Genomic DNA, 61548 nt, shown 5'->3' with positions numbered 1-61548 from the left:
GGGGGGGGGAGCTGTACTATACAGTGTATTGGGAGAGCTGCGCCTGCAATATACTGTATGTTGGGTGGAGCTGCACTATACTGTGTGATGGGGAGCTGCACTATTGTGTGTGTGGGAGAACTGCACTATACTGTGTTGGGGAGCTGCTCATGCTTTATACTCTAGTTAGGGGGAGCTGCTCTATACTGTGTGTGGGGGGAACTGCATTAATCTGGGGGAGCTGTACTATACTGTGTGTGGTGGAGCTGCTCCTGCACTATACTGTGTTTGGGGGGAGCTACACTATACTGTGTGGGGCGGGAATGCACTAAACTGTGGGGGAGCTGCATTGTACTGTGTGTTGGGTGGAGCTGCACTAAACTGTGTAGTATACTGGGTGTTGGGGAGCTGCAATATACTCCGTGTGGGGGAGCTGCACTATACTGTGTGCTGGGGGAGCTGTACTATACTGTGTGTTGGGAGCTGCACTATACTGTGTTTTGGGGAGCTGAAGTGTTCTGTGTGTAGGGGGAGCTGCTCCTGCACTATACTGTGGTTGGGGGGGAGCTGCACTATACTGTGTGTGTGTTGGGGAGCTGTACTATACTGTGTGTGTGTTGGGGAGCTGCACTATACTCCGTGTGTGGGAGAGCTGCACTATACTGTGTATTTGGGGGAGCTGCTCCTGCACTATACTGTGGTTGGGGAGAGCTGCACTATACTGTGTTGGAGAGCTGAAGTGTGTCCTGTGTTGGGTGGAAGCTGCTCATGCTGTATACTTTGGGGGGAGCTGCACTATACTGTGTGGGGGGAATCTACATTATACTGTGTGGGGGGATCTGCACTGTGCTGTGAGGGGGTAAGTGCACAATACTGTGTGGGGGGAGTTGCACTATATTGTGTGTGTGAGGGAGCTGCACTATACTGTGTGTTGGAGAGCTGAAGTGTCCTGTGTTGGGTGGGAGCTGCTCATGCTTTATACTCTGGGGTGAACTGCACTATACTGTGTGTTGGGAGCTGCACTATACGGTGTGTGGGGGGAGCTGCACTGTGCTGTGTGGGGGGTAACTGTACAATACTGTGGGGGGACCTGCACTATTCTGTTGGGGAGAGCTGCACTATACTGTGTGCGGGGAGCTGCACTATATTGTGTGTGTGTGTGAGGGAGCTGCACTATACTGTGTGTTGGGGAGCTGTAGTGTCCTGTGTTGGGTGGAAGCTGCTCATGCTTTATACTCTGGGGTGAGCTGCACTATACTGTGTGTTGGGGGGAGCTGCACTATACTGTGTGTTGGGGAGCTGCACTATACTGTGTGTGGGGGGAGCTGCACTGTACTGTGTGGTGGGTGGAGCTGCACTAAACTGTAGTATACTGGGTGTGGGGGAGCTGCACTATACTCCATGTGGGGGAGCTGCACTATACTGTGTGTTGGGGAAGCTGCACACTATATTGTGTGTGAGGGGCAGCTTCACTATATTGTGTTGGAGTTGCACTATACTGTGTGTGTGTGGGGGAGCTGCACTGTATTATGTGTGGGGTGAGTTGCACTATATTGTGTGTTGGGAGCTGCGCCTGTACTATACTGTGGTTGGGTGAGCTGCACTATACTGTGTTGGGGGGATCTGCACTATATTGTGTGGTTGGGAGATGCACTGTGCTGTTTATTGGTGGGGGCCCTGGGCTACCGCTCAGATTGACCGCTGCCATCAGGGCATTACTGCCCTGACTGGAGTATTGGCCTGGTGGGCAGAGGGGGCCCTCATTGGGCCCGTCTCATCTGCTCACCGGGCCCCTACTGGCGCTGCGGAAGTTTAACGCAACGTCAATAGTTAACAGCTGCCAGCCAATAGGAGGCTGGCTGCTGATGTCAGCCACAGCATGCATGTCGCTGGCGTCTGATGTCATTGTCAGTCGCTGGCGAGTGCGTGCTTCAGCTGCGAGGAGGGAGCTTCGCCAAAGGAGCGTGGTCACGTGAGAAGAACTCATTTTTGTTTTATTGAGAGCGGCAATCCGGGGGACCCGGGCCAGAATGCTGGACACTGGGGGCAGAGATGCTGGACACATTGGGGGCTGAATGCTGGACACACTGGGGGCTGAATGCTGGACACACTGGGGGCTGAATGCTGGACACACTGGGGGCTGAATGGTGGACACACTCTGGGTAGAATGCTGGACACTCTGGGGGCTGAATGCTGGACACACTGGGGGCTGAATGCTGGACACACTGGGGGCTGAATGCTGGACACACTGGGGGCTGAATGCTGGACACTGGGGGCTGAATGGTGGACACACTCTGGGTAGAATGCTGGACACTCTGGGGGCTGAATGCTGGACACTCTGGGGGCAGAAATGCTGGACACTCTGGGGGCAGAAATGCTGGACACTCTGGGGGCAGAAATGCTGGAGACATAGGGGGCAGAATGGAGATACGGGGCATGATTGGAGACACTGGGGGCAGGATTGGAGACAGATCGTGCAGGATCATGGGGCAGGATTGGATCATGGGGCAGGATGGATACAGATGGGGCAAGATGGGGAGATCATATGGGGCAGAATGGATACTTTTGAGGGCAGGATGGGAGAACATATGGCTGAAGCCAGGAATGAGACATACAGGGGCCAGGATGGGAAATATTATTACCATAGGGACTAATTTAGGTATATTATTACTGCAGTGATGTATTTATTTTATTTTTTGAGTATACTGTTTTAAATGAGGGGGCAGGCCCGTTACTGTGTAGACTGACACTATGTTGCCTCTTTTTCTTCATGTGGTGTAATGTAGAAGTTGGGAAAAACTAAGTAATGTTGTTCTGCAAGCGGAGCTTGAGATAACTGTTATTTCCTGCAGAGATGAGCCCTGACTGGAAGAAGTGATGGTGGTCTGTGCTGGATGAAAGATGAAGGACTTCTTGGTGAGTCAATTTGTTACCTATACACTGACACTATACACTGTATACTATATACAGATCTCCTGTGTATAATGGCACTTATGGTGATAATATTGTGTTGTTTTTTTATTACTGATCAGTATTGCAGTATTAGGTCATTATGTGGTGGTAATATGTGGTCTGGACATGGTGTTGTGGTATTTGTTCCTTGTATGTGCTATTTGGTCACTTTTTGGTGGTAATATGTGGTCTGGTCATGGTGTAGTGGTATTTGTTCTTTGTATGTGATATTATTCGGTCACTGGTGGTAATATGTGGTCTGGTTATGGTATTGTATTTGTTCCTTGTATGTGATATTATTGGTCATTTTAAAAATTGAAAAATAAATAAAAATATATTTAAATTGTATTTCATATTTTAACAAATATTTAATAAGTTACAATAGAGTAGGGCCCGGCCAAAAGTGTCTACCGTGTTACGGTAGTGGCTTGAAAAATCTTTTGGCCAAAACAAAAGCTGCTGGTTATATGTGTAATCTGGTGATGGAAACTGTTAATGTGTGATAGGTGAGAAGTGGAGTTTAACTCGGCAACCATTTTTCTGGAATAATCTGGTTCAGGTATATGATGACCCCATCACATGACCGGGGGGCCCGCAGAGTCTGAACAGCCTGGGGCCCTGGCTACCCTTAATCCACCCCTAACTGTACTATACTGTGATTTGGGGGAGCTGCACTGTACTGTGTGTGGGGAAGGGATTTGCAATTTATTAAAGCCTTTGAATCAATATAGTTTGTTAATTTTTAAGTTAATATTTTTATACGGCCCCCGAACTTTATTATAAAATTCCAAATGGCCCTTGGCAGCAAAAAACGTTCTCCCCACCCCTGCTGTAAAGTCTTAAAAACTGAGGGCATCGGGAAGTGTAACTATACATCTGTCAGACTATGGAAGGAACGGACCTCACCCCCACTGTTGATTAGATGAATAACTGGGAGGCTTGACAAAGGTGCATGCCAGATCTTGCTGGTGAAGCAGCCACTAATGTATCCAAGAAAAAGATGATCGGCACTTCCTTCCGGTAATGTAAAAAATCTTTCATACTTTATTGATAATCCATTAAAACGGGATCGATGGGGAGGGTGAAACACTGATGCGTTTCTGGACCAATAAATACCCTTATTCACCGTATAATGATTACGGGTGTTTATCGCACCAGAAATGTGTATATGAAAGATTAAAGACTTTTACATTACTGGATGGAAGTGCCGAACTTCTTTAGTTGCTTCCGGCATTCACAAATATATAATTAGAGCTCCTGCTTCAAATCTCTAGGAAACAGAAAGCTATGCTGTGAGTACATGGTAAAATGCCAGGTTTTCTTTCAGACAGTTTAGATAAATAAGGGTTAAAGAAGTTGTCCACTACTTGTCCAGCTCCCATGGTGTTGTTGTGACATGTGGTGTCCGGCGCCCAATCAGAGTCGGCGTGACTGTCCCCGCCTCCTGTCAAATTGAGCAGGAAGAGGAAGTCCGAGATCAGCTGCCGCCCAGACTTGCTCTTCATGTTTGATTTGTCCGAAGGTGGGGAGAGTGATGCCAATGCTGATTGGGCGCTGGCGTCACAAATCACAACAGCAGCACCAGAGACCGCGAGTACCGGCACCGCGGGAACGGCACCAGCACAGGAGAGTATAGGCTTTATTATTTTATGAGGGCCAAACATTTGGATCAAAATGGGGTTGTACTAATAGTGGACATGCCCTTTCATGGAGCCGATTCATCAAGCCGTTTGCACTAGAAATGTGGTGTAAAATAAATTGCAGCAAAATCGCAAAACTATTTGTTATGCAAAAGATTTGCAACATGTCATATTTACTCTGCCAAGTTTTGAAAAGTAAAAGGGGGGAAAGCTTAGAAGGAAAGACGGCAAATTCATAATAATTTATGCCATAAATGTGGATCAAATTCTGACAAAACTGTATTCCACTCTATAGTACTGTGTGTTGTGAATTCTGTGGCTGAATTCACTCCTGTGGTCACAAGTGGTACTGCAGCTTCTGAGCTTCCTCCCTCAGGTGTTCTGGTGAGCTCGTTGACTGCTTCATTACTTAACTCCGCCTGATGCTGCTATCCTTGCTCCTTGTCAATGTTTCAGTGTTGGATCTGAGCTTCTCCTGATTGTTCCTGTGACCTGCTGCTCTGTATAGCCAAGTGCTTTTTGCTTTTTTGTTGCTTTTTTTCTGTCCAGCTTGTCTTTTGTTTTGCTGGAAGCTCTGAGACGCAAAGGGTGTACCGCCGTGCTGTTAGTTCGGCACGGTGGTTTTTTTTTTGCCCCCTTTGCGTGGTTTTGCTTTAGGGTTTTTTGTAGACTGCAAAGTTCGCTTTACTGTCCTCGCTCTGTCCTAGAATATCGGGCCCCACTTTGCTGAATTTATTTCATCCCTACGTTTTGTCTTTTCATCTTACTCACAGTCATTATATGTGGGGGGCTGCCTTTTCCTTTGGGGAATTTCTCTGGGGCAAGTCAGGCCTATTTTTCTATCCTCAGGCTAGCTAGTTTCTTAGGCTGTGCCGAGTTGCCTAGGTAGTTGTTAGGCGCAATCCACAGCCGCTTTTAGTTGTGTTTAGGATAGGATCAGGTGTGCAGTCTACAGAGTTTCCACGTCTCAGAGCTCGTCCTTGTATTTTTGGGTATTTGTCAGATCACTGTGTGCGCTCTGATCGCTAAGCACACTGTGTTTCTGGATTGCCTTCATAACACCTGTCATTAGCAAACATAACAGTACAAGGAGCCAAACTAATGATTCTCAATAGAGGGAAAGAAAAAGTTCTGACATCATTTTTTTTTTTTTTTTTTCTGCTCTGTGTTCACTTTTTTTTTTTCCCCTAGACATTTGGGTGATTCTGGACACAGGTGTGGACATGGATATTCAGGGTCTGTGCTCTTCAATGGATAATCTCGATATAAATGTACAAAAAATTCAAGATACTATTGATCAGAAATCTATGTTAGAACCAAGAATTCCTATTCCTGATTTGTTTTTTGGAGATAGAACTAAGTTTCTAAGTTTCAAAAATAATTGTAAGCTATTTCTGGCCTTGAAACCTCATTCTTCTGGTAATCCTATTCAACAGGTTTTGATTATTATTTCTTTTTTGCGCGGCGACCCTCAAGACTGGGCATTTTCTCTTGCGCCAGGAGACCCTGCATTGAGTAGTGTCGATGCGTTTTTCCTGGCGCTCGGATTGCTGTACGATGAGCCTAATTCAGTGGATCAGGCTGAGAAAAATTTGCTGGCTTTGTGCCAGGGTCAGGATGATATAGAAGTATATTGTCAGAAATTTAGGAAATGGTCAGTACTCACTCAGTGGAATGAATCTGCGCTGGCAGCTTTGTTCAGAAAGGGTCTCTCTGAGGCTCTTAAGGATGTCATGGTGGGATTTCCTATGCCTGCTGGTTTGAATGAGTCTTTGTCTTTGGCCATTCAGATCGGTCGACGCTTGCGCGAGCGTAAATCTGTGCACCATTTGGCGGTACTGCCTGAGGTTAAACCTGAGCCTATGCAGTGCGATAGGACTATGACTAGAGTTGAACGGCAGGAATACAGACGTCTGAATGGTCTGTGTTTCTACTGTGGTGATTCCACTCATGCTATTTCTGATTGTCCTAAGCGCACTAAGCGGTCCGCTAGGTCTGCCGTCATTGGTACTGTACAGTCCAAATTCCTTCTGTCCATTACCTTGATATGCTCTTTGTCGTCGTTTTCTGTCATGGCGTTTGTGGATTCGGGCGCTGCCCTGAATCTGATGGATTTGGATTATGCTAAACGTTGGGGGTTTTTCTTGGAGCCTTTGCGGTGTCCTATTCCATTGAGAGGAATTGATGCTACACCTTTGGCCAAGAATAAACCTCAATACTGGGCCCAGCTGACCATGTGCATGGCTCCTGCACATCAGGAAGTTATTCGCTTTCTGGTGTTGCATAATCTGCATGATGTGGTCGTGTTGGGGTTGCCATGGCTACAAACCCATAATCCAGTATTGGATTGGAATTCCATGTCGGTATCCAGCTGGGGTTGTCAGGGGGTACATGGTGATGTTCCATTTTTGTCGATTTCGTCATCCACCCCTTCTGAGGTCCCAGAGTTCTTGTCTGATTATCAGGATGTATTTGAAGAGCCCAAGTCCGATGCTCTACCTCCGCATAGGGATTGTGATTGTGCTATCAATTTGATTCCTGGTAGTAAATTCCCTAAAGGTCGATTATTTAATTTATCCGTGCCCGAACACGCCGCTATGCGCAGTTATGTGAAGGAATCCCTGGAGAAGGGACATATTCGCCCATCGTCATCACCACTGGGAGCAGGGTTCTTCTTTGTAGCCAAGAAGGATGGTTCGCTGAGACCGTGTATTGATTACCGCCTTCTTAATAAGATCACTGTTAAATTTCAGTATCCCTTGCCATTGTTATCTGACTTGTTTGCTCGGATTAAGGGGGCTAGTTGGTTCACTAAGATAGATCTTCGTGGTGCGTATAATCTGGTGAGAATCAGGCAAGGAGATGAATGGAAAACTGCATTCAATACGCCCGAGGGTCATTTTGAGTATCTAGTGATGCCGTTCGGACTTGCCAATGCTCCATCTGTGTTTCAGTCTTTTATGCATGACATCTTCCGTGAGTATCTGGATAAATTCCTGATTGTTTACTTGGATGACATTTTGATCTTCTCAGATGATTGGGAGTCTCATGTGAAGCAGGTCAGAATGGTTTTTCAGGTCCTGCGTGCTAACTCTTTGTTTGTGAAGGGATCAAAGTGTCTCTTCGGTGTGCAGAAAGTTTCATTTTTGGGGTTCATCTTTACCCCTTCTACTATCGAGATGGATCCAGTTAAGGTCCAAGCCATCCAGGATTGGATTCAGCCGACATCTCTGAAAAGTCTGCAAAAGTTCCTGGGCTTTGCTAATTTTTATCGTCGCTTCATCTGTAATTTTTCTAGCATTGCCAAACCATTGACCGATTTGACCAAGAAGGGTGCTGATTTGGTTAATTGGTCTTCTGCTGCTGTGGAAGCTTTTCAGGAGTTGAAGCGTCGTTTTTGTTCTGCCCCTGTGTTGTGTCAGCCAGATGTTTCTCTTCCGTTCCAGGTCGAGGTTGATGCTTCTGAGATTGGAGCAGGGGCGGTTTTGTCACAGAGAGGTTCTGATTGCTCAGTGATGAAACCATGTGCTTTCTTTTCCAGGAAGTTTTCGCCCGCTGAGCGTAATTATGATGTGGGCAATCGAGAGTTGCTGGCCATGAAGTGGGCATTCGAGGAGTGGCGTCATTGGCTTGAAGGAGCTAAGCATCGCGTGGTGGTATTGACTGATCATAAGAACTTGACTTATCTCGAGTCTGCCAAGCGCTTGAATCCTAGACAGGCCCGTTGGTCGTTATTTTTTGCCCGCTTCGACTTTGTGATTTCGTACCTTCCGGGCTCTAAAAATGTGATGGCGGATGCTCTGTCTAGGAGTTTTGTGCCCGACTCTCCGGGTTTATCTGAGCCAGCGGGTATCCTCAAGGAAGGAGTCATTGTGTCTGCCCTCTCCCCTGATTTGCGGCGGGTGCTGCAAAAATTTCAGGCGAATAAACCTGATCGTTGTCCAGCAGAGAAACTGTTCGTCCCTGATAGGTGGACTAATAAACTTATCTCTGAACTTCATTGTTCGGTGTTGGCTGGTCATCCTGGAATCTTTGGTACCAGAGAGTTAGTGGCTAGATCCTTCTGGTGGCCATCTCTGTCACGGGATGTACGTACTTTTGTGAAGTCCTGTGGGATTTGTGCTAGGGCTAAGCCCTGCTGTTCTCGTGCCAGTGGGGTTGCTTTTGCCCTTGCCGGTCCCAAAGAGGCCTTGGACACATATTTCGATGGATTTCATTTCTGACCTTCCCGTTTCTCAAAAGATGTCAGTCATTTGGGTGGTCTGTGATCGCTTTTCTAAAATGGTCCATCTGGTGCCCTTGGCTAAATTGCCTTCCTCCTCTGATTTGGTACCTTTGTTCTTTCAGCATGTGGTTCGGTTGCATGGCATTCCTGAGAATATTGTTTGACAGAGGTTCCCAGTTTGTTTCAAGGTTTTGGCGAGCCTTTTGTGGTAGGATGGGCATTGACCTATCCTTTTCCTCGGCTTTCCATCCTCAGACTAATGGCCAGACCGAACGAACCAATCAGACCTTGGAAACATATCTGAGATGTTTTGTTTCTGCAGACCAGGATGATTGGGTGTCCTTTTTGCCGTTGGCTGAGTTCGCCCTTAATAATCGGGCCAGCTCGGCTACCTTGGTTTCTCCATTTTTTTGCAATTCTGGGTTCCATCCTCGTTTCTCTTCAGGACAGGTTGAGTCTTCGGACTGTCCTGGTGTGGATTCTGTGGTGGATAGGTTGCAGCAGATCTGGACTCAGGTAGTGGACAATTTGATCTTGTCCCAGGAGAAAGCTCAACTTTTCGCTAATCGCAGACGCCGTGTGGGTCCCCGACTTCGTGTTGGGGATCTGGTTTGGTTATCTTCTCGTCATATTCCTATGAAGGTTTCCTCTCCTAAATGTAAACCTCGTTTTATTGGTCCGTATAGGATTTCTGAGGTTCTCAATCCTGTGTCTTTTCGTTTGACCCTCCCAGACTCCTTTTCCATACATAATGTATTCCATAGGTCGTTGTTGCGGAGATACGTGGCACCTATGGTTCCATCTGTTGAGCCTCCTGCCCCGGTTTTGGTGGAGGGGGAATTGGAGTATATTGTGGAGAAGATTTTGGATTCTCGTGTTTCTAGACAGAAACTCCAGTATCTGGTTAAATGGAAGGGTTATGCTCAGGAAGATAATTCCTGGGTTTTTGCCTCTGATGTTCATGCTTCCGATCTTGTTCGTGCCTTTCATGCGGCTCATCCTGGTCGGCCTGGGGGCTCTGGTGAGGGTTCGGTGACCCCTCCTCAAGGGGGTAGTACTGTTGTGAATTCTGTGGCTGAATTCACTCCTGTGGTCACAAGTGGTACTGCAGCTTCTGAGCTTCCTCCCTCAGGTGTTCTGGTGAGCTCGTTGACTGCTTCATTACTTAACTCCGCCTGATGCTGCTATCCTTGCTCCTTGTCAATGTTTCAGTGTTGGATCTGAGCTTCTCCTGATTGTTCCTGTGACCTGCTGCTCTGTATAGCTAAGTGCTTTTTTGTTGCTTTTTTCTGTCCAGCTTGTCTTTTGTTTTGCTGGAAGCTCTGAGACGCAAAGGGTGTACCGCCGTGCCGTTAGTTCGGCACGGTGGTTTTTTTTTTGCCCCCTTTGCGTGGTTTTGCTTTAGGGTTTTTTGTAGACTGCAAAGTTCACTTTACTGTCCTCGCTCTGTCCTAGAATATCGGGCCCCACTTTGCTGAATCTATTTCATCCCTACGTTTTGTCTTTTCATCTTACTCACAGTCATTATATGTGGGGGGCTGCCTTTTCCTTTGGGGAATTTCTCTGGGGCAAGTCAGGCCTATTTTTCTATCTTCAGGCTAGCTAGTTTCTTAGGCTGTGCCGAGTTGCCTAGGTAGTTGTTAGGCGCAATCCACAGCCACTTTTAGTTGTGTTTAGGATAGGATCAGGTGTGCAGTCTACAGAGTTTCCACGTCTCAGAGCTCGTCCTTGTATTTTTGGGTATTTGTCAGATCACTGTGTGCGCTCTGATCGCTAAGCACACTGTGTTTCTGGATTGCCTTCATAACACCTGTCATTAGCAAACATAACAGTTGTGCGAAAGTTTTAGGCAGATGTGGATAAATCAAAATCAAATCCTTAGTCTTCAAAACGGCATCAGTTCTTCTAGTTACACTTGTCACACAGTTGATAAAGGAACTCGGCAAAGAGGTTGTTCCAAACGTTCTAGGACTAACCGCTGATCTGTGGATGTCGGCTGTGAGATTCCTTCTGTCTCTTCCTGTAATCCATGACCAGCTGGATGATGTTGAGATCGGGGCGCTGTGGAGGCCATATCATCACTTCCAGGACTCCTTAATAACATTGGCTCCAAATCTATTCAGCAGCAGGACAACGACCCTAAAACTATAGTCAATCAGGCTCCTCCCTGGTGATACTGCATGATGGATAAATATCTGCCCGTATTTCCAAGCATTGAGGACACCATTTAATCTTAACCAAATCCCCAACTCCATTTGCTGAAATGCAGCCCCAAACTGGAAAGAAGCCTCCACCATGCTTCACTGTTACAGTAACTACTGTGCTCAGCCTTGCTATGGGGTATAACTTGTGACATGAAACTGTCTTCCACAACCTCACCTTTGTAAGAGAATTTGGCTGTTCCTCACCCAGTTTTAAGCCTCCTATCCAACTGTTTCAGTTAAAGGGGATTTCAGATACCTATAAAGCCCTTTATAAATATCTATCTTTGTGTCCTAACCTCTTCTGTAATTTGCTTTATTCCCTACCATTCTCCCTATACAGCCATCCCCTATATCTGTTTTTCTATAAAAATTTTACTTCGTGTTGTTTTACTTGAAGAGTCTCACACGGTGAGACAGGAGGATTGCCCTGCCCTCACTTCTGTGCAGTTTCTATCACTCCCCGAAACAGCACATCATCACAGGGTGGCACCGCGGTCACTTACCACAGCTTCTGACCCTGCTATTCCCTGATGATGTCCTGGTTCAGGGTGGTGATAGAGAAGTTACTGTAGCTTCAGTGGCCTCCGCCACACTTCTGTCCCCACCATCCATGTCTTCAGTGGCTTCCGCCACACTTCACCTGTGCCCACATCTGCTGTGGCCTCTGCATCTTCAGTGTCTGCCACAGACCCTGCTTCTATCACAGTCTTCTCTTTCCCTGAAAGGAGGCGTCATCAGGGTGCGGTGATAGAAGCAGGGTGAGTGACAGCAGTGACTACCTCTTTCTATCATCGCCCCCTGATGGCGATTCATTTGAGGCGGGCATTACAAGTATTAGACTACCCCTTTAAGGACTGGGTTTCACCCTACATATGAAATGCTGACGATTATCGCCTGTTTAGTATAATTAGTTACTCATACACCTGACTATAAATCCCTGACACTGAACAAGTGAAGAACTGATGCTGCTTTGAAGGAAAAGCGCGATCTCCAGATGCTGATGTGATTTACATTTCTTGTTCGCTAACTTTAAATTTTGTTGATAAAAATATCCATGTCGTGAGTGTTACATGGCTATGATTTTATGTCTTTTATGCCGCCAATTAGCAGAGCTCCAGTCTGGGGGCCACAGACCACCGATGTGGCTGCTGGATCGGGGTCCTGATTGGCCCATCTTATGTGCATATATTAATATACATGTTTTATCACACACAATCCCTTCTGTCTGTACTCGGCTCTACCAGGCAGCGCGGTTTATACACATCCAATGTAATTATTCAGTGGATCACGGTGCAGCGTCAGCAAAGAGAACGATTGGCACGGAACAGACACGTGACTGCCCATCCCACTCTTCGCGTCTGACGGATATTTGAATGACAGATTGCTCATCCAATCAGCGGTAGCCGGAGGCGGGTCTCCTTTATCTATTGCCGGATAGTGCGCAGGCGCGGGGTAGGGTCCTGATGGAAGAGAGTGAGCCTGAGCAGGGGGCAGAGCGGGGAGTCGGGGGCGCCCCCAGAGTGGGTAAGGGCAGCGCTGCTGCGAGGGCCGGGTACTGATATGGCGCACTGGTAGAGGGGGAGGATAGCCGCGGACTGTGGAGCTGCAGGACTCGTGCACCCATAGGAATGTATTGGGATAGTGACACAGCTGGGAGAGAAGTCTCTGCTGTGGCGTCCTGCAGTCTGCGGCAGGTATGGTTACAGGTCTGGCGATGATGTGGTATGGACATGTGACCAGAACAGCCAATCACTGCTGCAGCTGAGGTCATGTGACTATGAGCCTGGTGTTAGTTACTAGATGACGCTGAAATATATTGAGAATTGAGAGTCCTCAGTGGCTGATACCTTCTAATGGCGAACTGAGAAGATGGCAACAAATTGCAAGCTACCGAGACTACTCAGCCACTGAGGACTCAATTCTAAATATTCTTCTATCTCCTGGCTAACACGGTGCCAAGATATACACTGTATCTAGATGACGTTGTTCATCTGACTAAAACAGTTGATGCCAATGTCCCTAAGGCTACGTTCACATTAGCGTTTCCCGACGCAGTGTCGGGAAACGCTGCAGCGACGCATGCATCATGCGCCCCTATATTTAACATGGGGGGCGCATGGACATGCGTGTTTGCGACGCATGCGTTTTTTTTGGCCGCGTGGTGCGCAGAAAACGCAGCAGGTTGCATTTTTTTTGCGTCCCAATTTCGGCAAAAAAGGACGCATGCGTCGCAAAACGCAGCGTTTTAGCGTGCGTTTTGTTGCGTTTTTGTTTGCGTTGTGCAGTGCGTCGCCGACGCAGCCCCGCACAACGCAAATGTGAACGTAGCCTTACCGCGCCTGTGCCATACTGTGCTCCTTAGGGGACTTCTGAGGGGTCCCAGGAGCATCACCCACACGGATCTGCAGACTATCATTGATGCTTTCCTGCTGGAGGTCAGTGACTAATCTGGTAGAAATATTTCAGAATGTCTCCCAAAATGTGTACAGATCCATCAAGATACTAACTCAAATCATTGTGAGGAGATAAGTGAAAAACACCAATAAACTAAATGAAAGTGGCTGCATAAGTGTGAACACCCTCTTATAACTGGCTACTTCTGATCACAACTACGTCCCCAATCACTTTTACACTCATGCCACGCCGTACTAATGGCATAAGTAGTCCAAGGGCTCACAGTGCAAAATTTGGACCCCCCCCCCCCATGTCCCTCATTCTGGTGTTCTTTAGTTATACTCCCATTCCCTCCGTTCCCTCACTGTGCTGTGTCCTCTTCTGAAGCCAGAAACTGACTTGTTTGGCTTTTTTTGCTAGGTTCACTAAATGCTAAAACTGACCTGCCATTATGATTCTCCAGGTTATTACGAGTTCATACACTAAACATGTCTAGGTTACGTTTTATCTAAGTGGTGAAAAAAATTCCAAAACTTTGATTTAAAAAAATTGTGCAATTTTCCAATACCCGTAGCGTCTCCTTTTTTCGTGATCTGGGGTTGGGTGAGGGCTTATTTTTTGCGTGCCGAGCTGACGTTTTTAGTGATACCATGCTGGTGCTGATACATTCTTTTGATCGCCCGTTATTGCATTTTAATGCAATGTCACGGCGACCAAAAAAAACGTAATTCTGGCATTTCAAATTTTTTTTCTCGCTGCGCCGTTTAGCGATCAGGTTAATCCTTTTTTTTATTGATAGTTCGGGCGATTCTGAAAGCGGCGATACCAACTATGTGTAGGTTTGATTTTTTTTTTATTGTTTTATTTTGAATGGGGCTAAAGGGGGGTGATTTAAATATATATATATATATATATACACACAAAATTTTTTTTTACTTTTGCCGTGCTTCAATAGCTTCCATGGGAAGCTAGAAGCTGGCACAACTCGATCGGCTCTGCTACATAGGAGCGATCGTCATAGGAGCTCCTATGTAACTGAATTACAGGCTTGCTGTGAGAGCCGACCACAGGGTGGCGCTCACAGCAAGCCGGCATCAGCAACCATAGAGGTCTCAAGGAGACCTCAGGTTGCTATGCCGACGCATCGCTGACCCCCGATCATGTGACGGGGGTCGACGTTGCGCTCGATGGCCGGAAGCGGCGGTTAAATGCCGCTGTCAGCATTTGACAGCGGCATTTAACTACTTAATAGCAGTGGGTGAATCGCGATTTTACCCGCCTCTATTGCGGGCACATGTCAGCTGTTCAACACAGCTGACATGTCCCGGCTCCGATGCGGGCTCACCGCCGGAGCCCGCATCTAAGTGGTGGTTCTGACCTCCGCCGTAATAGTACGGCGGAGGTCGTGAAGGGGTTAATATGTCATTTGGCGTCTCCTGTTAAGGTATTCTTGCTATATTTCAATTGTTTTTATTGATTGTTAATAAAATTCAATACAAAAACGACTCCATGCATACCACCACATCAACAAAATAATGGCTTCACCAGAAGATCAAAGTTTTGGAATGACCCAGACCTGAATCTAATTGAAAATCTGATTGACCCGAAGAGGGCGCTGCACACAGGAGATGGCCTCACAATATGACTGATTTGGAGCTATTGCAAGGAAGAGTGGGTAAAGATTGCCAATTCTAAAGGCCCCTTCACATTAAGCGACGCTGCAGCGATACCGACAACGATCCGGATCGCTGCAGCGTCGCTGTTTGGTCGCTGGAGAGCTGTCACACAGACCGCTCTCCAGCGACCAACGATGTCGGTAACCAGGGTAAACATCGGGTAACTAAGCGCAGGGCCGCGCTTAGTAACCCGATGTTTACCCTGGTTACCATCCTAAAAGTAAAAAAAACCAAACACTACATACTTACCTACAGCCGTCTGTCCCCGGCGCTGTGCTCTGCTCTCCTCCTGTACTGTCTGTGTGAGCACAGCGGCCGGAAAGCAGAGCGGTGACGTCACCGCTCTGCTTTCCGGCTGACCGACGCTCACAGCCAGTACAGGAGGAGAGCAGAGCACAGCGCTGGAGGACAGACGGCTGTAGGTAAGTATGTAGTGTTTGTTTTATTTTTACTTTTAGGATGGTAACCAGGGTAAACATCGGGTTACTAAGCGCGGCCCTGCGCTTAGTTACCCGATGTTTACCCTGGTTACCAGTGAAGACATCGCTGGATCGGTGTCACACACGCCGATCCAGCGATGTCAGCAGGAGTCCAGCGACGAAATAAAGTTCTGGACTTTATTCAGCGACCAACGATCTCCCAGCAGGGGCCTGATCGTTGGTCGCTGTCACACATAACAATTTCATTAACGATATCGTTGCTACGTCACAAAAAGCAACGATATCGTTAACAATATCGTTATGGGTGAAGGTACCTTAAGGGTATGTGCACAAGTAGTTTGGAGCTCTGCGGATTTTACCTGCGGATTTATCACGGATTTTGTGCGGATTCCACCTGCGGTTTTACACCTGCGGATTCTTATTATGGAGCAGGTGTAAACCGCAGCGGAATCCGCACAAAGAATTGACATGCTGCGGAATGTAACCCACAGCATTTCCGCGTGTTTTTCTGCAGCATGTGCACTGCGGATTGCGTTTTCCATAGGTTTACATTGTACTGTAAACGTATGGAAAGCTGCTGCAGATCCGCAGCAAAATCCGCACCGTGTGCACAAAGCCTAAAAGTGCCATGCCGATAGCATTTAGTCTTTTTGGGTCGGAGTCTGCCTTAAATTCAAAGGGAAAATCAACAAAGTGCTAGTGCATATTTATGCATCCATTTTTTTACACTCAGATTTCAGTTTCTTTCAATTGAATTGTACATATAATGGGCAACATTGAAGGAAGAAAATGTTCTGAAATGATTCTTGGAATTTTTTTTTTACATGACAAAAAAAAATTGCATTTTAACAGGGGTGTAGAATTTGGGGCAGGAGATGTAACTTGTTCAATGGCAACATGAGGAGTGTGTTTATATTTCTTTATCGCCTCTCATTGGGGGACACAGGAACCATGGGTGTATGCTGCTGCCACTAGGAGGCTGACACTATGCAAATAACAAAATTAGCTCCTCCTCTGCAGTGTACACCCCACCGACTGGCATTAAACTCTTCAGTTTAGCTTAGTGTCAGTAGGAGGTGGACACGGGTCTTTCATTAGACCCTTATCTACCTCAATGTGCGTCGTTTCTTTTCAGGTTTTTTCCGGAGGGATACAGGGTGAGCAGTCACACCTGTATTCCCACAATGCGGACTATGAGTACGGCGTGTACTGCCACCCCGTATCCTCATAGATCCCTCTCCAGGACCAAGATCCTAGCACAGAAGCGTGCTCAGAAGTCCGGTCCTGGCTCCGTCCCCCACCCACTCGCCTACCAGAGCCTGTCGGTTGGAGGAGACGAGGACGTCCATCACAGCTCCGTGGACGTCTCATTCCCCTCAGGTTAGTAACGGCGTGGGATGTTTAGGTGAGTATTTCCCCTCCATTCCCCCGGGATCTTTTCTCCAGATGTCCCCCTGTCCTCCCTCATGGCGTTTATTTTAGAGGGATCCCAGGGACAGCCATAAGCTCTTCTTCCTTAGCGGCCGCAGTTCTCTCCCTGCAGCCGCACAGCCCCTTACAGAGTCACAGCCTAGCAGGCTGCCGCGCCGCTTCCCCCTGCGGTCTCTCTGCTCGGGGGCCCCAATGCGTCCTGTGTCTGCACGGCGTCCTTGGCAGGATGCCGTGCCACTTACTTTCTGCGGCGCTCCGACGCAGCGATTCTCCGGCGGCGCTCCGGCTCCGCGATTCTCCGGCGATTCTCCGGCGCCGCGATTTTCCGGCGGCGCTCCAGCGCCGCGATTCTCCGCGAATTTCCGGCGGCGCCGGCCTCTAATTTAGGTCGGGGCCTACTTCTGGCGCCGCGACCCCGCCAGTTCCGTTTTCCCGGACAGCCTTGGCAGGCTGCCGCTCTTCTCAGTCCCTGCGGCGCACTGCTCCGGCGCCGCGGTTCCCTTCTCCGGCGGCGCCGGTCTCTAATTTAGGTCCCGGCTTAGGCCGTCTTCCTACTTCCGGTTTCTCGGCTCCTCACTTCCGGTTCTGCGGGCGGGCTTTTTTTTTTTTCCCGCCCGACATACTGCGCCCTGCCCACCGGCGCCTCTGCGTCTGGCTCCACCCCCTTCCTCGTGGGTCCCTCGGCCGGTGTGCACCGCTTCCCACAGCAGCAGCCGCCCTCGCAGTGCCTCACGCAGCGCGCCACGCTCCTTCACTCGCATCTTCTGTGGCTCAGCATCGCAGAATCAGCACCTCAGGGAAGTTCTCCATCGAGGACAAGTGGGACATCTTCCAGGACCGGGTCCGTGAGTAGCTGCACTGCAGACTGACACCCCCCTCTGCCCACTGTCCCCTAACCCACTGGCATCTTCAGGGTCCCTAAAAATGTCTACCTCTAAAGGGGGCCGCTCTCGTCCCCCTACCTCTTCATCTTCTGCCTTAGTCACGTACTTTGCATGTTCGTCCTGTAACAGCAAACTTCCCTCAGGTCAGTCCTCCCCGCTGTGTCAGTCCTGCAGCAACCCGATTGTTCCCACCGCCCAGGATCCCCCGGCTGTTCCGCCCGAGAGTGATCCCCCCATCCCAGGCTGGGCCGCCTCTCTGTCACAATCGGTGGCCGATTTAACACGGGTATCTCAAACCCTAGTGTCCGCGCTGGATCGGTTACCCCTGCAGACCCCTGCAGTGGCCAACGGGTCGCAGGAACCGCCGCCCGAGCCCTCCTTGATTAGCCACAAAAGGTCCAGACAGGAACGTCGGTCTGAGTCCTCTTCGCGCTCCATCTCGCCGCTCGGCCCTCCCCCGCGGTTGGTGTCCCACCGATCCTCCTCCCCTGAGTCAGGCGAGGCATTATCTGATGCGCCTTCGGAGGATACTTCGGAGCTGGATCCTAACCAAATCGCCACCATGAGTGAGACAGTCCAGAACCTCATTGGGGCCATTAACCAAACATGTGGCATCAAGGATCCCTCTACGGAACCCGCAGATCAGGCGGTTTCGTTCAGACGGGCCAAACCACCTTCAAAATTTTTTGCTCCTCATCCTGAATTCGAGGAAATCGTGTCCAGAGAGAGAGAGAGAGAGAGAACCCCACTAGGCGTTTTCAGAGGGGAAAACGCCTGGGTGTGTTATATCCTTTTTCTCCAGAACTTACCGCCAATTGGACGGCATCTCCCTCGGTGGACCCCCCTGTTTCCAGGCTGTCCACCAACACGGTGCTTCCTCTGTCCGGCGGAGCATCTCTGAAGGATTCTAACGATAGTTATAGAATCCTTCGCGAAATCTGCTTTTGAAGCGGCTTCAGCGGCTCTATGTCCAGCTTTTGCGTCCACTTGGGCTTCAAAATCCATCTCAAAATGGGCCAAGGATCTTCGGCGGGGTATCCTGGATGGGGCGCCTCCCGCGCAATTAGCGGAACTTGCCAACCAGATTTCCCATGCTGGTGAATACCTGGTTTCCGCCTCCCTGGATGCCGCGTCTTGTGCGGCTCAAGCTTCCAGCAATGCCGTTGCCATCCGCCAGACCGTTTGGCTCAAGGCCTGGCAGGCGGACTTGTCCTCCAAAAAGTCCCTCACTAGTCTGCCCTTCCAGGGCTCTCGTCTCTTTGGTTCCCAGCTAGACCAGATCATTAAGGACGCCACTGGGGGCACAAGTTCCCTTCTTCCCCAGGCTAAGCCTCGTCGCCCTTCTCCTAGACGACAGTTTCGTTCTTTTCGGCCTTTTCGTCGCTTCGCTGCGTCAAACTCCTTTTCCCAGCAGCAACAGAGGCCACAGGCACGTCAAGAGAAGAAGGCGGTGTCCTTTAGGCCCACTCCGTCCTGGCGTCCTCGTTTCTCCCAGGGTAGATCCTCCAGGCCCAGGACTGGAAGATCCACCTCGGCATGACTCCAGCCCAACTCCCAGATTGGGCGGCCGTCTTCTCCTTTTCAGGGACGTCTGGATTTCCGCAGTAGAGGACGCATGGGTCAGGGAAGTTGTATCCTCGGGATACAAAATAGAGTTCGCTTACCGACCTCGGGATCGTTTCTTCCAATCCCGTCCTCCAAGAGACCCCGCTCTAGTTCCGGGCTTCTTCTCAGCCATCGCTTCTCTGCTCAAATCCGGGGTAATCGTTCCTGTCCCAGAAAAGGAACGCTTCACGGGTTTCTACTCGAATCTTTTTGTGGTACCGAAAAAAGACGGCAAAGTTCGCCCCATTCTGGACCTCAAATTGCTGAACAGGAGAGTTCGCTTGAGACACTTCAGGATGGAATCCCTTCGTTCAGTAATTGCTTCCATGGAGGCTCAGGAGTTTCTATGCTCAATAGATATCCAGGACGCCTACCTCCATGTCCCGATATTTCCCGGACATCACCGTTTCCTGCGCTTTGCAGTGCAACGAGATCATTTTCAGTTCGTCGCCCTGCCGTTCGGTCTCGCAACCGCGCCAAGAGTGTTCACGAAAATCATGGCGGCGCTGATGGCCATCTTGAGAGTCAGAGGCCTGGTCCTATTTCCATATCTCGACGACATCCTCATCAAGGCTCCGTCCTTCGCTCAGGCCCACGAAAGCCTGTCCATTGTTCTCGAAACCTTAGCCCGTTTCGGGTGGCTGGTAAACCGGAAGAAGTCCTGCCTTATTCCTTCTCAGCGCATCATCTTTCTGGGCATGCTTTTCGATACTCGTCAGAGCAGAGTCTTCCTTCCCACAGACAAGAGATCCACTCTCTGTCGGGACATACGCTTGCTCCAGGGTCCTCGACCTCCCTCCCTCCGTTCGGCCATGAAGGTTCTGGGGAGGATGGTAGCTACATTGGAAGCGATTCCCTTCGCCCAATTCCATTCGCGACCCCTTCAGCAAGCCATTCTGTCTCAGTGGGACAGGTCGGTCTTCTCCCTGGATCGACCGATCAAACTCTCCTTTCGGGTCAGGCGGTCTCTCAACTGGTGGCTGACGTCACCTCTCATCTCCCAGGGCAGGTCCTTCCTTCCAGTTCACTGGCAGGTGGTGACAACGGACGCCAGCCTGCTCGGCTGGGGTGCGGTTTTTCGCCACCTGACGGTCCAGGGCCGCTGGTCGCTGCAGGAGTCATCTCTGCCGATCAACGTCCTCGAAATTCGGGCCATCTTCCTGTCCCTCCGCCACTGGGAAAGGATTCTCAGGGGCCTTCCAGTCCGGATCCAGACGGACAACGCCACGGCTGTGGCATATGTCAACCATCAGGGGGGGGACTCGGAGCTCCTTGGCCCTTGCCGAGGTATCCAAGATCCTCCTTTGGGCAGAGGCAACGGTTCCGGTGATATCCGCAGTGCATATCCCCGGCGTGGAAAACTGGGCCGCCGACTTCCTCAGCCGCGAGGGCCTCACGGCAGGGGAATGGTCCTTACATCCGGAGGTCTTCCATCAGATTTGTCTTCGATGGGGAACTCCGGATGTGGATCTCACGGCGTCCCGAGTCAACAGGAAGGTTCCGCAGTTCGTCTCCAGGTCCCGCGATCCTCTCGCAGTGGGCGTCGATGCTCTGGCCATTCCTTGGTCACAGTTCGAGCTGCCCTACCTGTTCCCACCCCTTCCATTACTTCCCAAACTGTTGAAGAAGATCAAAGCGGAAGGGGTGCCGGTCATCCTGATCGCCCCGGATTGGCCCAGGAGAGCTTGGTTCGCGGAGCTCGTCAACCTTCTCGCGGACGCTCCCTGGCGCCTTCCAGACAGGCCCGATCTGCTGTCCCAGGGTCCGATCTGCCACCCGAATTCTCGGTCGCTCAGTTTAACGGCGTGGCTGTTGAGACCGCGGTTCTGAGAGCGTCTGGCCTTTCGGACCGGGTGATTCACACCATGATTCAGGCTCGGAAGCCTTCGTCTTCCAGGATCTACTACCGCACCTGGAAGGCCTACTACCGCACCTGGAAGGCCTACTTCCGGTGGTGCGAGTCCAACCGCCTTCCGCCTATGGTTTTTTCCCTGCCTTCTCTTTTGGCCTTCCTTCAGGCAGGACTGGATTCGGGCCTGGCTCTTAGTTCTCTGAAGGGTCAGGTCTCTGCGCTTTCCATCCTCTTTCAGAAGACCTTGGCCTCTCGGCCACAGGTTAAGACCTTCTTTCAGGGGGTAGCCCACGCCGTCCCGCCGTACAGGGCCCCTGTGGAGGCATGGGACCTAAACCTGGTACTGGACGTTCTGAAGGTTTCTCCCTTTGAACCTCTTAGGGAGATTCCTCTATCAGTTTTATCATGGAAGGTAGCCTTTCTTGTGGCCATCACGTCCATTCGCCGCGTTTCCGAGCTGGCGGCCCTGTCTTGCCGTCCTCCGTTTTTGGTCATTCACCAGGACAAGGTGGTCTTCCGGCCCCCACCTTCTTTTCTTCCTAAGGTGGTTTCCATCTTCCACCTCAACGAGGACATCGTTCTACCTTCCTTTTGTCCTGCTCCGACTCATCCTCTGGAGCGATCATTGAACAAGCTGGATCTTGTCAGGGCTGTGAGGATCTATCTGGACAGAACGTCCACTTTCCGGAAGACGGATTCCTTTTTCGTCATTCCTGATGGCACGCGCAGAGGCCAGCCAGCTTCTAAAGCGACTATTGCTCGATGGATCAGAATGGCAATCTTGGAGGCTTACCAGGTCAAGAACAGAGTGCCCCCTCCTGGGATTAAGGCTCACTCTACCCGGGCAGTCGCCACCTCCTGGGCGGCGCACCACAGGGCTTCCGCCCTACAGCTGTGCAAAGCGGCAACTTGGTCTTCCATCCACACGTTCGCCAAATTTTACAAGGTCCATACCTACGCATCGGCGGACGCCAGCCTAGGCAGAAGGATCCTGCAGGCGGCAGTGGTGAGTCCTCTGACCTGATGGAAGTCTGTTTTTCCCGCCCTTGGGACTGCTTTGGGACGTCCCATGGTTCCTGTGTCCCCCAATGAGATGCGATAAAGAAAACAGGATTTTTGGTTGCTTACCGTAAAATCTGTTTCTTGAAGCCTCCATTGGGGGACACAGCACCCTCCCAATGTTTTTGTTATATGTTCTCTGACTGTTCTCACGTTTACAGTTCTCAAGTTTGTGGTTATGGTTTTTCAACCTTGTTCTTTCTCCTACTGCTTTCTCACTAACTGAAGAGTTTAATGCCAGTCGGTGGGGTGTACACTGCAGAGGAGGAGCTAACTTTGTTATTTGCATAGTGTCAGCCTCCTAGTGGCAGCAGCATACACCCATGGTTCCTGTATCCCCCAATGGAGGCTTCAAGAAACAGATTTTACGGTAAGCAACCAAAAATCCTGTTTTAGTGTGAGTGGGGAGCACTTAAGACCCCCATGCCCCTGCAGATTTTTATTGTAGATATTCCCCAGGCAAATGAAATATTTTATACTTTTGTCCTCTCCCTCCAGTAGGTGACACTGGACAAAATGATCTCTGGAAATGTAAATATATGATCAGTGACGTTGTGCCGTGCAAACTCATGGTGATTGGCAGCGTACGTAGAGGAATGCTAGGTTATCATATCATTACACACTGCAACTGCACCTTAAGAAAGTGACAACAAGACCGCTGCATACAATGATTGCTTGTAGAATTGTAAACTTAAGGCTGCCGTCACACTAGCAGTATTTGGTCAGTATTTTACATCAGTATTTGTAGCCAAAACCAGGAGTGGGTGATAAATACAGAAGTGGTGCATATGTTTCTATTATACTTTTCCTCTAATTGTTCCACTCCTGGTTTTGGCTTACAAATACTGACGTAAAATACCGACCAAATACTGCTAGTGTGACCGCAGCCTAAGAGTGTGGAAAGTTTCCTTAGGAAATTAGACTATGGCATATGTACAATGACAAATGCAGAATGTCAGAATTGCACCGCACGGCATTAAACCAGAGCAGCCAATGTGTTAATTACTAAAATATCATATGGCCAGTAGCACAGATGATTTATGTAAGTCAGGCTAATGTACGGTACAGACCCAACAGAATACACAGATGGGGCACAGCACTGTACAATGGGAACCTGGCAGATCCAGGAGACGGCTTAAGAAGTCATTTATCTTATTTGTGTTGCTACTAGGTCTGGTATCAAGACTTGAAATCCGGTGAGATAGCGGCTTTCTCCTCTCATTGCAGGACGTAACCTGAAGGCATGGCTGCAAGATCAGTTCTGCGACCATGATTTGGAGCAATGCCAGGACACACTGTTACATAACGCTGCCTGTGTGGGCGACGTCGACACCCTGAGGACCCTCTTACAGGAGGAAAGTTTCCTGAGGTAAGGCTGTATGGAAAGCAAAGGAGCCTTTTTTAGGGGTCGTGCACACGACCGTAAAAATCATATAAGTGCTATCCCTTGTTTTGACAGACAGCACGCATCCCCATGTTATGACTTTTTCCTCTGCCCGAGTCAGTCCAAGGGAAAGTAAGATACATACAATTATCGGATCGCACTCGGCCATTGAACAACGCTGGACCGCAGTTAAGACAGATTTTCCTGGACTGACTGAATGGAAAAGACATTTTCCCCCCCCCTCATCCTAGAAAATTGGATCATGGTTTGATTAGCATAATCGGACCGATATTCTCAGATAAGAGAAAAACTATTGTGTGACCTTAGCTTTAGGTGGGTCCTCACAAGTTTCAGCACTTCTTACGGATCATCATTGTTTACTTATTTTTTTACTAGCTGAAGAGCCCGGCGTTGCCTGGGCATAGTAAATATCTGTGGTTAGTTATGGCACCTCACGTCTCTTATTTTCCCATCATGCCTCTCATTTTCTCCCTTATACCTCTCATTTTCTCCCTCACACCTCTCATTTTCTCCCTCACTCCTCTCATTCCCCCCTAAAACTTGTCATTTCGACCTCACATCTGTCATTTTTCGATCACTCCACTATTTTCCCTCACTCCTCTCATTTTTGCACTCACACCTTTTCATTTTCACCTCACACCCCTCATTTTCACCTCAGTATATACATGTTTGTCATCTCCCTTATATATAGTATACACCTGTATGTCTTCTCTTGTATATACCTGTATGTCATCTCCCCTGTAAATAGTATATACCTGCTGTATGTCATCTCCTCCTGTATATAGTATGTACCTGTAAGTCATCTCCTGTATATAGTATATACCTGTGTATCATCTCCTCCTGTATATAGTATATACCTGTGTGTCATCTCCTCCTGTATATATTATATACCTGTGTCATCTCCACTGTATATAGTATATACCTGTGTCATCGCCCCTGTATATTGTATGTACCTGTATGTCATCTCCCCTGTATATAGTATATACCAGGTTGTCATCTCCTCCTGTATATAGTATATACCTGTATGTCATCTCCTCCTGTATATAGTATATACCTGTGTGTGTCATCTCCTCCTGTATATAGTATATACCTGTGTGTGTGTCATCTCCTCCTGTATATAGTATATACGTGTGTCATCTCCCCTGTATATAGTATATATGTGTGTCATCTCCTCCTGTATATAGTATACTAGATTGTGGCCCGATTCTAACGCATTGTGTATTCTAGAATATGCATGTCCTCGTAGTATATGGACAATGACAGACAGACAGACGGAAAAACCCTTAGACAATTATATATATAGATATGCATGTCCCCGTAGTATATGGACAATGATGATTCCAGAATTCGCGGCAGACTGTGCCCGTCGCTGATTGGTCGAGGCAACCTTTATGACATCATCGTCGCCATGGCAACCATTATGACATCTATGTCGATACTGTGCCCGTCGCTGAATCAGAAACGTGGGATGTCTACGTCCTTTATGACATCATCGTCGCTGTGCCCGTCACTGATTGGTCGAGGCCTGGCGGTATCGACCAATCAGAGATGCGGGATTTCCAGGACAGACAGACGGAAAAACCCTTAGACAATTATATATATAGACTAGATTGTGGCCCGATTCTAACGCATCGGGTATTCTAGAATATGCATGTCCCCGTAGTATATGGACGATGATGATTCCAGAATTTGCGGCAGACTCTGCCCGTCACTGATTGGTCGAGGCAACCTTTATGACATCATTGTCGCCATGGCAACCATTATGACATCTACGTCGATACTGTGCCCGTCGCTGAATCAGAAACGTGGGATGTCTACGTCCTTTATGACATCATCGTCGCTGTGCCCGTCGCTGATTGGTCGAGGCCTGCCGGCCTCGACCAATCAGAGACGCGGGATTTCCAGGACAGACAGACAGACAGCCAGACGGAAAAACCCTTAGACAATTATATATATAGATACCTGTGTCATCGCCTCCTGTATATATCTGTATGTCATCTCCTCCTGTATATAGTATATACCTGTGTCATCGCCTCCTGTATATAGTATATACGTGTGTCATCTCCTGTATATACAGGTCCTTCTCAAAAAATTAGCATATAGTGTTAAATTTCATTATTTACCATAATGTAATGATTACAATTAAACTTTCATATATTATAGATTCATTATCCACCAACTGAAATTTGTCAGGTCTTTTATTGTTTTAATACTGATGATTTTGGCATACAACTCCTGATAACCCAAAAAACCTGTCTCAATAAATTAGCATATCAAGAAAAGGTTCTCTAAACGACCTATTACCCTAATCTTCTGAATCAACTAATTAACTCTAAACACATGCAAAAGATACCTGAGGCTTTTATAAACTCCCTGCCTGGTTCATTACTCAAAACCCCCATCATGGGTAAGACTAGCGACCTGACAGATGTCAAGAAGGCCATCATTGACACCCTCAAGGAAGAGGGTAAGACCCAGAAAGAAATTTCTCAACAAATAGGCTGTTCCCAGAGTGCTGTATCAAGGCACCTCAATGGTAAGTCTGTTGGAAGGAAACAATGTGGCAGAAAACGCTGTACAACGAGAAGAGGAGACCGGACCCTGAGGAAGATTGTGGAGAAGGACCGATTCCAGACCTTGGGGAACCTGAGGAAGCAGTGGACTGAGTCTGGTGTGGAAACATCCAGAGCCACCGTGCACAGGCGTGTGCAGGAAATGGGCTACAGGTGCCGCATTCCCCAGGTAAAGCCACTTTTGAGCTACAGAGAAGCAGCACTGGACTGTTGCTAAGTGGTCCCAAGTACTTTTTTCTGATGAAAGCAAATTTTGCATGTCATTCGGAAATCAAGGTGCCAGAGTCTGGAGGAAGACTGGGGAGAAGGAAATGCCAAAATGCCTGAAGTCCAGTGTCAAGTACCGACAGTCAGTGATGGTGTGGGGTGCCATGTCAGCTGCTGGTGTTGGTCCACTGTGTTTCATCAAGGGCAGGGTCAATGCAGCTAGCTATCAGGAGATTTTGGAGCACTTCATGCTTCCATCGGCTGAAATGCTTTATGGAGATGAAGATTTCATTTTTCAGCACGACCTGGCACCTGCTCACAGTGCCAAAACCACTGGTAAATGGTTTACTGACCAAGGTATTACTGTGCTCAATTGGCCTGCCAACTCTCCTGACCTGAACCCCATAGAGAATCTGTGGGATATTGTGAAGAGAAAGTTGAGAGACGCAAGACCCAACACTCTGGATGAGCTTAAGGCCGCTATTGAAGCATCCTGGGCCTCCATAACATCTCAGCAGTGTCACAGGCTGATTGCCTCCATGCCACGCCGCATTGAAGCAGTCATTTCTGCCAAAGGATTCCCGACCAAGTATTGAGTGCATAACTGAACATTATTATTTGTTGGTTTTTTTGTTTGTTATTAAAAAACACTTTTATTTGATTGGATGGGTGAAATATGCTAATTTATTGAGACAGGTTTTTTGGGTTATCAGGAGTTGTATGCCAAAATCATCAGTATTAAAACAATAAAAGACCTGACAAATTTCAGTTGGTGGATAATGAATCTATAATATATGAAAGTTTAATTGTAATCATTACATTATGGTAAATAATGAAATTTAACACTATATGCTAATTTTTTGAGAAGGACCTGTAGTATATACGTGTGTCATCTCCTGTATATAGTATATACGTGTGTCATCTGCTCCTGTATATAGTATATACCTGTGTGTCATCTCCTCCTGTATATAGTATATACCTGTGTGTCATCTCCTCCTGTATATAGTATATACCTGTGTGTCATCTCCTCCTGTATATAGAATATACCTGTGTGTCATCTTCTCCTGTATATAGTATATACCTGTGTGTCATCTCCTCCTGTATATAGTATATACCTGTGTGTCATCTCCTCCTGTATATAGTATATACCTGTGTGTCATCTCCTCCTGTATATAGTATATATCTGTGTGTCATCTCCTCCTGTATATAGTATATATCTGTGTGTCATCTCCTCCTGTATTAGACCGCATTCACACATTATTTGGTCAGTATTTTTACCTCAGTATTTGTAAGCTAAATTGGCAGCCTGATAAATCCCCAGCCAACAGGAAGCCCTCCCCCCTGGCAGTATATATTAGCTCACACATACACATAATAGACAGGTCATGTGACTGACAGCTGCCGTATTTCCTATATGGTACAGTTGTTGCTCTTGTAGTTTGTCTGCTTATTAATCAGATTTTTATTTTTGAAGAATAATACCAGACTTGTGTGTGTTTTAGGGCGAGTTTCATGTGTCAAGTTGTGTGTGTTGAGTTGCATGTGGCGACATGCATGTAGCGACTTTTCTGAGATGAGTTTTGTCCTACAATTTTCTAAAGCACCACAACTATTTGTTCCTTCAGGACCAGCCTTTTTGGGCCTTAAGGGTATGTGCACACGTTGTTCTGAGCTCTGCCTATTTGTCTGCAGCGGATTTGAGAAATCCGCAGGTAAAAGGCACTGCGTTTTACCTGCGGATTTGCCGCAGATTTAATGCGGATTCCACCTGCGGTTTTATATTATGGAGCAGGTGTAAACCGCTGCGGAATCCACACAAAGAATTGACATGCTGCGGAATGTAAACCGCAGCGTTTCTGCGCTTTTTTTTCCGCAGCATGGGCACTGTGGATTGCGTTTTCCATAGGTAACATGGTACTGTAAACGCATTGAAAGCTGCTGCGGACCCGCTGCAAAATCCGCAACGTGTGCACATAGCCTAAAGGAACCCTTCATGTCCCCATACCAGGAGAAAATGAAGTGGTTTTCTCCCAAGAGTCACCGGCATCCAGCCATAGGCATGCACGGAGCAGCTACAGTCATTGCTACAGTCATTGCCTTGAGCATTGTGAGCGGTGGCAGTAAGCCCAGCAGTTTGACTGACAGCTTGCTCTGCACAGATGTGCTGCAGTGAGATCTGTCAAAGTTCTGGGCCGTGCACTCATCTAGGACTGAAAGCCAGTGGCTACTGGTAGGAATAAAGTAAATTTCTTCCTAATGACCAAACACACATTTTGTTATTACATTGCAGAAGACTTATTAATTTTTACTGTTTGAGGATTTTTCTGTTCCTTTAGCTGGCAGTCTATCACGCCAGAAAGGGGTTTATTATTTTCATTTCAACTTTTTTTTTTTTTTCTTTACAATTCTTTAATCTAGTTGCCTGGATCAATCAATCACCTCTTTCAGCGGGCAGGACACTGGGAAGCAATACAAGTTGTTATTTTATGGGTCCTTGTGACTAACTATAATAGTAGTCAAGTGCCCAGAAATGGACCTTATTGCGTCTGTCATCACTGGGCACATGCTGGAGAAGACTGCCACAGCGATAAATCAGTGAGCGGGAACACTATGCTGCGTAGAAGCAGGACTTTACATTTATATGACAGCTGCTAGGGGTATGTGCTGATGACACGTAAGTTAGTACTGTAGCCGTCTAGGGGTTAATCCTGATCTCGTAAGAATACCACACTTGCACTTAGGCTTAGTTCACATGTGTCATGGTCAGACCACGGACCACCACTCAGACTGACTGCATGTCTCTTGCCACAAGCGCATCAGCCTCAGTCATATATAAGGCTACAGAGGCTGGAGACCCGCGACCAATCCATGTGTCACAGGCTGTTCGGACCATGACAGACTGATGTGTGAATGAACCTTATACAGTCATGGCCAAAAGTATTGACACCCCTGCAATTCTGTCAGATAATACTCGGTTTCTTCCTGAAAATGATTGCAATCACAAATTCTTTGGTATTATTATCTTCATTTAATTTGTCTTAAATGAAAAAACACAAAAAGAATTGTCCTAAAGCCAAATTGGATATAATTCCACACCATACATAAAAAAGGGGGTGGACAAAAGTATTGGCACCATTCGAAAAATCATGTGATGCTTCTCTAATTTGTGTAATTAACAGCACCTGTAACTTACCTGTGGCACCTAACAGGTGTTGTCAATAACTAAATCACACTTGCAGTCAGTTGACATGGATTAAAGTTGACTCAACCTCTGTCCTGTGTCTTGTGTGTACCACATTGTGCATGGAGAAAAGAAAGAAGACCAAAGAACTGTCTGAGGACTTGGGAAGCCAAATTGTGAGGAAGCATGAGCAATCTCAAGGCTACAAGTCCATCTCCAAAGACCTGAATGTTCCTGTGTCTACCGTGCGCAGTGTCATCAAGAAGTTTAAAGCCCATGGCACTATGGCTAACCTCCCTAGATGTGGACGGAAAAGAAAAATTGACAAGAGATTTCAACACAAGATTGGGTGGATGTTGGATAAAGAACCTCGACTAACATCCGAACAAGTTCAAGCTGCCCTGCAGTCCGAGGGTACAACAGTGTCAACCCGTACTATCCGTCGGCATCTGAATGAAAAGGGACTGTATGGTAGGAGACCCAGGAAGACCTCACGTCTTACCCCGAGACATAAAAAAGCCAGGCTGGAGTTTGCCAAAACTTACCTGAGAAAGCCTAAAAAGTTTTGGAAGAATGTTCTCTGGTCAGATGAGACAAAAGTAGAGCTTTTTGGGCAAAGAGGCATTCAAAGAAAAGAACACGGTCCCTACAGTCAAACATGGCGGAGGTTCCCTGATGTTTTGGGGTTGCTTTGCTGCCTCTGGCACTGGACTGCTTGACCGTGTGCATGGCATTATGAAGTCTAAAGACTACCAACAAATTTTGCAGCATAATATAGGGCCCAGTGTGAGAAAGCTGGGTCTCCCTCAGAGGTCATGGGTCTTCCAGCAGGACAATGACCCAAAACACACTTCAAAAAGCACTAGAAAATGGTTTGAGAGAAAGCACTGGAGACTTCTAAGGTGGCCAGCAATGAGTTCAGACCTAAATCCCATAAAACACCTGTGGAGAGATCTAAAAATGGCAGTTTGGAGAAGGCACCCTTCAAATATCAGGGACCTGGAGCAGTTTGCCAGAGAAGAATGGTCTAAAATTCCAACAGAGCATTGTAAGAAACTCATTGATGGTTACCGGAAGAGGTTGGTCGCAGTTATTTTGGCTAAAGGTTGTGCAACCAAGTATTAGGCTGAGGGTGCCAATACTTTTGTCTGGCCCATTTTTGGAGTTTTGTGTGAAATGATCAATGTTTTGCTTTTTGCTTCATTCTCTTTTGTGTTTTTTCATTTAAGACAAATTAAATGAAGATAATAATACCAAAGAATTTGTGTTTGCAATCATTTTCAGGAAGAAACTGAGTATTATCTGACAGAATTGCAGGGGTGTCAATACTTTTGGCCATGACTGTAGTCCGAGCAGGTTTATGTGACATTTAAGGACTGTAGGAAACAGATTTAGTCTTTGGACACTGCAATAATAGCAAAGGGGAATAAATGCATGTAAAGAAAAATCTGCCACCACATTCATCCAACTGAGCAGCGGGACTGTAAGGAGGGTTGTGTGATGGGCTCCTGGCAATTATTTCCCTTTTTAGATTTTGTTTTCCAATAAACCTACAATGACAGCTGATTATTTTTTTAAGCTCAATAAGTCTCTTATCTGTTCTGATCCCCAGACGTATAAATGAGAAGTCCGTGTGGTGCAGTGGTTGGCTTCCCTGCTCTCCACTTCGTATTGCTGCCACTGCTGGACATGCAGATTGTGTCGCCGTCCTTATTGACTTTGGGGCACAGCTGGAACTGGTGGATGTTAAGGGTCAAACACCCCTGTTTGTAGCCACAGAAAATGAACACTTGGACTGTGTGGAAGTTCTTCTAAAGGCTGGCGCCGACCCCAACGGAAGTGCACACAATCGGAGCTCACCTGTCTACCATGCTGCACGTCTGGGCCACACCGATATATTACAAGAGCTAATCCGGTGAGCCTAGAGGCACAAATAGGTGTATAAGGCAAATTCATACAACTTGTCTTGCTAGATGAACCTATGAAGAAAATGGATGCTGGTTTGGTGGAAGGGAAAGCAAAGAAAAAGTAGAGCACATTTTTGTTCATAACATCTTTTCATTTTTTTATAATTAATATTCTTTGCGGGAGCAGATGGGGCAAGATAGAATAAACTATTCTGACACTTTGGAATAACAAAAAGCTATAGCTTTAGAGTTCTAGTCTCTGTATGTGCAGGCGTAACTAGCCCGGAAAAGAAAAGGAGCGACCATCCCCTGATCAGACAAGTAGGCAGTCCAATGCATTTTTGAACCCTGCCTCACTACTGAGCATGTGCATAAAGTGCAGCACAGATTCATCTCAGTTAAAAGCCCAGATCCTTAGATGAGGAACAGAACAGGCATTTTATAACTTTCCTAAATTATGAAAACATTTACAGCACTGAAGTACTGAACCCAATTTATTATATACTAGATGGCAGCCCGATTCTAAAGAATCGGGAGTCTAGAATCCATATATACTTTATTTATTCAAATGTAAGAATAATACAATTAATAAATAATAGTAAGAAAGAACAAAAATAATAGGCAGTATATGGAGAAAACACCAAACAAAAGTTCAAAATTGGTGTGAAAATGTTACTGAACCACTTCACAACTAAATATATATAGTTTTGGTAAATGGTATCATTTTTTTGACGAAATTCGGCAGGAGCTTGAAGAGCAACGTCACTGGGCCCGCCTCCACGCAGTAGAAACTTGCTGTGAGGTAAAAATTCAAAAATCACACCAAAATGGCGGGCGGAGTGTGTCACAGTACGGCACGTTTCTGATTGGTCGCTCGCAGCAGGCGGCAACCAATCAGACACTGGACACTGTTGACGTCACTTATCTCCGGACATTAGCTCCGGACATTAGCTCCGGACATTAGCTCCGGACAAAGCCACGGAAGTTGGCACAAATTGCAGGAAGTAGTATTCTAGGCAATTATATATTAGATTGTCTGAGTCGGTTCATTTTAAACCAACTTCACCAAAATGGACTCAGACTCCAAGTCCACAGCCTTGATGGTAGCGGCATAACCCATCTGCGTGGGCTTCCTGCTTAGGTAACCATGACTACCACTACAGAATTGCTCCCTAATCATAGTGGGTAAAAGAGGATCTCAGCAGAGGACCGTGCGGATACTGACTTTAACCCTCCGTCACATACAACTGATCTGACAGGCGCTTCTCTTTTACTTTCATTTCTCCTTCCTCACCAGATTGTGAGGAAACCCCCTCCCTCCAGGTAGTCTCCTGTCTCTTGAAGGTCTGTGAAACCTGATATCACAGTTGGATTTCAGAGCTTCAGGGGAGAGGATATAGCTGCACAGATCTCTCAGGCTCATGAATACGTCACATTCAGTAAGGTTGGTATTTTATGTTTTTATTCATCACAATAGTTTATTTAGCTTGTTTTATGAATGTATAGCACAAAATGTGAGGATATTTCATAGAAATAAGGGAGATTTTATAAAAGAAAGTGTGCTGCTCAGGCATATACAGTAGTTCCCTAACATATTCCTTCTCTTGCTTCAGATTATCTGCTGAAATGGAGAGGAAAATGTACAATTTATCCAAACAACTTGATGTTGAGGAAGTAACAAACATGCTGTTAGATGATAGAGACCTCACACTGAATGAGGATTTAGGAGAGGAAAGTGAGATTGATTCTCATGATGAGGTGGAAGAATGTGTCCTGGATTCTGAAACAGAGCAAGATGGTGACAGTGGTGAGGATGAAGAAGTTGGATCATATTATATTGGGAAATATAAAAATACTAAATGGAACAAGAAGCCATTCCAGAAAAAACGTAGGGAACCTTTAAACATTATTACTCACCTTCCTGCAGTAATAGGAACTGCACGTAATGCAAAAACTGCAGTTGAATGCTGGAACAGTATATTTACAGATGACATTCTGGACTCTATTGTCACATATACCAACCAATATATAGACATTATAAAGGACAAGTACATCTGCAACAGAACCATCAAGCCCACAGATGAAATAGAACTGCGTGCTTTTTTTGGATTACTGTACCTTGCAGGAGCTTATAGGGCAAATAGACAAAGTTTGGAGGAACTTTGGGGTAAAGATGGGGATGGAGTTGAAAAATTTAGCCTTGTTATGTCCATAAACAGATTCAAGATTCTAATTCGTTGCCTTCGGTTTGACGACAGAACTACCCGAACCGAACGCAAAACACATGACCGACTTGCTCCAATTCGTGATATATTTCAAAGATTTGTTGTAAACTGTAAACAAAGTTATTACCCTGGAGAGAATCTCACTATTGACGAAATGCTCCCTGGTTTTCGTGGTAGATGTGCCTTTCGTCAATATATTCCATCAAAGCCAAACAAATATGGAATAAAAATTTATGCCCTTGTTGATGCCAGTAAGACCTACACTTACAACCTGGAAGTTTATGCAGGAAAACAACCAGAAGGTCCTTACTGTGTGAGCAACAAACCCATTGATGTTGTAAAAAGACTGGCTGAACCCTTATTTGGATCGGGTCGCAATATTACAGCTGACAATTGGTTTACAAGTTGTGATCTGATTGATTATCTGAAAATTCAGAAGCTGTCATATGTGGGAACTGTAAGAAAAAACAAAAGGGAATTGCCGCCACAGTTTGTAAGTGTGAAAGAGAGACAACAGTACAGCAGTATGTTTGCATTCCATAATGGAAAGGCTTTAGTTTCCTATGTACCACATGCCAAAAAAATCGTACTTCTTCTATCAACACTTCATGATGATGCTGCCATCGATCCTGGGACTGGGGCAGAAAAAAAAACGGAAATAATTACATTTTACAATGCCACCAAATGGGGTGTGGATACAGCAGATCAGATGTGCTCCACTTTCAACGTCAGCAGAAACATCAAACGCTGGCCAATGGTCATATTTTTTGCTATGTTGAATTTGGGTGGTATAAATTCACAAGTAATTTATCTTGAAAACAAGCTTGAACCACTCCGTAGACGATTGTATCTGAAAAAAATTGGCCCATGAACTAGTACTTGGAGAGCTACGCAGGAGAAGCGTGAAAACAATCGGTATCCCCTCTCGCCTTCAAGTTCAGCTCAAAAGGTTCCGCCCAGAAGATGATGGTGAAAAGTCACCATCTGCACCACCTCACAAAAGAAGGAGATGCACCACCTGCCAAACGGAAAGCGGAACCAGAAGGCTTTCAAATTATGAATGTCTCAAATGTCATAAAGCAATTTGCCTGACACATGCAAAAATGGTGTGTAATTCTTGCTATTTGCTCTGCAAGTGTGGCTTTTCTGGGGAAACCTCAGCATCTACTTCTGAATATGTTTTTAATAGTAGTTAAGGTACCTTAAAATTAAGTTTGTGTTCAAAAATTTTCTTTGTACATTTTTTTGAGAGAGTCGAACTGGGGACTATTTGGCGGGAGTTTTGAAAAGTTTGTATTTCATAGTTATTAGTTTTATGTTAAGTAAATGTTTTTTTTTGCAACTGATTATGTGTAGTCTCTTTTATTACATCCCTATGAAGGTCACTGATCACTTTTAGAGCACTGAAATTGCAAACATTAGATATTATAGGTATTTTTCCAGCAGGCGCCTGACAGGCACATTGTATGTGAACTCGTTAGTCCGAATATTGTATGTGACGGAGGGTTAAATTACTCTACAGTAATATATACTTAGTAGTGATGAGCGAATATACTCGTTACTCGAGATTTCCCAAGCATGCTCAGGTGTCCTCCGAGTATTTTTTAGTGCTCGGAGATTTAGTTTTTCTTGCCGCAGCTGAATGATTTACATCTGTTAGCCAGCATAAGTACATGTGGGTGTTGCCTGGTTGCTAGGGTATCCCCACATGTACTTATGCTGGCTAACAGATGTAAATCATTCAGCTGCGGTGAGGAAAACTAAATCTCCGAGCACTAAAAAACACTCGGAGGACACCCGAGCGTGCTCAAGAAATCTCGAGTAACGACTATATTCGCTCATCACTAATACTTAGTTCTCCACAGAATAATAATGTCCATTACTGTGCCCTTCACATATTAAAATTGCACCTCAAAAAAATATTAATCCCTTCTGGGAGTGCTCAAGAAAGTAATAGTGTTCACATCCCCTCCTCCCCCTTAGAAAGAAATAATGACTCCTGCATGCCCCTTTGACAGTTGCAATCCTAAGTTCGTCTACATATACTAATGTTGCCCCATGAGTTCCTCCTATTGCCTCCCACAAAACAGATGGAAAAAAAACAACCCTACACATTATGATGCTCCCACGGCCCACTCCCACACAGTATGATGCTCCCACGGCCCACCTCCACACCATATAATGTCCCCTACAAGTTTTTACTCATAAATTAATACGTACTTGTTGTCACTGAGGGTTATAGGCTTACCCTTTTTTCTTTTTTACAGATATGGAGCAGATGTGGATGTTGACCATCAACTGTTATGTGGGTCTGGTTCTACAAGAACTCTAACATCATTAACCTGCACCCCACTGTACATAAGTGCAGCCTATGACAACCTCCGCTGCTTCCGCCTCTTGCTACAGGCTGGTGCCAATCCTGATTACAACAGTTGGAGCCCAGTGTGTGAAGCAAACCTGGCGCGGTCATCTCCATGTTGCCTTCTTGAAGCAGTTCTTCGTCATGGTTGTGACAAGCAGTTTGTTCAGCTGCTCATTGACTTTGGAGCAAATTTGAATGTTTTGCGCAGGGAACCAACTTGTGAAGAGCACGCCAGAAAGAAAGTGAACCCAGAGGCCTTACAAGTCTTCAGGGAGGCAAAATGTGCGTCCAGCATTAAAACATTGATCTTATTTTACAATGAATAGTTGTAAATAAGAAATAATAGAAAACACAAGGTAGACATATACACCTAGCGGCATACTGAAATAATTCCAACATGATCAATTGTGAAATATTTCACCCTACACCCTTGTTCCCTTTTCATCACCAATTAACGTACATCCGTTTTGTAATAAGACATAACGTTATTAGCAAGGCCCCAATTCAGCGGGATTCTAGGGCAAACTGGATGAAATGTCATCAAATTTTTGCTGCACAATTCAAAGTTGCACTGAAAATTTTCCAACTTTTCATACCAGTCCCAACCAGGTCTGACCACTTTTTCTTCTTTCTTTAAAGTAGGCAGAGATCAACAGCGCATCGCCAAGCGGAGCCAGTAACTTATGACAGAGTTGTTAGCCAGTCACTGCCTGGAGTAACATTTCTCCTGCATGCCCCTTTGACAGTTGCAATCCTAAGTTCCTCTACATATACTAATATTACCCCATGAGTTCCTCCTATTGCCTCCCACAAAACAGATGGAAAAAAAAACAACCCTACACAGTATGATGCTCCCACGGCCCATCGCTCATCACTATTTATTCAGCATGTATGCACATGGTTGAAAGAATGCGCCTGACAGTGGGATTCTGAGTTATCCGTCCACCATTTTGCACCTAATGACCTAATGTAACAATTGTTATTGTTAGAGATATATATATATATATATATATATAGCTGAATGTGTGTGTGTATGTATGTATGTATGTATGTGTGTATGTATGTCCAGGATTGGCATCTGTACCGTCGCAGCTACAGCAACAAAATTTTGCACAGTCACACGTCTGGATCGAGAGCGTCATAGGCTATGTTGTGATGTGAAATTTTAACCCCGTGCTTTCCAATTCACCAAACAATTTTGCCCCTATCTACATAATGGGGAAAAAGTGAGAGGAAAACTGTTGGAGGCAAATTGACAGCTGCCAGATGTGAACAAGGGGGACTTAAAGAGTGAGAGCGATGGCGCCAAAGAGTATATACCGTACAGTTGCTAAGGTGAGGCCCCGACATGGGATACTCACCACACACGGGGATATGAACACACACACAAAATGCACTACACACTACCACGTGCTTGAACACATATACCACCCTCAGCACACATTTCACCACACATACACCAACCTCGCCACATAAAAGTCGAAACACAAAAGTTGCCGCTCAAAACTCGCCACGCGCAAAACTAGGCTCACGCAAAACTCGCCTCATGGACAACTCGCCACACGCAAAACTTGCACACGCGGAAAAATTGCCACATGCACAAAAGTTGCAACACATGCAAAAGTTGCCTCACACAAAACTTGCACATACTCAAAACGCACCACACATAGAACTCGCCATGCGCAAAACTTGCTGCACACAACTTGCTACACTAACCTGTCACATGCAACTCGACACACAAACAGTTGCTACACGCATGTCGCCACACAAAACTCATCTCACAAAAGTCGCTACATGCATGTCGCCACATGCAACTCTACACACACAACTTGACACATGAAACTCGTCCTAAAACACACACAAGTCTGGTATTATCCTTCAAAAATAAAAATCTGATTAATTAGCAGATAAACTACAAGAGCAACAAATGTACCATATAGGAAATACGGCAGCTGTCAGTCACATGACCTGTCTATTATGTGTATGTGTGAGCTAATATATACTGCCAGGGGGGAGGGCTTCCTGTTGGCTGGGGATTTATCAGGCTGCCAATTTAGCTGACAAATACTGAGGTAAAAATACTGACCAAATAATGTGTGAATGAGGTCTAATACAGGAGGAGATGACACACAGATATATACTATATACAGGAGCAGATGACACACAGGTATATACTATATACAGGAGGACATGACACACAGGTATATACTATATACAGGAGGACATGACACACAGGTATATACTATATACAGGAGGAGATGACAACCTGGTATATACTATATACAGGGGAGATGACATACAGGTACATACTATATACAGGGGCGATGACACAGGTATATACTATATACAGTGGAGATAACACAGGTATATACTATATACAGGAGGAGATGACATACAGGTATATACTGGAGGAGATGACACACGTATATACTATATACAGGAGCAGAGGATACACAGGTATATACTATATACAGGAGGAGATGACATACAGGTATATACTATATAAAAGAGGAGATGACATAGGTATATAGAGATGACCTACAGCAGGTATATACTATTTACAGGGGAGATGACATACAGGTATATACTATATACAAGAGAAGACATACAGGTGTATACTATATATAAGGGAGATGACAAACATGTATATACTGAGGTGAAAATGAGGGTTGTGAGGTAAAAATGAAAAGGTGTGAGTGCAAAATGAGAGGAGTGAGGGAAAATAGTGGAGTGATCGGAAAAGGACAGATGTGAGGTCGAAATGACAAGTGTTAGGGGGGAATGAGAGGAGTGAGGGGGAAAATAAGAGGAGTGAGGGGGAAATGAGAGGTGTACGGGAGAAAATGAGAGGCATGATGGGAAAATAAGAGACGTGAGGTGCTATAACTAACCACAGATATTTACTATGCCCAGTCAACGCCGGGCTCTTCAGCTAATTATATATATATATATATATATATATATATATATATACACACACACACGTACGTACGTACATACATACACACACACACATTTATTCATATCTCATGGTATAATTTATTTTTCTCAATGGCCTATTGTATAGAAAAGCTGTCAATACAGTAAAACCAAGGGTATGCAGATTCACACCTGCCAGATGCAGGCGTTAAAGAACACACATTTGGCCTCCATTTGGTGAATGGGGGCCTATGGAAATGTGTCAGGAAAAGCTCCCGATGTACACAGTAGGCTAAATGTACAGACCTAGTAGTGTGCACACCGCCCAATACTTTTCTGTAGCAGTCAGCTGGGCATTGAATGCAGCATTGACCTGTAATAAAGGCTGCAGCTCAGAATCGGCACAAATATCGCATCGTAATACAGTTTCTTATCGTCTTGTAGATAATGTCTGTATGTAAAGTAGCAAGTAACAGCAGTGAAGATGACTATGCTGACCACATCGTGGAATAAAACAAACTTTACTATTTCATCGCTAGCAATAAATACTCCAGTGGGAGAGTACAGGTGAACAAGAGCAGGCCGAAAACTTGTGGTTTTTTTAAATTTAATGTGAAATAAAGAAATTGATCCACTATGTGGCGTTATCTTCACTTCTGCTACTAGGGATATTTAGTGACTTTTTTTGATATGACAGAGCACTGCTGATTTCTATGGTAGCTAGCTACGTGGATGGACTACACCTTGTGCTTTAACGGGAACCTGTCGCCATGAAAATTCAGCTTATTCTTTAGGCCCCATGTAATAGAGCAGGGGGAGGTAAGCAGATTGATATATAGTTTTGTTAGAAACAATTCAGTATAACCTTTATTTTAACCCCTTAGTGACCGAGCCAAATTTTTGAAATCTGACCAGTGTCACTTTATGTGGTAATAACTTTGCAACGCTTCAACAAATCCCAGTGATTTTGAGATTGTTTTTTCGTGACACATTATACTTTATGATAATAGTAAATTTTGTTCAACATTTTTTGTGTTTATTTATAAAAAATATCAAAAATTTGAGAAAAATGTTAAAAAATTAGCAATTTTCTAAATTTGAATGATTATCCCTTTAATCCAGATAGTCATACCACAGCAAACCATTAATAAATAACATTTCCCACATGTCTGCTTTACATCAGCACCATTTGTAAAATGTTATTTTATTTTGTTAGCATTTTAGGAGGTTTAAAAATGTAGCAGCAATTTTTCATTTTTTCAAAGAAATTTACAAAATGTATTTTTTTAGGGACTTATGCATGTTTGAAGTGACTTTAGGGGTCCCATATATTGGGAAACCCACAAACGTGATACCATTTTAAAAACAGCACCCCTAAACATATTGAAAACTGCTGTCAGGTAGTTTATTAACCCTTCAGGTGCTTTACAGGAATTAATGCAAAGTGGTATGACAGAAATGAAAATGTGTATTTTTACCACCTAAATGTTGCTAACTTCTAAACAGATTACTACAGCCGTCAGACTCTAAGGCCGCTATTTGGCCATGAATTGCCATGGCAAACATCAGGACAACAAAATCATGATCTGAGGACACCAATTGTGACAAAGAAGAAGCCCCCACACTCTGTTAACCATTTATAATGATGTAGTCACTATTGACAGCAGCATCTAAGGAATTAAACAGATTTAGATGGTGCAAATACTGATCGTGGCTGATACAGCAAGTTGTCAGCTATAGTGTACAACCGACAGATGCTGGATTGTCATCTGTATGGGGAGGCTATTCTCTTATATCTCAGGTCAGTTAAAAGACGTATTGGCGGTCATTAAGGGGTTAAACATTTAATTCTCTGCTTTTTCTGGGAGTTTGGGCCCAGTGAGTGGTCCTATCAGTGATTGACAGCTTTGTATAAGTGCATCTGGATAAAGGTGTCAGTCACTGATGGATTTTAGGTCCAGTGGGCGGGCCCATCAGTCATTGACAGCTTTGTATAAGTGCATCTGGATAAAGCTATCAGTCACTAATGGATTTTGGGTCCAGTGGGCGTCGTATCAGTGACTGACAGCTTTGTATAAGTGCATCTGGATAAAGCTATCTGTCACAAGACCGGTTCTCTTCAACATATTCATTAATGATCTGGTAGAAGGTTTACACAGTAAAATATCGATATTTGCAGATGATACAAAACTATGTAAAGCAGTTAATACAAGAGAAGATAGTATTCTGCTACAGATGGATCTGGATAAGTTGGAAACTTGGGCTGAAAGGTGGCAGATGAGGTTTAACAATGATAAATGTAAGGTTATACACATGGGAAGAAGGAATCAATATCACCATTACACACTGAACGGGAAACCACTGGGTAAATCTGACAGGGAGAAGGACTTGGGGATTCTAGTTAATGATAAACTTACCTGGAGCAGCCAGTGCCAGGCAGCAGCTGCCAAGGCAAACAGGATCATGGGGTGCATTAAAAGAGGTCTGGATACACATGATGAGAGCATTATACTGCCTCTGTACAAATCCCTAGTTAGACCGCACATGGAGTACTGTGTCCAGTTTTGGGCACCGGTGCTCAGGAAGGATATAATGGAACTAGAGAGAGTACAAAGGAGGGCAACAAAATTAATAAAGGGGATGGGAGAACTACAATACCCAGATAGATTAGCGAAATTAGGATTATTTAGTCTAGAAAAAAGATGACTGAGGGGCGATCTAATCACCATGTATAAGTATATAAGGGGACAATACAAATATCTCGCTGAGGATCTGTTTATACCAAGGAAGGTGACGGGCACAAGAGGGCATTCTTTGCGTCTGGAGGAGAGAAGGTTTTTCCACCAACATAGAAGAGGATTCTTTACTGTTAGGGCGGTGAGAATCTGGAATTGCTTGCCTGAGGAGGTGGTGATGGCGAACTCAGTCGAGGGGTTCAAGAGAGGCCTGGATGTCTTCCTGGAGCAGAACAATATTGTATCATACAATTATTAGGTTCTGTAGAAGGACGTAGATCTGGGGATTTATTATGATGGAATATAGGCTGAACTGGATGGACAAATGTCTTTTTTCGGCCTTACTATGTTACTATGTATGTTACTGATGGATTTTGGGTCCAGTGGGCGGGCCCACCAGTGACTGACAGCTCTGTATAAGTGCATCTGGATAAAGCCATCAGTCACTGATGGATTTTGGGTCCAGTGGGCGGGCCCACCAGTGACTGACAGCTTTGTATAAGTGCATCCGGATAAAGCAGTCAGTCACTGATTGAACCGCCCACTGTACCTAAAATCCCAGAAAGAGCAGAAGTTTAAATGGTGAAAACACAGGTCATACTGAATCTTTTGCCACAAAACTATAAATCAACTCCGCTCCCTCTGCTCTATGACATGGTGCCTGCAGATAAAGCTGCTTTTTCATGGTGACAGGTTCCCTTTAAACTGTAAAGTAGTCTTCAGAGATGTACCTGTTTGTACAGCCAATTTATTGTTATTCATTTGACGGAAAAATAATAAACGGCAAATTTTTGAAATTGTTAAATCTAGATTTGTGCTCTCTATTGCAGGTCTTCCCCGCACCTTGTCCAGTCTTTGTCGTATTGCAGTGAGGAGAACGATGGGAAAACAAAGACTCTACTCTATTAGGAGCCTTCCTGTTGCGCCTCGTGTTATACAATTCCTTCTCTATGAGCAGTAACACAACGTCTATTTCCCATCTGAAGCTGCAGTCACACGTCTTCCTGACAAGCTGAAGGAAATGCATGGGTCTGTTCTCTGCAGGAAGGCGTCTCATGCATGGTGTGAGTGTTTTAAGGTACCGTCACATTAAGCGACGCTACAGCGATATAGACAACGATGCCGATCGCTGCAGCGTCGCTGTTTAGTCGTTGTGTTGTCGCTGGAGAGCTGTCACACAGACAGCTCTCCAGCGACCAACGATGCCGAAGTCCCCGGGTAACCAGGGTAAACATCGGGTTACTAAGCGCAGGACCGCGCTTAGTAACCCGATGTTTACCCTGGTTACAAGTGAAGACATTGCTGGATCGGCGTCACACACTCCGATTCAGCGATGTCAGCGGGTGATCCAGCGACGAAATAAAGTTCTGGCCTTCTAGCTCCGACCAGCGATCTCACAGCAGGATACTGATCACTGCTGCCTGTCAAACACAACGATATCGCTATCCAGGACGCTGCAACGTCACAGATCGCTATCGTTATCATTCTAAAGTTGCTCAGTGTGAAGGTACCTTTACTCCCAACACCTTGATCCTATCCTGCTGTTTACTTTCTTCAGGTTGCCATTCTGCATTAGGACACAGTCATGATCAATAACTGCAGATTAGCTGCATTGTCTATTGGAAGCCAGGACTCCATACACTATATCTTCATAGATAAAAAGGAGTTTTCTGCTATCCCTATTTGTTAATGGCGGGAGGGATTAGCTAACCACAATAGATCTAGCTGCTAGCACCCCTATACATAGGTTGTATTCTAAAGGTCAATTTGGCATTTCAGCCCCTAATTCATTGAGACTGGCGTATTGCATAGCAGTATTGATGCACTGCAGTAAAATAGGGTGGATTGCCAAAGTATTCACCCCCTTTTGTCTTTTTACTAGTGATGAGCGAATATACTCGTTACTCGAGATTTCCCGAGCACGCTCGTGTGTCCTCAGAGTATTTTTTAGTGCTCGGAGATTTAGTTTTTCTTGCAGCAGCTGCATGATTAAAATCTGTTAGCCAGCATAAGTACATGTGGGGGTTGCCTGGTTGCTAGGGAATCCCCACATGTACTTATGCTTTCTAACAGATGTAAATCATTCAGCTGCGGCAAGAAAAACAATCTCCGAGCACTAAAAAATACTCAGAGGACCCCCGAGCATGCTCGAGAAATCTCGAGTAACGAGTATATTTGCTCATCACTACTTTTTACCTATATTGCTACATTGCAACCTGTTTTTAAATATTTTTTTAATGCGAATTGTGTGTGATGCATCAGCAATAGTGATGAGCGAATATACTCGTTGCTCGGGTGGTCTCTGAGTATTTGTTAGTGTTCAGAGATTAAGTTTTCATCGCGGAAGCTGAATGATTTACAGCTATTAGCCAGCTTGATTACTTGTGGAGATTCCCTAGCAACCAGGCAACCCCCACATGTTCTCAGCCTGGCTAGTAGCTGGAAATCATTCAGCTGAGGCGATGAAAACTTAATCTCCGACCACTAACAAATACTCGGAGACCACCCGAGCATGCTCGGGAAAACCCAACGAGTATACTCGCTCATCATTAATCAGCACTAAATAGTCTAAGTTGGTGAAATGAGAAAATTATAGGCATAAATTAAATTTATGGGATCAAATAACTAAAAATTGGCATGAAGAGTGGCATGTGCATATGTATTCACCCCTTTTGCAATGAAGCCCCTAAAAATTTATAGGACAAGAAATTCTCTTCATAAGTACATGCATAGTGAGAGGAAATCCACTTGTGTGCAATCTAAGTGTCACATGGGCTGTCAGTATACAGTTAGGTCCATATATATTTGGACAGAGACAACATTTTTCTAATTTTGGTTATAGACATTACCACAATGAATTTTAAAGAAAACAATTCAGATGCAGTTGAAGTTCAGACTTTCAGCTTTCATTTGAGGGTATCCACATTTAAATTGGATGAAGGGTTTAGGAGTTTCAGCTCCTTACCATGAGCAACCCTGTTTTTAAAGGGACCAAAAGTAATTGGACAGATTTGAATAATTTTAAATAAAATGTTTATTTTTAGTACTTGTTTGAAAACCCTTTGTTGGCAATGACTGCCTGAAGTCTTGAGCTCATGGACATCACCAGACGCTGTGTTTCCTCCTTTTTGATGCTCTGCCAGGCCTTCACTGCGGTGGTTTTCAGTTGCTGTTTGTTTGTGGGCCTTTCTGTCTGAAGTTTAGTCTTTAACAAGTGAAATGCTGCTCAAATGGGTTGAGATCAGATGACTGACTTGGCCATTCAAGAATATTCCACTTCTTTGCTTTAATAAACTCCTGGGTTGCTTTGGCTTTATGTTTTGGGTCATTGTCCATCTGTAGTATGAAACGACGACCAATCAGTTTGGCTGCATTTGGCTGGATCTGAGCACACAGTATGTCTCTGAATACCTCAGAATTCACTCAGCTGCTTCTGTCCTGTGTCACATCATCAATAAACACTAGTGACCCAGTGCCACCGGCAGCCATGCATGCCCAAGCCATCACACTGCCTCCGCCGTATTTTACAGATGATGTGGTATGCTTTGGATCATGAGCTGTACCACGCCTTCGCCATACTTTTTCCTTTCCATCATTCTGGTACAGGTTGATCTTGGTTTCACCTGTCCAAAAAATGTTATTCCAGAACTGTGCTGGCTTTTTTAGATTTTTTTTAGCAAAGTCCAGTCTAGCCTTTTTATTCTTGATGCTTATGAGTGGCTTGCACTGTGCAGTGAACCCTCTGTATTTACTTTCATGCAGTCTTCTCTTTATGGTAGATTTGGGTATTGATACGCCTACCTCCTGGAGAGTGTTGGTCACTTGGTTGGCTGTTGTGAAAGGGTTTCTCTTCACCATGGAGATTATTCTGCGATCATCCACCACTGTTGCCTTCCGTGGGCGCCCAGGTCTTTTTGCATTGATGAGTTCACCAGTGCTTTCTTTCTTTCTCAGGATGTACCAAACTGTAGATTTTGCCACTCCTAATATTGCAGCAATTTCTCGGATGGGTTTTTTCTGTTTTCGCAGCTTAAGGATGGCTTGTTTCACCTGCACGGAGAGCTCCTTTAACCGCATGTTTACTTCACAGCAAAACCTTCCAAATGCAAGCACCACACCTCAAATCAACTCCAGGCCTTTTATCTGCTTAATTGAGAATGACATAACGAAGGGATTGCCCACACCTGCCCATGAAATAGCCTTGGAGTCAATTGTCCAATTACTTTTGGTCCCTTTAAAAACAGGGTGACATGTTAAGGAGCTGAAACTCCTAAACCCTTCATCCAATTTAAATGTGGATACCCTCAAATGGAAGCTGAAAGTCTGAACTTCAACTGCATCTGAATAGTTTTGTTTAAAATTCATTGTGGTAATGTCTATAGCCAAAATTAGAAAAATTTTGTCTCTGTCCAAATATATATGGACCTAACTGTATATGCTTTACCTTTTTTGAAAGGCCACAGAGGCGGCAACACCATTAAGCAAGAGGCACCACTAACCAAACACCACCATGAAGACCGAGGAGATCTCCAAACAAGTCAGGGACAAAGTTCTTGAGAAGTAGAAGTCAGGGTTGGATTATAAAACAAAAATATCCAAATCTCTGATGATCCCCTGGAGCACCATCAAATCCATTATCATCAAATACAAAGAACATGGTACCACAACAAACCTGCTAAGAGAGGGCCGCCCATCAAAACTTTCAGCCCAGGCAAGGAGGGCATTAATCAAAGAGGCAGTGTAAAGGTAACCCTGAAGGAGCTGCAGAGTTCCCAAGCAGAGACTGAAGTATCTGTCCATAAGACCACAATAAGCCGTTCACTCAATAGAGGTGGCATTTGTGGAAGAGTGGGGAGATAAGTGAAGCCTTTACTTACACACAATAGTTGGAAGGCTCATTTTGAGTTTGCCAAAAGACATCTGGGAGACTCCAAATGTATGAAGGAAGGTGCTGTAGTCAGGTAAGACTGAAACTGAACTTTTTGGCCAACAAAAGGTAGATGCTATGTCTGGTGCCAAACCAACACAGATCATCCCCCCAAGAACAGCATCCCCACAGTGAAATATGTTGGTCGCAGCATCACACTGTATGGATGTTTTTTAGCAGCAGTGACAGGGAAAACGGTTCGAATCGATGTGAAGATGGATGTTGCGATACACAGGGATATTCTTGAGCAAACCTGCTTCAGTCTGTTAGTTGACACTGGGACGGAGGTTCACCTTCCAACAAGACAATGACCCAAAGCATACTGCTAAAGCAACACTCGTGGTTTCAGGGAAACGTGTAAATGTTTTGGAGTGGCCTAGTCAAAGTCCAGACCGTCATCCAACTGAGAATCTGTGGTCAGACTTTAAGTTAGATTGTTTCCTCTGGCGAACAGCAATCTTCAAGGAGCTGGAGCAGTTTTGCTTTGAGGAATGGGCAAAAATGCCAGTGGTAAGATGCGGAAAGCTCAGACACTAATCCAAAGGAACTTGCTGCTGTAATTGCCACAAAAGGAGGCTCTACAAAGTACTGACTTTAGGGGAGAGACTAGTTATGCCCACTGAAGTTTACTTAATTACTTTGTCTTATTCGTGGTTTTCTTCACAATAAAAAGAAAACCAAATGCTCACAGTTGAAGGCATGTTTTTACATGAACTGATACAAACGCTCAAAAAAAAAAAAATCAGTGAAATTCCAGATTGTGAGGTAAGAAAACACGAAAAATGACAAGGGGGTGAATACTCTTGCAACGATTCTGTACGATAAATTGATAAATATTTTTAATCTGCTGTGCACCACTACGAGAAAGGTACTAGTACATTCCTCGTATAATTTATTTCACTTTTGTGAACAATGAATTTGCTGGCCCTCTTCTTGAGAAGTGTCTCTCAATTACCCCTCCAAAAAAGTGGGTTGATCTGGGCGAGACTGGCATATATGAGGCAAATATCACAATTTTTTGCACAACTAGAATTGACACAAAAATTTAGCAACATTTCAAAAAGTTTTACGCCAGAATTCTATATATAACTGACGAATAAGGGTCTTAAAGTATGTGCACACTGAGCTTTTTGACAAATTTTTGGGAATCTGTTTGCTCCAAAAAACACCTGAAAAATAAAAGATCACTGAAAAAATTCTTAAAAGACTTATCCAATTAATTTATTTTTTAAAACCACTTTGCTTTTCATATGTTCAGGATTTTAAGTGTTTTTTTCCCCTTCTGGAATTAAAAAACACTTGTCGGAAAAAAAGAAAGTGCAGGTCACTCCTCTGAAGCGGATCCTCGTGGAATCCGCTCCAAAATAGGCTTTGTCCAATCAAAAGGCTGCAAACAATCTTCAGAGGAAAATCTCTTTGTAAACTGTTCAAAACCTACTTCAGGACAAAAAACTTCACCTAAGTAGGAGCATTTCCTGAAGCGACTTCCACTAGAAAACGCAAGAGGTTTAGTCTAATGCCGATATATCGCTCCAGTTGGGAAAGGGAAATCACAAAAGGGTCATGAATAGTGATGAGCGAATATACTCGTTGCTCGGGTTTTCCCGAGCACGCTCGGGTGGTCTCCGAGTATTTGTTAGTGCTCGGAGATTTAGTTTTCATCACCTCAGCTGAATGGTTTACGGCTACTAGCCTGCTTGATTACATGTGGGGATTCCCTAGCAACCAGGCAACCCCCACATGTACTCAGCCTGGCTAATAGCTGTAAATCATTCAGCTGAGGTGATGAAAGCTAAATCTCCGAGCACTAACAAATACTCGGAGACCACCCGAGCGTGCTCGGGAAAACCTGAGCAACGAGTAAACTCGCTCATTACTAGTCATGAACTATTTATTTATTTTGCTTTTATAGCGCTATCATATTCCACAGCGCTTTATAGACATTATCATCACTGTCCCCAGTGGGGCTCACAATCTATATTCCCTATCAGTATTTCTTTGAGAACCCGGGGGAAACCCACGCAAATACGGGGAAAACATACAAACTCCCTGCAGATGTTGTCTTTGGTGGGATTTGAACCCAGGACCCCATTGAATCGTAAATTCTTTGTCCAATAAAGAATTCCTGTACATATGGATGACAGGACAACTTTAGACCCCCATACAAGTTAGACTAAAGTTGACTGAACCCACCTACAGTTTGGTAATTTGCACTGGGGCCTCCAGACTGTGCTCCGACAGATGATGTCAGGCTATAGAAGGATCTGACACGTCAGATTTCCAACAACTGATTTTTTTGTTCTCTGGGATATAAAACTGCACCAGAGGAGCCTGTTTTCAATGTGTGAAGGCACTATTGGTGAGAGGTCTCCCTGAAATATAAGGAATACAAGTATACCCTGCTGATTGATGCTACTGACAAATGACCACAACATACGTGTTCGGCCGTTGGATTAATCTTTCCCGACACATCACTAAAAAGATGCATCACTGAATGAGTGTTTGGTACAGTTTTTCCCATGGGGTTAATACAAAGATTAATGTTTTATTAAGTTGTCTTAATTAAAAGAAACACTTTTTTATTATTATTAAATACTAGCTGAAGAGCCTGGCATTGCCCGGGTATAGAAGCTAACTGTGGTTAGTTATAACAAATAATAATTATATTGCACATAAAAACATTTCACATCATATATTCTACACTACAGATCTGCAACACAAATTAAAGTATTACCCAAGTATTGATAGTATTTTATTTTCAACTCATTCAAGAGCCTTTTGATTAACACAATTTTTCTTTTTTCCTTTCTGTGCAAAGATGAATTTTTGTCAGTTCCAACTCTTGAACAGGCCACGTAAAGTTCACCATGAGAAAAGCATGGAGATTGCAACTCGATCCCTACTACTTTCAAGGACTGTCCCTGAGCCTTTTCTCCTTTAGACCTCGTTCACACGTTATTTTGTCAGTATTTTTACCTCAGTATTAGTAAGCTAAAACTTGGAGTAAAACAATCAGAGGAAAAGTATAATAGAAACACGTCACCACTTCTGTATTTTTCCCAAACTTGTGGTTTTGGCTTATAAATACTGAGGTAAAATACTGAATGTGTGAATGTGGCCTTACAGTTAGGTCCATATATATTTGGACAGAGACAACATTTTTCGAATTTTTGTTATAGACATTACCACAATGAATTAAAAAAAAAACACTTCAGATGCAGTTGAAGTTCAGACTTTCAGCTTTCATTTGAGGGCATCCACATTAAAATTGGATGAAGGGTTTAGGAGCATCAGCTTCTTAACATGTGCCACCCTGTTTTTAAAGGGCTCAAAAGTAATTGGACAATTGACTCCAAGGCTGTTTCATGGACAGGTGTGGGCAATCCCTTCGTTATGTCATTCTTAATTAAGCAGATAAAAGGCCTAGAGTTGATTTGAGGTGTGGTGCTTGCATTTGGAAGGTTTTGCTGTGAAGTTAACATGCGGTCAAAGGAGCTCTCCATGCAGGTGAAACAAGCAATCCTTAAGCTGTGAAAACAGAAAAAAACCCATCCGAGAAATTCCTACAATATTAGGAGTGGCAAAATCTACAGTTTGGTACATCCTGAGAAAGAAAGAAAGCACTGGTGAACTCATCAATGCAAAAAGACCTGGGCGCCCACGGAAGACAACAGTGGTGGATGATTGCAGAATAATCTCCATGGTGAAGAGAAACCCCTTCACAACAGCCGACCAAGTGACTAACACTCTCCAGGAGGTCGGCGTATCAATATCCAAATCTACCATAAAGAGAAGACTGCATGAAAGTAAATACAGAGGGTTCACTGCACGGTGCAAGCCACTCATAAGCATCAAGAATAAAAAGGCTAGACTGGACTTTGCTAAAAAACATCTAAAAAACCCAGCACAGTTCTGGAAGAACATTCTTTGGACAGATGAAACCAAGATCAACCTCTACCAGAATGATGGAAAGAGGAAAGTATGGTGAAGGCGTGGTACAGCTCATGATCCAAAGCATACCACATCATCTGTAAAACAATGTGGAGGCAGTGTGATGGCTTGGGCATGCATGGCTGCCGGTGGCACTGGGTCACTAGTGTTTATTGATGATGTGACACAGGACAGAAGCAGCCGAGTGAATTCTGAGTTATTCAGAGCCATACTGTGTGCTCAGATCCAGCCAAATGCAGCCAAACTGATTGGTCGTCGTTTCATACTACAGATGGACAATGACCCAAAACATAAAGCCAAAGCAACCCAGGAGATTATTAAAGCAAAGAAGTGGAATATTCTTGAATGGCCAAGTCAGTCACCTGATGTCAACCCAATTGAGCATGCATTTCACTTGTTAAAGACTAAACTTCAGACAGAAAGGCCCACAAACAAACAGAAACTGAAAACCACCGTAGTGAAGGCCTGGCAGAGCATCAAAAAGGAGGAAACACAGCGTCTGGTGATGTCCATGAGTTCAAGACTTCAGGCAGTCGTTGCCAACAAAGGGTTTTCAACCAAGTACTAGAAATGAACATTTTATTTAAAATGATTGAATCTGTCCAATTACTTTTGGTCCCTTTAAAAACAGGGTGGCACATGTTTAGGAGCTGAAATTCCTAAACCCTTCATCCAATTTTAATGTGGATACCTTCAAATGAAAGCTGAAAGTCTGAACTTCAACTGCATCTGAATTGTTTTGTTTAAAATTCATTGTGGTAATGTCTATAACCAAAATTAGAAAAATGTTGTCTCTGTCCAAATATATATGGACCTAACTGTATACACAACCTCCACCTGCAGCGCCTCACTTCTCTCATTTTCCACCTCACAACGTGCACATCAACTACCTGTTATGAGCACAGCGGTGTAATCCATGAGGCTCCTTCCTTTCCCTTGAAGTCATGGCTCACAGGAGCAACTCCATTCTAGACATGACGGAGCTAGATGTGGCCTGTGCCTGCAGCGCACTGATACTCTGAAGGCGACGGCCCTTATTATAGCTTGCAGCGGCTGGGATGTCGCAGCAGGTGAGTTTTGCAGGGTGGTTTTCGAGGTGAATGTGTCTCTGCCCGTGTGCGCTAATGTGGGCCGTGTGGACCATGAGTGTGGCTATGCGGAGTGGGTGGGGCTATGTGGAGTGGGCGTGGCTTGATACATACACACATACACTCAGCTTTATATATATAGATTCCAAGGAAGAAAGAAAAACCCCTTTTAACAAATTATTGTAACAAATGGATGTACATTTATATTTGAGGGCATTTAGTGCAATCGGATGTACAGTTACGTCCTGTGGATGGATCATGTGTATCCACAGCAGGTGTCACGCCCTGGAGAAGAGATTCCAGGGATTTCATCCCATTTAACTAGTGGTACGGTACACAATTCATATCGCCACTTCCGTTAGAACCCAGACTATAATCTGATCACAATATGTAACCCTCTAAAAATGAATACATAAATATAAACTCCAATATTGCTACATTTTCTTCATGCCACTTTGAAGCAAAAAAAAAATGAAAAGGGAAAAAATAAGGGAAAAAAAAATAAAAAAAATTGTATCAACGAAAATGTCAACACATAAAACGAGCCCTTACCTGGCAACACAAGAAGAGATTCTTTTTTTTATACCGCAAACTTTATAAATTTGGTACAGCCACAATTATACTGACTTCAGAATAGAGCGATCATCATTTATACCGGCCAGTGAATGGCACAAAAGCAAAAAATAAATGTGCATTAAATATTACAACTTGTCCTGCAAATAACAAGACAACAAATACCTCATCCCAAAAACGTTATTTAAAGTTATGGGTCTGTAAAGGCAGACGAGTGAAAAACAAAAAAATAAATGCTATCATAAAAGGCAAAACAATGGCGGGTAAAGCCGTTCATTATGGTTATTTCTATACGATCACAGTATCTGGGAACACGTTGAGGGTTTTACATTCATATTGGCACAATGCCCTCGAGATGGATGAGTGAGATCAGTGACAGAGCTGTAGGTGACAGCTGCCCCCACTGCCGCTGGCATCTCGTCATCTGCTCCTGACATCGGGCCGCTCATGCTGGTAAGTAGAATGGGATTATTTAATGTGGATATTAGTCATACGTATATCGCGTCATGCGGTAATTTAATAGTTTTAAGGGAAATCTCATCAATCTATGATTTGTAGCTTGCCAGATTTATATTTATTTTAAGGTTCTATAAGCGGCCATGCTACATCTGGAATAGAATATTCTGATAAAGCTTTGCTAGTCTTAAAGCAGAAATTAATTTTCTACAATTTCATCCCAAGTTCCCTTCATCCTGGGCATTCTCCTTGCTTTCAAGTCAACCTTATTTAATTAAACCCCCAGTTCATGGAGAGATGCAATCCATGAAGGGGCAGATTTACTATTCTGGTGGCAGTTTCTACTTTGGCAGAAAATACTCTACATTTGGATCAGGTTGTTACATCTAGTTTAATACCAGTGATGAGCGAGTATACTCGTTGCTCGGGTGGTCTCCGAGTATTTGTAACTGCTCAGAGATTTAGTTTTTGTTGACTCGGCTGCATGATTTACAGCTGCTAGCCAGCCTGAGTACATGTGGGGGTTGACCGGTTGCTAGGGAATCCCCACATATAATCAAACTGTCTAACAGTCGCAAATAATTCAGCTACTGCGAGGAAAACAATCTCCGAGCAGTCACAAATACTCGGAGACCACCCGAGCGTGCTCAGGAAAACCCGAGCAACGAGTATACTCGCTCATCACTAATACCTGTTATGCATCTTACATGAAAAGGTGGCAAAGCTGGAAAGCGGGTATGGGGTAGGATGCACCAAAATCCTGCCACCAAAATATTGGTCTAGCAAGGGGTGGTGCAAAGGTAGACAGAAATCTAGCAACTTGAAAATACTTTGTCACGTTTTCAGTCTGTCTAGTCCAAGTTTACACTACATTAGTAATTCTGTCCCCCCCCCCCCAATTACCATACATGCTACTTTTATAGGAATGGGTAACAACTAGTGATGAGCGACCGAGTTGGGATATGGTGTTATCAGAGAATGCTAATGTGCTAACCAAGGGTCTTCTTCATGCTCGAAAAATGTTTGAAATGTTTGATCAGCTGCTCGACTGACGCAACACATGCAGGAATAGCCTGTTAGGTAATCAGACATGCAGCCGCGGGGACTCGAACATATTCGAGTATGCCGAAGTCACTCGGTTACCACCCGAGCATGCTCAGATAATGCCGTATCCCAGCACGTTTGCTCATCACTATTAACCCATATAGCAATAAGACAGACCTGGCAGAAAAATTGTAAGGAAGTTTTGTAAAACTAGACTCTGTTCACACTAATTGCATATATCTGACAGAAGGCTGGGATACGTATACAATGAATGGCAAAAGGTCGTCCTTAAGCATCTAAGTGTAGCAATAGCATAGTGTGAACAATGCCTTATGGCTCATTTATTCAGACTGATAGGATCTGTTAAACAGTTGCCTGTTGGTGGTCGTTTACTGTCCTGTTTATACAGGCCGATGAGCGAGTGCTGCAGACAGAACGATGGACAATATGAATGTTCTATCCAAAGATGTGTTATCCAGCAGCATATCACTGGATTACATGGGGCTATGCATTACTGATAATTTTCATGCATGAATAAGTATCATCGCACCTGATGATCAAGCATTCTGCTTGTTTGGCAGGTGATCGCTTCCCTGATCAGATGGGCCAAATTGGTAACAAATGTTACTATAAATGGGCCATTATTGCCATTCAGCGTTACATGTTACTTACTTTTCTAAGTGCAGATAATTGCATTAAATATAAAATCAGTTCTCATGCCAGTCTAATCTTTTTATCTTTGCCGGATGACACCTTCTCTGTAGCAGGAGACACTGTGAAGAGACACTTCATGCTAATGCTACTTTTTAAATACTAACATTCTCCATGTGGTTTTTACTTAAACATCATTGAAGTTAATTCAAGTGAAGATGTTTGCAGAACTCAGACCAATTCCCATGTGTAGAGGTTGCGATCCCAATTACTGAGAAACACAAGAGGCTCATATGTTCCTGACAAGCTTCTGTAAAAATCCAATCACCTCTGCTCTACAGAGCACTTCAAGTTATCCTTTACACCCCCTTCCCATATCCTGAACACCCCAAATCAAAGAGAAAGGCTATAGAAAAGCAATAAGATTCATTGACAGCCCCTGAAAAGAAGTTTCATCTTCTAATTAGCTTAGGAAGATCAACAATAACATTAAGAGTTGTCGAGTGGCTGAGGAGTCTTTAAAAGGCAACTGCTAAGAAATTCTCCCAGACTGGTCTTCCCCATTTAATATTGCATCCTGCTTGTGAACACATCACCCCCAATACAATGGAGGATTTTGGGTGGTACCAAGAATCGTCAAGTGAAGAACAGTTGTGGAGTCAGTTAGACAGTAATTACCTCTCCGAAATAGACAACTGCAACCTGGACTTTGAGGTCTCCACGGCACATTTATCTCCAAGGCTTTCCATCCCTCAGTTCACACCTGACTTGCAGATCCCCATGTCCGATCTTGATGTTGAAAGGACAGGTTCCTGTGAAGAACAAAGCTACCTGGGTCCATCAGTAAAGGTGCACAGGCACACTGCAAACATTAGAGAAAGGAGGCGAATGCTGAGTATTAATTCTGCCTTTGAAGAGTTGCGCGGTAAGGTGCCAACGTTCCCTTATGAGAAGCGCCTATCAAAAATCGACACCTTACGGCTCGCTATTGCCTACATTGCTTTATTGAGCGACATACTGGCCTCGGGGATTGACCCTAAATCCTACGTTGATGAATTTGTAAGAAACGGTATTCAAGGTTCCAATTCCATGATCTGGAACACAAGTGGTAAGTTATTTAAAAGTATAAATTAATAGTAATATTAATATCATAATTAATATCTTTCATTCATCAGGATTATGTTTGCAGTGAAATAATTTCTGAAATGCTTATGACAAATATCGTTTTCTATCAGTATTAGTAAGCCAAAAACAAGGGTAGAACTTACGCAGAGAGAGAATACTAAGAATTCATAGAAGTAATTAAGAAACTTTCCAAATCCTGTTCAAAAACTACTAAAAAAAAAAAAAGTTTCTGCTCAGTTTTTGATCCAAAAACTCTAATGGAACCATCATTCAGACAGCACATTATACCTATGGGTATTCAAGATATAACACCCCAAATCACTGAACCATGGCTTCAACTTATCTCCAGGTTGTCAAGAATAGTTTAGATTTACTTTACAACATTGTACCACTTACAAGTAGAGCAAATGCTGTGAGAGCACCATTTCTCTTACTCTCTTCCTGTCCCTCTTCCATCCACCCTTCACTTCCTATTTTCTATGCATCCAGACATTTGTGGACATTTATCAAACCAGGAGAGAATGAAAAAAATGTTTTATGTTATTGTCACACTATTTCCGGTCAAAAGAAAAAAACTAATGTATTTTTACTAACTTTTTTGTTACCTTTTTGTGTTTTCTTTTCAAATGACTGTCTTAGTACGTGCATTTATTGCCTCATTCACAAGTCCCGTGATTCACAAATCGCAGCTGTAATGTGAAAACGGAACAAATAAAATTCGATTCACAATAACCAATCCTTTTTTGTCACACTTGGAATTCCCCATTTTTCCAGTACATTATAACGATGGCATCATGCAAAATGTCAATACGTCCCACGAGAAAAAACAAGGTCTCGAATGTCTGTGGGGACAGAAAATAAATATTTATGGCTCTTGGAAGAAGGAGAGGAAGAAAAACCAGCACAAAAATTAAAATTTGCCAGGTTGGGAATGGGTTGGAGTACATCGCCCCTGCAGATTTGCTAATGTTCAGTTTGCTTGTTGAAGTGTAGCAATATGGGACTTTACACTGTAGATTTGCGCTATTGTTTGCCCTAATTTACATTGAAATGCGCTAATGTTCACAAGTAGCAATGAACATAAGGGCTTCTCAGGACCTTCTTCGCTATGGTGCCTGTTTATAGATGAAGGGCTGAATGTTTTCCAGCACCTGATGTAGAACCACTGACTCACGCCATGTATTCCTTTTCAGATCTCACTGCTCGGCTGTCTTGGATTAAATGGGACTGAAGCTTCAGTATTTACCAGGTGCAGAGTTCTCACCATCGAAAGGCCTGGGATTTATAGCACTTGTCATTCCCAGGGACTATGAGAATGAAGCACTTCACCATCACATAGCACATCATGGGAATGCTTCATAGCAACAAGTAGTCATTTATTCAGTGTACAGATTGTTAGGAGACACCTGACATCAACATTACAGGTGCTGTGTGCTTGCATGCTGCGTTACTGAGATAGAATCTTATCAAGGCCATCTCCTATATCAGTAAAGGTACCTTCACACTGAGCAACTTTCCAACGAGAACGGCAACGATCCGTGACGTTGCAGCGTCCTGGATAGCGATCTCGTTCTGTTTGACACGCAGCAGCGATCTGGATCCCGCTGTGACATCGCTGGTCGTAGCTAGAAGTCGGGAACTTTATTTGGCCGTCAGGTCGGCGTGATTCGTCATGTTTGACATCAAAAGCAACGATGCCAGCAATGTTTTTTCATGGAGCTAACAACCAGCGAGAACGATAAGTGAGTCGCCGTTACGTCACTGGATCGCTCCTGCATCGTTCTGCTGTTGCCGTGTTTGACGTCTCTACAGCGACCTAAACAGCGACGCTGCAGCGATCGGCTCGTTGTCTATATCGCTGCAGCATCGCTAAATGTGACGGTACCTTAACGCAACATTCTGTCTTCACTGAATACAGGTTTTACCTGTGAATTCAGAATTAAAGATCGGTCCTGGAGGCGAAAGAAGCAGATTTCTGATAAGATACACAGTGAAGAGCAGACAATGTCTTGAACTTTTGACTTTCAGGCTCCATATTTCTCCATTCACTTCTGTTTTCAATGTGAGACTACCATCATTTTATAGACAATCATCTGGGATATCTCATACATAAATTTGACTTGCAACTATTTAGCATATGATTAGTTATGCAGATTCTTGTCATCTCACTTCATTGTTACTATTTTGCTCCTAAAGATCTAAATTTAATTTTTTGTTATTTTGTTAGTATTTTGTAAATCCACCTTTGGCTTTCAGCACTGCCTGAATCCTTCTGGGCATGCTTTAGATCAGATTCAAACATATGTCAACCGAAATTTAATCTCAGATCTCTTCTACATGTTCCCTAAGTTGGGGCATACTACTTGATTCACTTGGGTATGTATTCAGATTTTTCTTCAATCCTACCCACAAGTGTTTGATTGGGTTGAGATCTGGGGACCAATCCAGCAATTCTACTTAATTGTCATTGAACCATTTCTTTGTCAGTCTCTATGTAAGCTTTGTGTTGTTGTCCTGTTGGAACACGGTTGTCCTTTTCCTACCCATAGTACTCGGGAGTGTACGAAGTAACTCATCTTGTAGGATACTCGCATATAGCTCAGCACGGAGACCACCATTGATCCTAGTCAAGCATCTAACGCCCTTGGCTGTGAAACGACGCCATATAATAAGGCTTCCTCCACCAAACGTGACAGTTCCTTCAATTTCTCAAACCATTGGCTTATTTTTCCCGTTTCTTTCAAACTCATTTGCACCCATTGGAGCCTAGTCTATTGGCGTTCGTGTCATTGCTCCAAATCACCAGTTTCATATCCTTACATGGTCTCTTTTCATACTTGTTTGCAAACTCAAACCGACGCTTCTTATGATGATATTAAAGTTGAGGCGCAATCACCTTTTTTTCAGGCCACCATTCCAGATTTGTGCAATCTGCGGTGCTTGAATTGGCATCTGTGATCTCACTATTATGGGGCATATGAGCCACCTCCACTGCTGTGTTTGTCGCGCCAGAACTGATAGACCTTGCGATGAGCAGACTTGTTTACTCCAATATTTTGCCGGGACATCCACCTGTTGGCTTCTGAATGGATGGACGGACTTCATCTCGTTTTCTTCTTACTGTCATGGCTCCACATGATGCAGTTTGGCAATTTTCTTGGCCAAGAGACCATTATCGATGAGCTGGATGATGCGGTTTCTCTTTTCTTGGGAAATCTTCATGGCTGCTCCTTGATTTGAACCAGTGACCTTTTGTTTTGGAATCAACCTAGTAATACACTGAGCTATTAAGGAATGTGAGAACAGATTGTATTTTGTAGTATACAGGAAGAAAAAGATTTTTCTACCACCAACAACAAAACAATATCAATGCAGTGGCATGACAAGAATCTGCATAACTAATCATATGCTAAACAGTTGCAAGTCAAATTTATGTAGGAGATAGCCAAGACGATTGTTTATAAAATGATGGTAGTCTCACATCCAAAGAAGAAGCGGATGGAGAGATACGGAGCCTGAAAGTCAAAAAGTACAAAACATCTTTACCATTTTGCTCTTCACTGTTTTACAAAGTTTCTTATTTTCATGTGTACTATTGATTTTTTAAATAAAATGATAGTTACTCTTTAAAAACCACAGCAACCAATCATGTAAGACCATTATGGGTAACAGGTGGTACATAAAACTATAATATGCAAATATTATTTCAAGTTATTGTCCCATACATAATAAAATATTATTGATAGCTGACAATACTTGTACCTGTTTGAATATTATTGTTGTGTTATTTAATAAATGAATAAGATCATATTTGAAGTTTAAACCTTGAGGCTGTCTGGGGCATCCATAACACCACTCTCGATAGTGACGGCCTCCGTGTCCTCCTCTGTGTGGCCGATTAGTCGTTCGATGCCATAAAACACAAGGTATACAGTAGTTGCATTATGCGGTTTTATGAAATCTTTGATTGCTCCCGATTAAAACTGATATTTTATTTTCATGCCTCTGCGTTATAAACTTTAACGGCTCTACATTATAAACTTCTGTGAAGCACTTGGGGGTTCAAAGTGCTCACCACCCATTTAGATAAGTTCCTTAGGGGTCTCCTTTTCAAAATGGTGTCACTTGTGGGGGGTTTCCACTGTTTAGGCACATCAGTGGCTCTCCAAACGCGACATGACGTCCTTATCTCAATTCCAGTCAATTTTGCATTGAAAAGTCAAATGGCGCTCCTTCTCTTCTGAGCTCTGCCATGCGTCCAAACAGTGGTTTATCCCCACAAATGGAGTATCGGCGTACTCAGGACAAATTGTACAACAACTTTTGGGGTCCAATTTCTCCTGGTACCCTTGGTAAAATAAAACAAATTAAATCTGAAGTCATTTTTTTGTGAAAAAAGTTAAATGTTCATTTTTTTTAAGCATTCCAAAAATTCCTGTGAAGCACCTGAAGAGTTAATAAACTTCTTAAATGTGGTTTTGAGCACCTTGAGGGGTACAGTTTTTAGAATGGTGTCATTTTTTGCTATTTTCTATTATATAGACCCCTCAAAGTGACTTCAAATGTGATGTGGTCCCTAAAAAAAAATGGTGTTGTAAAAATGAGAAATCGCTGGTTAACTTTTAACCCTTAACTCCCTAACAACAAAAAAAAATGTTGGCTCCAAAATTGTGCTGATGTAAAGTAGACATGTGGGAAATGTTACTTATTAAGTATTTTGTGTGACATATCTCTGTGATTTAACCCCTTCAAGTTGCGGCCCTTTTTCGTTTTTGCGTTTTCATTTTTCACTTCCCTCCTTCCCAGAGCCATAACTTTTTTATTTTTCCGTCAATATGGCCATGTGAGGGCTTATTTTTTGCGGGACGAGCTGTACTTTTGAACAACACCATTGGTTTTACCATGTCTTTTACTAGAAAACGGGACAAAAATTCCAAGTGCGGTGAAATTGCAAAAAAAAGTGCAATCCCACACTTGTTTTTTGTTTGGCGTTTTTGCTAGGTTCATTAAATGCTAAAACTGACCTGCCATTGTGATTCTCCAGGTCATTGCGAGTTCATAGACATCTAACATGTCTAGGTTATTTTTTATCCAAGTGGTGAAAAAAAAATCTAAACTTTGCTTACAAAAAAAAAAAAAAAAAGTGCCATTTTCCGATACCCGAAGCGTCTCGATCTGGGGACGGGTGAGGGCTTATTTTTTGCGTGCCGATCTGACGTTTTTAATGATACCATTTCGGTGCAGATACGTTCTTTTGATCGCCCATTATTGCATTTTAATGCAATGTCACGGCGACCAAAAAAACGTAATTCTGGCGTTTTGGATTTTTTTCTCGCTACGCTGTTTAGCGATCAAGTTAATGCTTTTTTTTTTACTGATAGATCGGGCGATTCTGAACGCGGCGATACCAAATACGTGTAGTTTTTTTTTTTTTAATTGTTTTATTTAGGATGGGGCAAAAGCGGGGTGATTTAAACTTTCATATTTTTTATATTTTTTTCATATTTTTAAAAACATTTTTTTTTTTACTTGTGCCATGCTTCAATAGCCTCTGAAGCTGGCATAGAGTGATCGGCTCTGCTACATAGCAGCGATCATCAGGTCCCAAGGACCTCTATGGTTACCTTCCTGATGCATCGGCGACCCCCGATCATGTGACGGGGGTCGGCGATTACATCATTTCCGGCCGCCAGGCCGGAAGCGCAGGTTAAATGCCGCTGTCTGCGTTTGACAGCGGCATTTAACAGGTTAATAGCGGCGGGTGAATAGCGATTTCACCCGCCGCTATTGCGCGCTAATGTCACCTGTACAAAACAGCTGACATGTCGCGACTTTGATGTAGGCTCACCGCCGTAGCCCACATCAAAGGGGGAGACAC

General features: G+C 44.3%; 2 protein-coding genes across 5 annotated transcripts; both read left to right on the top strand.

Annotated features, from left to right (window-relative positions):
• The first annotated feature begins 12450 nt into the window (after positions 1 to 12450).
• On the top strand, positions 12451 to 43809 carry ASB1 (ankyrin repeat and SOCS box containing 1). Of its 4 annotated transcripts, XM_069733295.1 has the most exons (5): positions 12451 to 12524; positions 23569 to 23710; positions 31320 to 31622; positions 36107 to 36483; positions 42686 to 43809. In XM_069733295.1, the coding sequence occupies exons 1-5, from the start codon at positions 12464 to 12466 to the stop codon at positions 42814 to 42816; spliced, it is 1014 nt and encodes a 337-aa protein (XP_069589396.1). In that variant the 5' UTR covers positions 12451 to 12463; the 3' UTR covers positions 42817 to 43809. The 4 variants fall into 4 exon arrangements, with proteins under 4 accessions (XP_069589396.1, XP_069589397.1, XP_069589398.1 ...); XM_069733296.1 differs by lacking the exon at positions 31320 to 31622; XM_069733297.1 differs by lacking the exon at positions 36107 to 36483.
• Positions 43810 to 54638: 10829 nt separating this feature from the next.
• Positions 54639 to 59423, top strand: LOC138644674 (helix-loop-helix protein 13-like). Its single transcript, XM_069733298.1, has 2 exons — positions 54639 to 55653; positions 56864 to 59423. Exons 1-2 carry the CDS (start codon positions 55152 to 55154, stop codon positions 56899 to 56901), a joined length of 540 nt encoding a protein of 179 aa, XP_069589399.1. The 5' UTR covers positions 54639 to 55151; the 3' UTR covers positions 56902 to 59423.
• Positions 59424 to 61548: the final 2125 nt, after the last annotated feature.

Source organism: Ranitomeya imitator, chromosome 7 (genome assembly GCF_032444005.1).
Source record: "Ranitomeya imitator isolate aRanImi1 chromosome 7, aRanImi1.pri, whole genome shotgun sequence".
Taxonomy (NCBI): domain Eukaryota; kingdom Metazoa; phylum Chordata; class Amphibia; order Anura; family Dendrobatidae; genus Ranitomeya; species Ranitomeya imitator.
This window is presented reverse-complemented; position numbering and strand designations above follow the sequence as displayed.

What these genes read in the sequence shown, in the direction of transcription:
- ASB1 (XM_069733294.1), top strand. Translation starts at nt 33,036, where the DNA reads ATGAATACGTCACATTCAGTAAG. An exon ending in AATACGTCACATTCAGTAAG is followed by an intron (nt 33,059 to 33,227) that starts GTTGGTATTTTA and finishes CTCTTGCTTCAG; the next exon opens with ATTATCTGCTGAAATGGAGA.
- LOC138644674 (XM_069733298.1), top strand. Translation starts at nt 55,152, where the DNA reads ATGGAGGATTTTGGGTGGTACCAAGAATCGTCAAGTGAAGAACAGTTG. An exon ending in CATGATCTGGAACACAAGTG is followed by an intron (nt 55,654 to 56,863) that starts GTAAGTTATTTA and finishes ATTCCTTTTCAG; the next exon opens with ATCTCACTGCTCGGCTGTCT.